Source organism: Mytilus trossulus, chromosome 10, assembly GCF_036588685.1.
Source record: "Mytilus trossulus isolate FHL-02 chromosome 10, PNRI_Mtr1.1.1.hap1, whole genome shotgun sequence".
Lineage (NCBI taxonomy): Eukaryota > Metazoa > Mollusca > Bivalvia > Mytilida > Mytilidae > Mytilus > Mytilus trossulus.
In genome coordinates, this window is record NC_086382.1 from 35,412,746 (window position 1) to 35,484,834 (window position 72,089).

At 31.7% G+C, this 72,089-nt stretch overlaps 2 protein-coding genes across 2 annotated transcripts; both read right to left on the reverse strand.

The window, feature by feature from the left end:
* Positions 1 to 6,964: 6,964 nt before the first annotated feature.
* LOC134687861 (GTPase IMAP family member 4-like) lies at positions 6,965 to 17,371 on the reverse strand. Its single transcript, XM_063548319.1, has 3 exons — positions 17,341 to 17,371; positions 14,334 to 14,411; positions 6,965 to 7,815 (listed from the first exon to the last, which is right to left on the reverse strand). The coding sequence occupies exons 1-3, from the start codon at positions 17,369 to 17,371 to the stop codon at positions 6,965 to 6,967; spliced, it is 960 nt and encodes a 319-aa protein (XP_063404389.1).
* Positions 17,372 to 38,374: 21,003 nt separating this feature from the next.
* Positions 38,375 to 39,783, reverse strand: LOC134687862 (uncharacterized). The gene is made up of 2 exons (XM_063548320.1): positions 39,195 to 39,783; positions 38,375 to 38,487 (listed from the first exon to the last, which is right to left on the reverse strand). The coding sequence occupies exons 1-2, from the start codon at positions 39,781 to 39,783 to the stop codon at positions 38,375 to 38,377; spliced, it is 702 nt and encodes a 233-aa protein (XP_063404390.1).
* Positions 39,784 to 72,089: the final 32,306 nt, after the last annotated feature.

A 72,089-nucleotide genomic window follows, 5' to 3' on the forward strand; every position in this document is an offset into this window, starting at 1 on the left:
ATACCCACTGATGACTGTAGCCAAGTTTGGTTAAATTTGGCTTAGTTGTTACAGAGGAGAAGATTTTTGTAAAAGTTTACGGACGCCGTACTACGACGGAAGACGGATTCCAAGTGATGAGAAAACAGAGAAGATTAACAATGTGTTTTAATACATTATGGGTAAATACATCATAAAGATGTACCTACGTTTTTAAATGTCATTTATCAAACAAAGCAATCACAAGCACAAAACGATATCATACATGAGCGTTCAATGCAATTTCTTGTTCTCATTCGATTTTGTATAATGTATTGTATAAATCAGATCATGCTATCATGCTGAGCTGTTGCATTGGTCAATATGGTCAATGCAAAATCCTGCCACCAGATACAATAAACGACAAAGCACGGCATTGTTCGAAATACATTATGTACTAAGAATGAAACAGGAATCTGTGTAATGGTAAACCAAAGTGTCAAAGCCTCTACATAACAGTGCTGAAAATGAAAAAAAACAAGCAAATTAACTTATGCACTATTACATGAAAAAAACTGAAAATAATTCAATTGAGACACAAATTTTGAATACAAGTCTTTCGATCGACTGAAAACAAAAGATTTTCGGTGGACGACAACAACGACGCTGGCTACGTGATAACATGACACGACAGAGAACTATACTAATTATACGACCGCAATTAGTGGTCGTATACAAATATTTAATACTAAAACTTCGATCTTTTTATTGATATGTTTTTCTGATTTTTTTTTTTAAATACGGTTTTTAATATAAATTTATTTATAACTTTTGTAATTTGTAGTGGATTTATTAGATTATTGATCTATTATAAATGTTTCTGGTTTTATTTTTCTTATTTACGTCAGTTTATTATTTCTTAATTTACTTGTTTTTCGTTAATCGTAGATTTGTTGATTATTCTTATTTAAAGAATCTTTATTATATGATAAAGAATGTACACATGATATATTAACCTGTTTTTTTTTAAACCTGCGTTTACCTGTCCAAAAAAATGCGCGCAAATGTAAGCAAAAGCTGTACCTAAACGTTATAAATATATTTTTTCCGCAAACATGTAATGTCATGGTAATGATATACATGTACATGTATATATAATGCACACAAATTTAATACACCGATATTCAATAAAGGTTATTAGATTAAAGTTACCATATTACAACAGACTTGCAATATGCAGGACATTTTTTACATACAGATACAAATGATTGTTTCATAATTTTAAAAGATTTTGTGTTCACTGCATGATAAAGATAGCAAAATAGATATTGAAAAAGTTCTTCAGTTAACTGTATATTTAGAATTTTGGGAAGTGTTAGAAAGTGGCGAATGATAATAATACAAAAGGCTGTTACTATCACTATTGACCAGTAACTACTACCGTGTCCCCTCAACGTTTAGTGTAACAGTTGACTCACACATAGAGTAAGATCGAATATTTGTTTGAAACTTGGACAATCTTCTTTATCCGTAGCTTTGTATCATAAAAATGCATGCACATAATATAATATTAATTTTCCCTTTCTTATTTTTTTTCAGGATTTCACTTCTTACGTCCCTTTTTTTTTTAAACCTTTCTGCACTCATTTTATAAAATAAATTGATCAACGTGTGGTTGCCGGTGATCTCAGAAGAAGATTGGATGAGAATAAGGGTCACAACCTTAATCAGCTAAATCAATGAATCAAACTATGCTAACAGGTGTTAATGAAATTGAGTACTTTGTGAAATATGGAAGGCACTCCAAGTGGGTTTTCGTACAACAAACAATAAAAAAATTTTTTTTTAATTTTTAATCATAAGAGTAACATATTCTTACAAAGTTACCAGTGGATTATCGGATTGATCCAATCTCGATAGTTAAATTATAAGTTTTAAAATTGATAATTTAACTTTATCGATTGGATTAATCCGGTAATACACTGGTATCAATGTAAGAATCTAATATATATACAACTCGTCTAAACATCAGCCCAACATTGAATAATGGTAGATCCGTAAATTTGCTTTCGCAAATTGTTTGTTCTTCCCTCGCCTTGATTCGAACTCATACTTCTGAGATATCATGACACCAAATCGCCTGAACTGTATCCGACGCGCTAGACCACTCGACTACCTCGGCTTCATAAAAATAAAGCTTTCTGTGGCCAAGTGTTTAACTTACCTTTCCTTGTCAGTTTTAATCTAGCGTCGTAATACAGTACATGAAATATAAGACATGAAGATGGTATTGTTATAGATCAGCTGAATTATCTATTGTAATGGATTCTACAAATTAATGCAAGATACAGTCACAGAAATAATTATATGTATTAGAAAGTCTGAACCAGTGACAACTCTACAACAGATTTATCCATCGGATCACCAGCAGTGATGGTGATACATGGCTGTGTACATTCTGTATATACAACTCGCCTAAACATCAGCCCAACAATGGTAGATCCGTAAATTTGCTTTCGCAAATTGTTTGTTCTTCCCTCGCATGGATTCGAACTCATGCTTCTGAAATATAGTGACATCAAATCGCCTGCACTGTATCCGACGCGCTAGACCACTCGACCACCTTGGCTTCATAAAAATATTGCTTTCTGTGGCAAAGTGTTACCTTTCCTTGTCAGTTTTAATCTAGCGTCGTAATACAGTACATGAAATATAAGGCATGAAGATGGTGTTGTTACAGATCAGCTTAATTATCTATAGTAAAGGATCCTACAAATTAATGCAAGATACATAACTCTACAACAGATTTATCAATCGAATCACCAGCAGTGATGGTGATAAATGGCTGTGTACATTCTGTATACACTCTGTTTATACAACTCGCCTAAACATCAGCCCAGCAATGTAAGATCCGTAAAATTGCTTTCGCATTTTTTTTTTGGACTTCTCTCGCCGGGATGCGAACTCATGCTTCTGAGATATCGTGACACCAAATCGCCTGCACTGTATCCGACGCGCTAGACCACTCGTTCACCTTGGGTTCACAAAAATAAAGCTCTCGGTGGTCGGGTGTTACCTTTCCTCGTCAGTTTCAATCTAACGTTTTAAAACATTACATGATATATAAGGTATGACGATGGTACTGTTACAGATCACCTGAATTATCTATTGTAAAGGATCATACAAATTAATGCAAGATACAGTCACAGAAATAATTATATTTATAAGTACTTCTTAACCAGTGACAACTCTACAACAGATTTATCCATCGGATCACCAGCAGTGATGGTGATACATGGCTGTGTACATTCTGTATATAAATTTGGAAAGTAACATTACCAAAAGAATGTTTCTGTGAAATCCTGAATTTCAGCCGAATTTTGTATTATTTATAAGGCAGCTAAATTCAAGTGCAACATGTAGAATGAGCTGCAAAAGTTTCTTATCATCTAAATCCGATTTCACCTGGATAGATGCACGCTTGATAAAGCTAGTTTGTCTAGCTAAATATTGCGTACATATCAATCATTAAATTTTTTGTAAATATTTTAAACATTCTAATATTTACATACTGAATAGTGAGTTAAAATTACATTGATATGCAATCTATTATATATTGTTAGGCAGTGTCACTTTTGACACTGAAGAAGGTCATTTGTTGAGCCGAAATATTTGTCAACACGATTTAATAACAACATCTTCGTATAATAACATCTTATATCAGTACCGTTGTGCAAATTTTTAAACAGATATATATATTCTAGTAAAGTTTTTAAATATGAATAACATCAACAACTTACTACAATAGTTATTCTGATTAATATTATAGGTTTTGAGTTCTCTTGAATTTAAATATCGTTTGGAATATCTACTTTTATTAACATTCATTGGAACCATTTGTTTAAATTATATAAAAATCAGAGATTACAAGACGGTTCGGGTCATTGAATCCATATGTTGACAAATACTAACAATACCATATTTTTTTTTACAACGAATTGAACGTTTCTCAATTCCTTTAAAGTCATAAAAAACCTCAAATAAAAAAAAATAATGCATACGTTTTTTTTATAACTCAATGGATAGTTTTCATTATAAAACTTATGTACATATACTTTTTTCTGAAGAAAATTCTTTAACTTATTCATATTTAGAAGAAGTTTACTTTATTTTAATTAGGAAGCAATTCCCACGACATATTTTCCGTATCCAAATTGACCTCAGTGTGACCCATCTCGTAAAAATCCGGTGATCACAATACGCATGGATGTCCTTAAAATAAACTATTATCTGAATTTACATGTTAAACACGTGCTCAATTTCCATGCTTTTTTGTTGTTTTTTTGTCGATTGTTGACAAACAGGTGACAATCGTTAAACTTCGGCTTCAAAACACGAACTTTAATTACCTGCCATAGTTTGACAACACCACTGACCGATTGAAAAAAAAAATTAACGATTATACGAAATTTACACGAAAAAAATGATAAATTCGTGCACAGAAGACTAAGTTTATGATGTTTGCATGCATTGGTTCAAGAATTGGAAGAACATTATTTTTCACCGGTCACTCGTTTCTTATGACTTTAAGTCAATGCAAAATAAATTATTATTTTTTTTTTATCTATACGCCAATGGCAGAGCAACCAATAGGAAATTAGGTCGTGATTTCGAAAGAAGAACACAAAATGAAACTATTTAAATATTGACCTTGAACATCACGAAAGAATATTAATTGACGAAATGCGCATCTTGTGCATAAATTGGTAACGTTATTTTTAATTCGACTACTTCGGATACTGTGTTATTGAAAATTGTTGTTACAACAATTTGAAATTATTCTAAATTAATATATTTCCCTCATCAAAAGACTCTGACAGAACAAATGACTTTAATGGTACCGTTTATGTAATTGCATTGGTGTCTCTCATAATTGCCTTAAACAAAAATTAACATGTTATATGAATAGGAATTTTAGCATTCCGAACGTTGTATTCACTTATAAAATTCGATTACCGAGATTTCTAACCTCCGATATAAAGTTTTGAATTTTTAGTCGCGAATCTTATTTTTGGTTTGTGTTCAAATGTAATTTCGAAGAAAGACTGTACTATAGACATGACAAATAAAACAAATTCCTCATAACATCAACATAAATAACCAGATCTGACATTTGGTACGCCAGGTGCGTGTTTCGCTCATATCAAACTAAATCATGTAGTTAGAAAGACACACAAGTATAAGATTAAATACACTTATCGTATAAACCATGATTGTTTTTTGTATTTGCGTCAGACGGTCCGAGAACATTTCGTTTAGACAATAAATGAAAATAAAAAAATCCGCTTTCTCAATAATATTTTAACAGTGTGATGTTCTACTTTTGGGACAAATTATATCAAAATTATAGAAAACTTCATCGGCTCTGACTCAAAAGATGTACAATGTTATGTTAAGGATGTATTTTGACATTTCTGTCTCATTGAAATCTCGTTCTGGAATTATTTCCAAAACATGTGATACAAGTGGAAAATAGCAATGAATTTGAGAATTATCATAATTTAATTTAACTCTGTGAAAGAATTGTGTATTTCCAATAAGAAGTTTTTTAGTAATGAAATTTTCAAATTTTATTACTAATCAAGTCAGTCTTTTCTAATAATATTTTGAGAAAAATGGGTGAGGGGTACAACAAATGATTTTGCCAGAAACATAAACATCCCATATAACTTTTTCTTTTCAAATTTCTTAGATATGTATTTTTTTCAATCATTTATAACCAGGAAGTTGAAATAATATTCATTTTGTTCTTTAAACAGAGAAAAATCACAAATTTACAAAATTGACAACATGGTAAGTTTGACTCGAAAAAGCATTAAAACATGATAAAACTTTCTTATATTAACACCTACCTATAGTTTCTTTTTAGTTGAATTTATTCTTATTGGTCCACTTCATCTTTATTGAGAGTATGAAAAAAGTTTAATTGTGGAACTGTGGTTTTTTTCACGATAATAGCCCAAAAAAGGGTAAAAATTGATTAAAATGGAAAAATTATCAAAATTTGGTACTTTCAGAGGATCGTAGCAAAAAGAGAAGCGCACCACCATATGATTTTTTTTCTTCACCAATAATTTTTTGACAGTAATATAATCCCAAAAATCAGGTTTAGAAAAAAAGTTTAATTCTAGAATTTTTTGGCTCCTCAGAGGTGTACATCCTTAAGAGGATCTTGAAATCTTTTGATAGCTTCCGAAGAGAAAATTTTACCCTTTTTCAGCTGGACCAAAGCAATACTTTACTTTATAAAATATGACTCAATTTTTTAAAAGTGTAATTTTATCCCCTTACTAGCTATTCGAGGTATTAAACATGAAGAAATACATTTGGAAGAGGTATAAAAAAAAATTGGCAAGTAACACACTGTCCACACTAGGGACTTTATTCATGGACAACAACAACTAATTGTGTTCCCGGAACAAACGCCCTTTTCCTCTAAAAATAACTCATCAATAACGCACGAATACAAAAAAGAGTTAACAATGACAAATAAAGTACGAGGTTGAAGAGCACGGAGTAACAAACATATAAAGTACGAGGTTGAAGAGCACAGAGTAACAAACATTTCTAAAAGTATTGTCAAATATATACAGCTACGGTAATGTATTTCTAATGTAGAAAAACTTTAGTGTTTCAAAAATGTTAAGGTTTGTAAACAGTTAATGTTTAATTATGTCCATATCAATGATAATTCATGTCAACACAGAAGTGCTGACTATTAGAAACCTCGTCATAAAAACCAAGATTGCATTTTGTATTTGTGCCAGTCTACTACAGACTCTAAGACAAAAGAACGGAATACAAGAGCTAAGTTTTAACAATATCTTTGTGTTTTGTAAATGAATTAATTTTTTTAAATATTTTAATTTAGAAATTGTTTAAAAAAAAAATTTCATGATTTACCAGAAAATAAATAAACATCATCAATATATCAATAATTAAATTCTTACCATATTGGTTCGTCCTTTTTCGACTTTTTCTTCTTCTCGTTTTCTTCTTCTATCTGATGTCTAATTTCGTCCCTCATCGTTATTAATTTGCCATGATACAGCTTTTCAAGTTCGTCCATTTCTATAGCATTTTTTCTTTCAAATTGTACATGTAGATCTTCCATTTGTTTACGTAATTCTTCTTGTTTTTCTCTTCTCATATCTTTCTCCATTTCTTGAAGTTTCGTCTCAGCAGCTTGAAAGTCACGATCTGTATAATATTTCTGTAGGGACTCCTCCAATTGAATGATTATTGCAATTAAATGATTTCGCTGTGTTTCTTCCTCCAACGGGGTAGGATTCTTATTATTAAACGGTACATATCTATTTCCACATTTTTGTAGAAATGATTTCAAAACCGAATTTTTACCAATATATTTTTTCAAATTCGAATTGTTTTCTCTCAAAATATCAGCACCGGTGAAAACTACTACAGCGTACTTGTAAAACTCTTCCCCAAATATTTGAAAAAATTTCTCAATACAATCTTTGTCTTCCATGGAAAATCGTGTTAAAGTTGACAAAATGAAAACAATTGCATGAATACCAGGGGCTCCTATCTTAATACAAGTTTTAATTTCCTCCTGTACATGCTGAAGGCTGTTTTCTGCTTCAGTATCATACAAACCTGGGGTATCAATTATTAATATTGACCTCTCGTTTACCGTTACACGCCTCGACTTCGTATATTTTGTCACCGATTCAGATTTGTGACTTGCCTTAAAGACGGTTTTGCCGAGAAGCATGTTTCCTGTAGAGCTTTTCCCAACACCAATTTTACCCACTAAGACAATTCTTATTTCTCCATCTGAAAAAAATAACATGAATTGGAATAAGTAATCATCGAAACAATAATAATTTACGTTACATTTTTGCAAATACTCATACGATTTTAAGATTTAGTGTTATAGCCTCGGTCACACCTTAACGGATAGCTCGAACGGACGCCTAACGGATAACTTTTTTTCAATCCGTTCGTGTCCGTTAGACGTGCGTTCTTATCCGTTACACATCCGTACATATCCGTTGCATGTCCGTTTAGCGTACGTTTTATCCGTCGACGTCCATTCTGTCCGGTGGAAAATTTTGAGAATGTTCAAAACTTTGAATGGACGTCTAACGTTTTGTACGGTACTCGTCCGTTTTGTATAGTACTCGTCCGTTTCGTTTTCGTTTTGTATCCGTTACGAGTCCGTTATACATCCGAGCGAGGTCTGGCAGATGAATTCACCAACGGACTTCTACCGGACATTTTACCGACAAAACGGATTTTGAACGGATCTGAAACAAATAAATATAAAAAAGAAGATGTGGTATGACTGCCAATTAAACAACTCTCCACAAAAAGACACAATGACACAGAAATTAACAATAACAATAGGTTACTTACGGCATTCAACAATGACCAAAGCCCATAACGCATAGTCAGCTATGAAAGACCCCTAAATAACAGTGTAAAACAATTCAAACAAAAAAATTAACGCCCTTATTTATATAAAGAAAATACACGAAAAAATAAATATGTAACACCTAAACAAACGACAACCTCTGAATTGCAGGCTCTTGACTTGATAATGGCACATACATACATAATGTAGCGGGTTAAACATTTAAGCGGGATCCCAACCCTGCCCTAACTTGGGACAGTGATATTATAACAGTACATCATTAGAACAAACAATAAAAATCAGCTGAAAAAGACTCATCAGATGGACAAAATAATGCCAATTTAAGATTTCTCGTCAGAAATGCCGATTATTGGTATGTCAGATTTCTTAAGATTTATCAATTCTCATTATTCATAATCGATCTTAGAGTAAGGGCACGTCTTCACAACCAAGCAGCTCTTATTCAGGCCAGACACTGCCCATTGGTGGCATTTTTAAGAACATATCAAAACAAGTTACACAGAAACATTTAAAATATTTATGCTATTTACATGTATTATTATTGTCGCCTTTAATTTTTCCGTACATCTTGTTCATTCGTTTTATCCGGTACGCTTCCGTTAGGTGTCCGTTTTATGTGGTACTCGTCCGTTGGATGTACGTTCGACATCCGTTATGTCCGGTACGTTTCCGTTTTCGTACGTTGCATATCCGGTGTGTGTCCGTTTTGCATTCGTTACTCGTCCGTTTTACTTGGTTAGAACATCAACGGACTCTCAACGGATAACAATTTTGTCAACGGACAACTTTTATTTTCATCCGTTAAGCCTCGGTCACACCTTACCGGATAGCACGAACGGACGACTAACGGATGAAAATAAAAGTTGTCCGTTGACAAAATTGTTATCCGTTGCATTGGGAGTCCGTTGATGTACTGACCGAATAAAACAGACGTATAACGGATGCATAACGGACACACACCGGATACGCAACGTACAAGAAACGGACACGTACCGAACAGAACGGATTTCGAACTTACATCCAACGGACGAGTAACGCATAAAACGGTCACACAACGGAAGCGTACCGGATAAAACGGATGAACAAGGTATACGGAAAAATCAAAGGCAACAATAATAATACATGTAAATCGCATATATCTTCAAAATGTTTCTGTGTACATTTGTAACTGGTTTTGGTTTGTTCTTCAAAATTCCGCCACAGGGCAATGACTGGCCTGAATAAGAACTGCTTGATTGTGAAGACGTGTCTATACGCTAAGATCGATTATGAATAAAAAGAATTCATGAACCTTAAGAAATCTGACCTACCAATAATTGGCATTTCTGACGCGAAATTTTCAATTGGCATTTATCCGTTTCAGATCCGTTCATCATCCGTTGTATTCGTTATACGTTCGGTAGAAGTCCGTTTCTCATCCGTTCAACATCCGTTTTATCCGTTAAACGTCCGGTAGAAGTCCGTTAGTGAATTTATCTTCCAGACCTCCAACGGATGTATAACAGACACGTAACGGATAAAAACGGAAACGAAACGGACGTATAAAACGGACGCCTAACGGACGTTCAACGGACATTTTATCCGTTGGACGTCCGTTCAAAGTTCGAGCTATCCGGTAAGGTGTGACCGAGGCTTAAGTCGTCCGTTCGTGCTATCCGGTAAGGTGTCACCGAGGCTTATGCTTTGTTCGAAAAACAAATGAATTGCACTGTTTGGTAAAAGTATATCTTTATAGTGCCATAACAGGTAATTGACCATCACTGTCTTTGTTTTTTTGTGCTATGGAAAATTTATATCAAATAATGTGATCAAATGTTTCCTTCACTCTCAGCACATGTCTTATGCACTTGATTCGACAGTTAAAATAGCTTTATAGTTTTCGCCCTGATTACAGGAAAGATCTTTCTATCGATTCCCAACCAGATGGTTAGAATTTACATTTGATATATTTTGCTTATTTTGCTAAGCAGCGACATATTTGAGTAAGATAAAGATTGGATCGGCTTGGAGTAATCATACTATGTCCGAAAAGGATGAACTGTCTTCCTATGTACCGTCATCTATAGAATAACCACTTTAAAACTGGCTTTGAATGTCAGTGTATACGTAGTAATATAATCATATTCATATCGTATAAACATTCAGAAAGAAGAGAGTCAAAGTCTGTAACCACGGAAATGCCGATTGTTTGTTGAAGAACACATCCTCAGAACGTTACAATATTATCAACCAATATATCAAACATTCCGATAATGTCAGTTTCAAAGAATTTTTCGTTTGAAAAATTAATTTTTCAGAAAGTAGGATTTATTCCTTTATAAGACGAGCGACCCGTATCTCTGTTTGACTTTTTTATGAAACAAACAAGGATTAACACCAAAAAATTTTTTTTTTTTTAAATTTGAATTTGGGATACATTTGAATTGAGAAAAGTCTTATACTATAGTAGATTATTAACAAACACTGTAACAATTTATATATATATATATATATATATATATATAAACGAGTCTAAATTGAAAACTACGTTCAAACCTATGACTGCGTTGGATAAAAACCGCCATTTTTATACGTGTGCATGTCAAACAAATTTCGTTGTAGAAGGGTCTAAAAACAGCACAAACAACATTTTCCAAAAGACCAAAAGAGTGAAAAAGTATATTTAAACAAAACGCATTTGACTAACAGGTCGAACAACTGATGTTCTTTAACCCTGCTGACTGCCATTGGCGATTGCCAAATAAAATTGATCGCAGGTTGTAACAAAATGGATCTTATTATAAATTTAATACGTCACAGAAAAAAAAAATTGTTAACTTGTGGACAGGATGTTGTGCCACAAACATTCGGTGTCAATATTTCTTTAATACACCATATCCGGATTTCGACAATAAATGTCTCTTCAGTGATGTTAGGGATCGAAACGGTATTTGGAAGGCCATATAAAAAGCACCCTCATTTTTAGAGAAAGTACCCTCATTTTTAGATTAACTCTTGAATTTTAAGAGTCAATATATAGGATGAACGGATCATATAAACCGGAGGGAAAATATGATACATGCCCTAACAAAAAATATAAAAGAGTCTGAATTGAAAACTACGTTCAAACCTATGACTGCGTTGGATAAAAACCGCAATTTTTATACGTGTGCATGTCAAACAAATTTCGTTGTAGAAGGGTCTAAAAACAGCACAAACAACATTTTCCAAAAGACCAAAAGAGTGAAAAAGTATATTTAAACAAAACGCATTTGACTAACAGGTCGAACAACTGATGTTCTTCAACCCTGCTGACTAAATAAAATTGATCGCAGGTTGTAACAAAATGGATCTTATTATAAATTTAATACGTCACAGAAAAAAAAAATTGTTAACTTGTGGACAGGATGTTGTGCCACAAACATTCGGTGTCAATATTTCTTTAATACACCATATCCGGATTTCGACAATAAATGTCTCTTCAGTGATGTTAGGGATCGAAACGGTATTTGGAAGGCCATATAAAAAGCACCCTCATTTTTAGAGAAAGTACCCTCATTTTTAGATTAACTCTTGAATTTTAAGAGTCAATATATAGGATGAACGGATCATATAAACCGGAGGGAAAATATGATACATGCCCAAACAAAAAATATAAACGAGTCTAAATTGAAAACTACGTTCAAACCTATGACTGCGTTGGATAAAAACCGCAATTTTTATACGTGTGCATGTCAAACAAATTTCGTTGTAGAAGGGTCTAAAAACAGCACAAACAACATTTTCCAAAAGACCAAAAGAGTGAAAAAGTATATTTAAACAAAACGCATTTGACTAACAGGTCGAACAACTGATGTTCTTTAACCCTGCTGACTGCCATATATATATATATATATAATCAGTCCGTGTCTCGCGGAAGTAGTTCAGAAAAAAAGTATCATTATTTTGCAGTGGTTGACAGGACACACATAATTTCAACTTAACGATTCTTTTGGAAAAAAACTTTCACTATATATCACTTTATAGTGTTATTTTTTGTTGCGAAAATAACTCAATTACCTGATAAACTTTCTAAATATAGAAACATTATATATGGTTGACATTTTTTTTTATATTTTGCTGTCTGATAATGACCTAAACAAGAGGCTCTCAAGAGCCTGAATCGCTCACCTTATTTTTTTTGGTTAAATCTCTCATCAATGATTATTTTGGCTTTTCAATTTATTTAAATGTTCTTTGAATCGTCCTATTTTCTTCAAAAGCAAAAAAAAATCATTTTCTCCTATGTTCTATTTTAGCCATAGGAGCTATGTTTCTGACATACAAGGAAATGAAATATAAAATTTATACTAGATACTCTGAAACTCATTTAGCCTAAGTTTGGCTGAAATTGATACAGTAGTTTCAAAGGAGACGATTTTTTAAAGTAAGTCAACATGATGAACAAATTGTGAAAAAAGTCTTTAAAGGGCAATAACTCCTTAAGGGGTCAATTGACAATTTTGGTCAAATTGACTTATTTGTTGATATTACTTTGCTTAACATTTTTGCTATTAACAGTTTATCTGTATCTATAATAATATTCAAGATAATAACCAAAAACTGCAAAATTTCTTTAAAATCATCAATTCAGGGGCATTATACCTGAAAAACCAGTTACCCAATTCGGCTGAAAATTTCAGGACAGGTAGACCTTGACCTAATAAATACTTTAAGTTCTTGTCTTATTTGCTCTAAATGCTGGAGTTTTTGAGATATAAGCCAAAAACTGCATTTTACCCTGTGTGAATAATAATATTCAAGATAATGACCAAAAACTGCAAAATTTCCTTAAAATTACCAATTAAGTGGCAGCAACCCAACAATGGTTTGTTTGATTCATCTGAAAATTTCAGGGCTGATAAATCTTGACCTAATAAACATTTTTACCTCGTATCAGATTTGCTCTAAATGCTTTCGTTTTTGAGATATAAGCCAAAAACTGCATTTGACCCCTATGTTCTATTTTAAGTAACGGCGGCCATGTTTTTTGACGGATCAAAAATCAAAGCACACACTTTGTGCAGGATAATCTAAGGAACAATCGTGCTGAGTTTCATTCAAATCCATTAAGTAGTTTCAGAGGAGAAGATGTTTGAAAAATTGTTAACGACGACAGACGACGACGACGACGACGACGACGGACGCCAAGTGATGAGAAAAGCTCACATGGCCTTTTAGGCCAGGTGAGCTAAAAAGGAGTCGGAAATGATCACCATTGAGACAATTAGTTTGTTTCTGCTTTGTAATTATTGGCAGTCTTTTAATTTGATCTCTTACAACTACAGTTTTTTCAAGTAGAGCATTATCAATAATCGATGTCAGGTTTGTCCACTATTTGAAATAGTTTTAATACAGATCAACGGTTTCCAGATGGACTTCAATTATTTATTAAAAATAGGTTGATCATTCCTTTAGAAAACATATTTTGAATACCGGTACACAGAATTCCCTCCCCCTTTATAAGTTAAAAAAGCTACATTTTCTTTTTTCCATTTTTACAACAGTAAAATAAGGAATATTATTATGTACGCAATAAATCTTTAATATCCACATCTGATTCACGCCACCTCTAGAATAAGTATTTCATAATACCTTTGAAGCCCGGTTTCGATTACTAATAAAATAGATTACATTTACATGTATACTTACCTTTTGAAAAACATGTCTATTGATGTTGATAAGTTGTACTTGAAGTCATGGCTTGCATAACGTTATATTCGAAATTATGTTATATGTTAAGTATGTAGTACGGGAACATTCGGAAACATATACATTGAAGCCAACAACATTGTTTTACGATTAATTAACAGAAATCGTTTTTTTTCTGGTCAATATATATCCTAAGTTGAACTTAATAAGTATAATAAATTTTAAAAACAATAACAGAGATCCATACCATTTTGTAGCTCATCTGATGAACTTCCTGGCACATGTATTGATGGTGCTGTTCTACCTGGAGCATGTTCAAACCCAACTACAACAATACAAAATGATCAAACTGTAAGGTTTTCTTTTTTATAGTATTTTTTTTAAAAATATTAGATTTACTTCCATTAAAAGGACATGTTCCGTCGCGACAACAGTAAAGCCATTTCTTCAATTTGTTCCATGGCTGTTTTAATTATCGCAGTGTCTTTCGGTACTTACACATAGCGTTCATCTTTATTTTGATCTTGTCCTGAATATGCAATTAGTATTTGTCAATGGATGTTAAACAGGTAACACCTATTCATTAATATAACATATTGTTCTTTTCAATAAGCCCTTAATATTACTAACATTGATTCATTTTTAAATGTTGACATGTAACTTAACCAAAAATTTTATTACCACATATATACTTTCTATATAGATCATATTTTTTCAAAACGTGTAAGACGTATTTAAACAAGATTTATTGGAGGTTTTCTTATCGACATACATGTATAAGTCTTGCAGAACATTGTTTATCTATTAAAACTTCGATGTTGTATCTGAGAGTAATGATTATGTCAAATTAAGTCTTTCTCTTTTTTATTGTTAGAACTGAGATCTGATATCTGCAGCCCGCTATAGTGGATTTTCGACCCTGTCCTTCCATAATCAAAAACTGTATTCCAGCGGTTGTAGTTGCTTAAAGACTGCCATGTTTGGTTTTCAGTGTTTTAATAAAACCTGACAGTTAGGTTTGACTTGACGTTTTGGCATGTTCGGGCATTTTATATCATACTATACGGAATGCGTCTACTGGACATTGGCCTGTTTTTTTACATCCTGTTTCTATTACCTTTATTGTTGGTTAATAATTGACTAAGTATAGATTCGTATTGCAGGGGATGCATGCATAGAATGAGATGCCTACCCTGTCGACACACTCTTTCTCGTTTTGTTTACCTTCAATTTGTTTGTTACTAACTTGATTTGAATTGTGTAATTCGATTTTGGCTGACATCGAAGAATAAGCAATTGCCATGATTTTATCGTTCACGTCGAATAGATAAAAACGATAACCATGATGACCAAACAAAAAAGGAAATTCTAAATGAGATATTTTAATATCAAATGATAATAGATGTACATATAGCTACACACCCTGTAAAATATATCAATTTTTAAAATGATGTAATGCTAATATGAAACATAGTTTTCCCAAATTACAACATCCAATGAATATGAAAGGTTGCACTTTGTAAATGCGGCTGTTTCTCAAACCACGTCTCTATGGTGAGATATATAATATTCATAGATATGCTAATTTGTTAACGTACTGGTTCCAATTTTTGATCTCTGTCTTGCATCTAATAGATACACCACTTGGGAATGTAACCCCAAAAAAAAACATGGTAGTGCCTAAATTTTAATTCCTATCATGTCCAAAAATGAAGGTAAGGGTAGTATAGAATTTTTGTGTAAGTTTAAACTCTAAGAAGTTTAGGGCTTATAAATATTGAAAATATGCAGCACAGTCCTATACCTTTGAATAAAATTGTAGTATATATAAACTTTCTGTTCTGGGATATAATTATTCACGAAACTTCATAGTAAAAGCGTCACAGTTTTAGCAGCAGAGGGAGGTCCTATGGGGAATAACATTGTCTATATTTTAACTTTATAGGGTTAAAACTAGAACATACAGAATTTCACAAAAACTGATTTATCTCAGAGATGTTAAAGAATCTAACTCAAATATGAAGTTTTATGAATATTTAATGAAGATTGAGAATTTCCTGGGCATTCACAGTACGCAGGGAATACTTAAAGCCCTGCATTAAAAATGAATTCATAATATATACCTATCTGTAATTTAGATTGTTTAAAAGTGATAATATTTACTCTTCGCAGTCATTGCAACTCGCTGACCCGTCCTAATTATTTTGGTGGGGTGTTTGTCATGTCGATAACTAAAAAGTAAGCCGTATCACCTAAATGCGCATTTTTGTGACTGCGGCATAAAACATTACAAGCTAAAATAACAAAAAGACCTCAATAAAACTTACAATAGGGTGAGTTATCCTAAATATATACCATTTCTAGAAACAGGGAAAAAGAAAAAGAAATGTGAGGCCATAAAGGTTAAAAAAAATTTAGAAAAATACCTTCCCCTGGCTCATAAAACAGATAATTTCACTTCTAAATGCTATGATTTTATGTATTTTGTTAGGATAACAATAACTGTGCTAGGAAGTTATTCAAAAATCAGATGCAAGCAATCATTTCTATCAAAGTTTTAGTGAATTTATGCACCAGACTGATATCTTCATACATACAACTTTTGCAAATATGGCTTTGTTTAAATAAAGGCAACAGTAGTATACCACTGTTCAAAACTCATAAACTCATAAATCTATGGACAAAAAACAAAATCGGGGTAACAATCTAAAACTGAGGGAAACGCATTAAATATTAGAGGAGAACAACGACACAACAGTAAAATGAAACACACACAGCAACGGACTAAGCAATCATTTCTAGTTCATATATTAAACAACTTTTAAATATGTTAAATATATGGTTAGGGATGACAAGAGTTCTAAATTGACAATTTGAGGCAGAAATTGTGAACTTTCATTGACTAAGGGTAGTAAAGAGTTTAAGTATAAGTTTAAACTCTTAGACGTTCAGGGCATATACATGTTCAGGACACAGCCTTATATTTTGACCTTTAAATAAAATAGAAGTGCAAATAAGCTGTCTGTTCTGGTATATTATATTTCACGAAACTTCATAGTAAAAGTGTCACAATTTTAGCTGGAAAGGGAGTTCCTATAGGAAATATTTGTCTATATTTACAGAATTGCAACCTAGAAACTTAGTCAGTTACAAGGCATACTAATAAATGATCTAAGTCGTATGTAGATGCTTCAACACTTAGAGAGGTTCTTACAATAAATAATTTGAGTATCATTACCCATATGAAAACTTACTGAAGTCACTGTCATTGCAACTATTCGCCATTTCAAGCTAAAAAAAACAAGGAGAAAAAGATAATAGTAATATTTAAATCAACTTTATTCCAGCTTGTTAAATAACATATTCACAGTCTCTGTATCAGATAATTCGATAATTCGAAGTCACGTGTTCATTATTAAAATAAGGGTGTTAACAACTATTTCATTCGAAACTTTTTTTATCAAATTTCTACTGTAAATGGTCTTTTGAAATAGAATAATTCGAGAGGTTCTCAATGTAAGCTGTTTCATATCATTAAACTGAGATTTTTAATCTATATAATGCAAAAATTTTATAGGAGTTATCTACCTTTACAAAATAAATTTGTTGGTATATGTTTTCAGCTCATCAACTATTAACCATATAACCCTGGAATGTTTTCATTTGAGGTCCCTAGGTCCTAACTTAGAAAATGAAGTCAAGGTCAAATATCAAGGTCAAGTTCTAAATTTTGACTTTTCCTTGTTTTGAGATTTTCTCCGACACTTTTAAAGATATACATTAAAGAACAAGTGCAAAATGTTTGCTTTATTTTAATGAAGATATGTTACATTTGGTCTGATACAGTTTAATGGCATCTTATAGGAGTTAGTGCCCCTGAAATGTCTTAATATAAGGTTATTTGATTATAACTTCAATTAAGTTCATTATAAAGCCATATGACCTTGTACAAAAGGTTAGGTGACACATGACCTTGAAAAATGACAACCGGAGGTGACCTTGAGAAAACCGGAAGTAGCTATTTTTGCACTTTTTTCATATCAAAGTACTCAGAATCCATATATTTTGTAACTTAAATACATTAATTTATCACTCGTGACTAGAAATGACTTTCTGTAAACCGGAAGTGGTCAATTATATCCCGGTTTACAGGCAAAAATATATGGACACTATATATTTTTGGAATCAGTGTAAAAGAAGCTATCATATGAGACCGAAAGTAACATTTACTTAACCGGAAGTAGCATATGATCGCCTTTAGTTCACTTTCAAGCATATCAAAACCATTATTTATCGCATCAGTCTTAAAAACTAGCTTCTTTTCAAAATTTCTTTGATGTGGAAAGACCTTCAATTGTTCTCTGAACAATTGGTTTTTAATTGTGATTAAGATTTTTATTGTACTTAAACATCCTATCATTATGTTATTGTTCATGATTTTGTCGTATTCTTGTCTTTCATTTTTCGTCGTCCGTCGTCGTTAAATTTTACCAAAATCATCTTCTCTAACACTACTGGACCAAATTTGATTAAACTTGGCCACAATCGTCATTGAGGTATCTAGTTTAAAAATTGTGTCTGGTGACCAGGTCAACCAACAAAGATGGCCGCCATGACTAACAATAGAAAATAGGGCTAAAATGTAGATGTTGGCTTATATTTCTAAAACCAAAGCACTTAGAGCAAATCTGACACTTTGCAAACATTTTTTCAGGTCAAAATGTATCTGCCCTGAAACTTTCAGATGATTCAGTCAACCCGTTGTTGGGTTACTGCTCCTGAATTAGTAATAAGAAGGAAATTTTGCCATTTTTGGTTATCATCTTGAATATTATTGTAGATAGAGATAAGCTATAAGCACCAATAATGTTCAACAAAGTAAGATCTACAAATAAGTCAACATGACCAAAATTGTAAGTTGACCCTTTATAGTAAATTTTTAACAATTTTTCGTAAATTTAACCAAACTAGTCCCCAATCATCATTTCGGGTATGCAGATTAAAAAAATGTATCCGATGACTATGCCAGCGAAACAAGATGGCCGACATGGCTAAATTGTACGTGATAGGGTAAAACGCAGTTTTTGGCTCATATCTCTGAAATTAAAGCATTTAGAGCATCTCTAACAAGAATTCAATTGTTCATTAGGTCAAGATATATCAGCCCTGTAATCTTAAGACACATCAGGCAATCCGTGGTTTGGTTGCTGCCCCTGAACTGGTAATGTTAAGACAATTTTGCAGCTTTTGGTTATTATGTTGAATATTATGATAGATAGAGATAAACTGATAACAGCAATAACAAAACAGCAAAGTAAGACCTTAAAAGAAGTCAACATGACTGAAATGCTCAATTGACCCCTTAAAGAAAGATTGCCCTTTATAGTCATTTTTTACAATTTTCATAAATTTTGTAAATTTTTGTAAATTTTTACAAAATATTTTCCACTGTAATTACTGGGTTGAGTTCATTATAGATAGAGATAATTTTGTGCAGCAAGAATGTTCAGTGAAGAAAGATCTGCAAACATATCACCATCACCAAAACACACTTTTGTCATGAATTCATCTGTGGCCTTTGGTCAATATGCACATATACCAAGGTGAGCGACACAGGCTCTTTAGAGCCTTTAGTTTCTAATGTACTAGGTCTATATGCCTTTTGGTGTTATTAAGATACATTTAGCGTGGCTCTGTACTTATGCATCCCATTATTGTCCTATTGTAAATCATGCTTGTATGATATGTGCTTTGTCAATTTGCCGTTTTATGTTTCGTTGATACATATATGACGTCGCTCTGTACATCCCGTCGACTTTTTTATAGTACTATAGTAAATTTATGTACATTTATAATGGTCTTGAATTGTTGCTAACATACTTGGTCTATATGTCATTTTCTGCTTCTTTTTCATGTTTTTTTACATTTTATTTAGTGATTAAAATTATCACACAATGATGACTGCTTACCTTATCTGTTTGTTTGTTTTGTTCACGCATGGTTGTCAATATAATGGAATTTGATGCGACTGTCATGCAAGTGAGAAGTTTAGCTAGCTATTATACTAGGTTCAATAAAACATTTTCTACATAAGAAAATGCATTTACCAAGTCGGGAATATGACAGTTGTTATCCATTCGTTTGATGTGTTTTATCTTTTGATTTTGCTGTTTGATTAATGACTTTCCGTTTTGAAATTTGCTCGAATTTTAGTATTTTTGCGAATTTACTTTTCTTGGAGTCGATTGATGATCATGGATTTTGAGTCAATTTATAGTACATTGTTTTTTTTGTTTTTTATTTTTAAAGTTTTTCCATTGGTTCCCTTCTGTTTCATATTAAATCTTCGCTTTTACTGTCGTTGATTCTTGTCCATGACAGGAGATTTGTTTTTAAAATATATTTGTTTTAGTTTCAAATTAAATCATTAATATACTGCAATGTAATATAGATATAGATACATGCAGGGTTTACGCGTGGCTATTAATAGTTATAAAAAGTATCAGGATTATAATTTAGTAAAATTCGTCATTGGAGAAATAAATAAATATAACGATTTATTTTTAATCATCTTGTCTATTTACTTTATTCGGGTTTCGCGGACTTTACCTGATCGGACAATACTCGAAATTCACCTTGAACTCGTTAAAATTTTGACAGAAAATCAATAATCATCTAGCTGATTGCATTTTATAGCTATCGACATCAAAGGACTAATTAATAAGGTGTTGGTTGTATTATAACTTTTATAATAAAATGATATGGTAGATTGGCACCAGTTACATATCACATAAAGGATTTATTAACATTTTTGCGACGCACGTGTTTGAAGCAAAACTTTGACGACGATCCTCTCCTTCTTTTAAGGATAGTCAAGAAAAGAAAACCGTTGTTATGACGAAATATGTACAAACGCAAGTTCTTTGATTTCAAACTTTATCATTTAACTTTGATATCGATAATTTATTTGAGTGGGTTCTTTTAAATGTTTCAGTGAAATACGTGGTTTTACATTTTTACGACGGTCTAGAAAAGAAAACTGTCGTTATAAAGAAATCTATTCAAAAGGTTGTGAACAACCCCTCGAATGAGAGTAACCCTTCAATGAAATGACTACACCTTATATTAGGGATCTATTTTAATTGATAAAAAAAAATGTTTAGTTGTAAAAACCACTTCTAAGTACAAAGGGCACATTTTTTTTATTTTTGAAGAAACTTTCCCAAAGAATTGTACATCTTTCAGGTATCCAAGATTTTTTTTATATTCCAGGACACATATTTTATCTATTTTTAAAAGTGATTGCCCCCCCCCCCCCACCCCCCCTTCTTTTAAAGTTGTTAAAAATATAATCAATTTTCCCTATAAAGTTTATTTATTCATTACAATGTAGATTCTTAGACAAGTTTGAGAGAATAATCATAGACAGGAATGGGGCAAACTCATCTTACTTAGCTAGAGGGGAGGGGACTAGAGCCTGGTTATTCATTATAATGTAGATTCTAAGATAAGTTTGAAGAATAATCATAGACAGCAATGGGGCAAACTCGTCTTATTTAGGGGGCTGGAAACCTGAGCCAGTGCCGCTCACCTTGGTTTATGTGCATATTAAACAAAGAACACAGATGGATTAATGACAAAATTGTGTTTTGGTTAAGGTGATGTGTTTGTAGATCTTACTTTACTGAACATTCCTGCTACTTACAATTATCTCTATCTATAATGAACTTAGGCCATTAGTTACGGAGGAAAATATTTTGTTAAAATTTACAAAAATTTACAAAATTTATGAAAATTGATAAAGATTGACTATAAAGGGCAATTACTCCTTAAGGGGTCAACTGACCATTTTGGTAATGTTGACTTTTTTTTAGATCAATCGATGATAAGATGTAAAAGAAACCGTCATTGTCTGCATTTTAATTTTAAAAACAGATAACATGAAGTTCTGTTAATTTATAATATCGCTACAACAAAGAAACATTATCATATATGTGAGATGAATTTTGATGTAGACTTTCATAAAATATTGTAGAGACGGCTCAACTCATCAGATTGGTTTTAAGAACAAAATGGACTAAAATGCACATGATAGTGTACTTGGTGTAACTGACAGAATGGTGTTGATAGATTAAACTAAAACAGATAAGGTCCAAGGTGTCATAACATAAAAGCATTACCTACTTGAAAGTAAAAGGGATCTTAACATTAACATTTTGCAGGTAAATTCATGAAACAGCAAATGATTGTTAACATTTTATTCCGTACTTTTCCAATGAAATAGTGAGTAAAAAGTCATTAAGTTTACGATCTTATAAAAATTTTTATTTGATCAGTGCCATTAATAAGATACACGACTATACAGGTATCAAATGACATATAAAAACGAAGATGTGGTATGATTACCAATGAGACAACTGTCCACAAGAGACCAAAATGACACAGAAATTAACAACTATAGGTCACCGTACGGCTTCAACAATGACATGCCAGCTCCGAACATAAACTCAACCTTATTCGTTTTAAAACAATATTCGAAGATCTTAATACATTCATAAATAAAAAAAAAAGGAGCCTACAAAAAATCGCCAATTTGAAAGTTATTGCAACAGAAATCGTGAAATTTTCTTTGAAAAGATCCAATTTCAAACAGATACGTGTTTACGAAATAATCAATTTACTAGAAATTTGCTTACCTCAATATTTTACTGAATGTCAAAATGGTTCTTAATTGTAGATATATATGATAAAGAAGACGTCATTACTCCCTTAGCAACGCAGAAATACATAACAGTATGGCCGACTATCAGCGGATAGTATATTGACAGTTATAGAAACTACTAAAAGTATAACACCGATATTTTTACAGACGTTTACGTATTTGAAAATAATTTTGTAAATATATATATATTTTCATTAATCTCTTCAAATGTCTATGATGGGTATACTTAATTTTCGTTTTTGATGCGAGTACGGCTAGGCATACAAGATTTACATAACCTTTTATATACAGTCTTTTAAATCGACTAGTTTGATTCTTTTGTTGAATTTGATTTAGAGATAATCCTAAATTACCTAACTAAAATATAAATACTATTGCACAGAAGATAAAGAACTGTCTGCAATGATTAAATGACAAGTTAATGTAAATTAAAGTTAAAACACACATTGTTTTTACTTCCCTTCAGCCGAGATGTTTTCTCTCACAAAATTGAAGAGTCTAATGGGTTTATAAAAACAAACCTTGTCGATTAAATGATGAATGTTGTACACATTTGCAACTTATCATGTAATATATGAAAATAACTCAGCAATCTTTCATTTCATCGTATTTGAGGCCAAAAAAGGATAAGGTGTCGGGAGTTATAATAGATTTTAAATAAACAGCCTTGATCCTTTTTGTATTGACAAAATGCAAGAAACATTGCAAGTAATTATCTATCATTATTTCGGATAACATATATCTATCAACAGTATGAATATGATGTTGGATGAATCACATCAATCTATTCTGATTTTACTATAACAATCTTGAAATCATACAATTAAAGCGAACTTAAATACGCTTGTTTAATCCTAAAATTTTAAAAGTGACGGTAGAGTAACTACAACAGAGGCTGCGTATTTTAACATTTAATTTTTTTTTTAAAGTAAACAGAAGTTTGATAATGACAGAAACAAAAAAATAATTTTGACAAAGGTTGAGTAATTAATCGTAACAGTATGCTTGTAAATCCCAAATGAATAAAATCCTTCGATTTTATAGACTGGTATAGTTCACGAATTTTTAGAGTTACCAAAGGTAAAGAAATAGCATTAGAGACTGTATTTTAATATGTAATATAACCCAAATGAAAAGCACTGCATAAATAAAATCTGCACCTTTTCATTTATCCTATTTGGTGCCAAAGTTTTAAATTTTCTACTGACAACTTTCCGGAGTGAGTTTACCCTCCCATGACCGAGCAGTGTTGTCTATTATTGTGTAACGGTCAGGCGATTGAGATCTGCCTTAGTTTGGCCAGTTAACCTCGAATGCCGACAGATAGGAAGGTCTAGTAGCTTAACAAGTATGGCTTGCATTCATGGTCGTTATGATGGTCATTCATTTGTTTATACTATTGCTGTTCTGACTCGCCAACATACGTACTGTTTTTCCACTTTTACACCGTAAAAGATACACAGCATTTTAGTCATGCAATCAACATTGCAATTTTAAGGTTTATTCCGTAGCTGTGGAGTGACTTCGGAAAGCCAGTACAGGTGTCTCAAGAAAGATCGTTATCAGTGTAGGCTGTTTTTCAACTATTGTCCAATTTTCGCAGATGAGGTGTCATAACTTTTCAAATTGGGATAGTAACTCAGCAAGTGCCGTTTTTGCTAAACTTATTGTACGGCGGCCTGGCTGTAGGCATGGCTCTTGTTGCAATGTTTAGAATGAAAACTCATAGGAGAAATATATTGATATTTGTCTGTATGCTTGCAATACTGATCTGTTAATATGATGACATTTTTCACTTGCGTAGCACTATCAAATAAATGTGATCTATGATTCAGAGATTTCATAAGTAAATTTTATTGAGGGGATGAGAATAGTTGGTATTTTAAATGGTCAAATTTAGTTCTTGTACAGTATTATCCCACTTCATGGCAATATCGTCGATGAATCAGAAAACAGGAGAGAGCTTACAATATAGAGAAGAATTGATATTTCGCTGTTCTTAATTCCAGATAAAAATATTGGCATCGGACGGGGCCATCTTTATTCCCATTGCAGTTCCATTAACTGGGATAAAGTTATTGCATTTCAATACCAATGTAAGGAGCTGGACTACACATTCACCTGTCAATAATTCCCTTCAAGCTTCAATACCATCGTCAGTGGGATGCAATTATAGAAAGAGGTCACATCAAGCAACAAAAGGATTGTTTCAGATGAGAGAGGGTTTACGGATTCATTTTCTTAAATCAGTGTATTGTGTCTTGTTAAAAGGATTGTAAATTTTCTACCTGTGGTCTAAAATAAACATTAATAAATTTTTATATTTTCTCTGAAGGGTGGCCATGGCAGAAACAATTGGTCTGCCTGGATTATTGACTTTGTGTATTTTGGGCAAAAAATAGAAACGGCCCGGTTTAGATTATTCAGGCGTTAGAAATTTAATGTGTCTTCATCAATATACATGTAATACTACTCACACATGATTTTCAAGTTTTTGTGTTGACCCCCTTGTTGAATTGAGGGATATAATTTAATAAACGATGTAAAGTTCTGCCTCTTCAATGCAATTAAATTTGACCATGGCGAAATCAGCGCTGACTTTGTTTTCTGGTTTAATTACAATGTCGTCTCAGCTATTATACAGCCGCACAGCTTTGTTTTCTTCAGATGATAAATTGTTGAATATTTAGTAAAAGGCAGTGGACAGATGAATTACTTTGTTTTAATTTCGTCAATAATGTGATTTAAAGTAGCGCATTCACTGGGTGTAGGAATTCATGTGAACTTTTTTCTCTTAAATTTGAGAAATTCAATATCATCTTGCTCTTCGTCTGAGTGGAGACCACTTATGTGACAATGTAAATGTTTGCAGTGTCCTTAGAAAAGTATTTCTTGATTTTGAGAGATCTTGTTAATTTGTTTAGGATAATATCTCACAAAAGTAATGAATAAGTTTATCCCGGCGTGGAACAAAACTTAAGGCATTTTGAAAATTGAAAATACTTAACGGTTGTTCCATATGATTCTTACATTGACACTAGTTGATTATCGGATTTATCTAATCGAGATAGTTTAATTGTCAACTTTTAAGTCCATTTTCGTTGTCCACGAATATAGTCTCCTAGTGTGGACAGTGTGTTACCTGCCAATGTTTTTATATCCCTTTCAAATTTATTTATTCATGCTGTCTGCCTGAAATAGCTAGTCGGGGGATAAAAGTACACTATGAAAAATTTGATTCATGAATTTTAAAGTAAAGTAGTGATTTGGTTCAGCTGAAAAAGGTTAAAAATAAGCATTACGAAAGCTGTCTAAAGATTTCAAGACCCCATGAACATAAAAGTGTGAATATTTTAAATTAGAGACGCTCAAGTTTTTTATAACTTTGATTTAATTTGTCCGAAAGTAGTACACCACACTGTAAAAATCTTATTAGAAAGCGCAGGTGGGATTGTTTTATTTTTATTTATTGTCTAAAAGAAATGCGCTACGAAAAAAATCAGTAAAGATTTTAATTCCATTAACATCTGTGGGCATATTTAGATCCAGTTAAATAATAAAGACCCTCATTCATTTAATCAGCATTATCTTCTGAGATCACTGACAATCACACGTTGATTAAATGTTTGTATACAATGGGTTAGAAAAGGGATCAATTTCCAAAGAAATAGAGAAAAAACAATCTCGATATTTTGATAAGATAATACTGATCGATTATGAAGTTTCTTAGTTATAAAAAAAAAAAACAACAAAAAAACAAACTACGAAATGTACGAATCAAATGTATCTAATCCTTTTTGATTATAAAAAATAATGTTTTTTTCTTCTCGAAATGAATAGGACATCGCATTAAATAACAGTATCTTGAAATTTATAAGTTTTGTATCTATTGACAAAAAACACATATTTTTAAACCTATTTAAAACTGCATCAAACAGATTGATTTTTTTAAATCCCTTTCAAACACACAGCATTTCAGATGATTAATTCAAGACTATTTAGTTTTCATAGAGCCTAGCAATTAGATGTAGCAATGACACCCACCCCACCCCCAAGTAATATGTCTATGACACAGATTGCTTTTCTGCAATGAATTGTAATGAACTTCCTACAACTGTAAAATTTAATTATGACAAATATTTTACACGACGAGGGAGCGCAGAACTCATTCAAAACTGAAGATTTAGCGCACAAATTAGACATTGAGTCCACCGAACATATTACATTTAGAATATCTGGATTTGGAGGAACCGAAGAGTAGATTCGTGACTCCGTTATATATATTTTTTTTAATTTTAGTGTTGTTTCTATAATGTTTTGGTTATAAAAGCTTGTACACAGTAATAAAAATGGTGAACATTTTATTGGTTTACTTCCAGTAAGGGTTGTTTTCTTATCTTCAATGAATCATGCAGTATGTGATGTTTCTCTATAGTACTGGACAGGATGAAACTTTACTCACGTCAAGCATTTATAAAATCAAGAATGGAAATAGGGAATGTGTGGAAGAGAGGCACAACAACCCGAATCCAATAATGGATCTGTGACGGATGGTATATCTAAAGGTCTGGACAGGCAGTAAACAACATCTGCTTCGTTCGATCGATTAATCTCAACTCAATATAGTAACATGATGCATAACAATAGAACGACGTTAACAAAAGATATAGTGCCGTTACAATAGACAAATGTAAATGGCGTTAAAAGTTCTGTTAATGTTTCACGCGTTATAATTAAACTCTCTCTAAATCATCGACTGGATCTTCTTTATTTCAAACAAATATACATACTTCACAATGTTTTAAAAAGTGGAAATTTAACAAAGACTAATTGGGGAAAATCAATGGTGTTATAATACCTAAATTTGAAAGAAAAAAAAAGAAAAAACTATAGATTATTATACTGATTTGTCATTTCAACTAACTCATATGTTAATAGTGGATATGAACTTTTTGAAAATTATTTCAAATTACGATTTGTTTAAACAGTGTTCTATTTTTACTTCAAACATATATTGAATTGAAATTTTCATCTAGTAAGCATTTGCAACCCCTTTCCAAGAGGGGAAAAACAACAACATATGTACAAACATCATGATAACACAAAACCTTATTTTATCATCTTAACAACCTCATAACTGAATCATTTAATTAATTAAGATAGTGTTGCATATTTAGCTAAATGACGGTACATAATTCAAAATGTCGAATATAGATAGCTAAGCGTCAATAATGACATGATCGTATGTTACCTATCGTTTTTTTAAAGTTTACTTTTACTATTTACTGTTTACATGTACCCTTTATACACTGATCGGTCTACAAAAATCTAACACCCCAGCTCTATTGTTATACTTCATAGTGTCTATTTCTGAAACAAGTGTAAATTATTTTGCAACACGAAAACAACATTACAACAGAAATTGATTATTTTTAAAATACAAAATTACCAAAAGCAATCACTATATGTTGTTTCGAGATATTAAAAATCATATTTTAGGAAATTGCAATAGCGAAAAATATTTAAAAAAGTATCTATTTTTATGAAATAGAAGTTGAAGATAAAATTTTTGATTTAAGTCATATGTTTCGATTCTAAAGCATTACTCTTTAATAAAAAAAAAAGGGAAAATTCTTACTCCAGGACCATACACCCTCTGGGATAGTCCCCCCCCAAAAGAAAAGTTTATTGATATTCAATCTGTATTTTTGTATCTTGAGCGTGCCCGGGTTTTTAATCCAGACACACCTTTTCCTTAGTATGTCCGAATCTGAAAATGTGTCTATTCTTTGAAAAGGGGAGGTTTTTTATATTAATAAAACCGTGACATATTTAAAATATATTAATGATTTATACCTTACTTAAACAGGTAAAAGCACTTTGGATAATAATATAGCCTTCATCTTACTAATTTTTGATTGCATTCTGAAATTCAGTTTCCCAGGACAATATTTCTCCATGAACATCAACAAATGTAAAAATAAAAACGCACCACAGCGTTTCTTTATGAAAATCAAATAGTAATAAATCAAAATTACAATAAAAATGGACGACTAATTGAATAAAGTATTTGAATTTGATGAAAATAGTATACTTACTTCTTTAAGGTGGTACCCATCACCTTCACTAAAATTAACTTGGCTCGTTTAATTTTCATAAAATTTTGACAATGTATTTGCTTTGACCCTTTGACAAAAATATATAAAATTAAAAACAATTTGAACCATCCGTTTTAACAGAAAAATTACACTGGTTATATAGCAGTTTGACAAACGCTAATTTTGATAATTGAGCAACTTAATATTCCCTAATCAACACAACGTAATTAAAACATTTAGCTGATTTTCCAGAGTTATCTCCCTGTAGTGTTAGGTATCACCTTAAACATTACTAGATGTTGTAAATCAGTTGAAAATTTGAATGTGGAAAACAAACATAATTATAATGAAATCACATACTGGATATTTTGTTGGAATCTTCTATCAGTTTTATTGCTTTTGGCTAGCGCAAGCAACTTTTCTAAAATTTAACGAAATAATACATATAACCATATACTATATCCTGTTAGCACATACAGTTTTTCATATTACTATCCTGGTGAATTAGGTTGATATGTACATGTAAAAATGCTACGTCTACTTGGTATCTACGTGTATAAACATTTAAGACGATTTACAAACCTGCTCGTGCATTTTTCATTGTTATTCAACGCAAAATAATTATCTATGATACCTGGGACGATCTCATTTCACAAAGGATTTCTTTTGTCTACTTATTGTACCTCGAACTTATTCATCTGGTGTAGGACTTTAAGTTGAGGTTCAATTTACTTAAATTTAATCAGGCATTCTTGAAATCAAGGGGTCCGAAATAGGATCGGGAAAAAATACCAAGCAAAATACCATAATTTACAATTTAAGAAATTTTTTGATCCAAAGTGCTTTTGTTTGCTTAAATATCTCCGATCAATAATCAAACGGTATTTTGTGGAAATAATAACCTGTCCATAACCGGGAGATGTTGGCTGCAATAGGAATTTATTTTTAAAAAAAAGTCCATGTCTCATTTACTTATAGTGGCCGTCATTAATTTAAAATTCATGACATTTTGTTTATGGCATTCGTGTATCGTGGAGAAAAAGAGGGAAAGAGGGCTAATAGCTTAACTTCGAATTTCGATCATCATGGTTCTAATCTATTCTATTACGGCATACGTTTTACCTCTAGCGAACGCTCTGCCTTATTGTAAAAAGTGCCTATCTAAAGTTGTAAGCATTTGCTTCAGATCCACTTTACATCTAGTCGTGAATATGCATGACATATTTGCCACTGAACACGAATGAACAATAAATAAATCAGCTTCATTTAGTGATGTGTAATCATTTGTCTTCAGTTGATATTTGCCTCAGTCAGTTTTCCATTTTTTATATATTTCATTTTTATTTATATATTTAAATTTTTAAGCGTAAACCTTAGCATTTCTTCAGGCATTTTTCTCTTTGCATTTAATCTTTTTTTTAACATTAAAACATTGTCGTAGTACACATCAGGGGTAACATTGTATCCTTTCCAGCAAAACTAATATGGGAGGGGATTAGAACTGAAAAGCAATCTTCATTGAGTGGCAATAATTCATATATTGAAGCGTACAATGACGGGTTCTCGTCTAGGTGACAACATTTGTTGTTATTTATATCTCAGAATGGTATAATAGTTGTAATAACAGCAAAAAAAAAGATAAAAAAATGTTGACAACAATTGATAAAAGGGTTCAACTTATTTTGGGCGTTTAATCTTTTGATAGTGTCTTGTTGATCGATTTTGTTATATTTTTCATCTACTATTGTCCTAGCAAAAGTCACAAAAATGTTGTTAAAATCATCCATGCGACTTATTTGAAAAGATTTAGCTGACCTTTCTTGTTGTTTACATATTTAAATCATTCAAATCGTGCGTAAATCGTCTTTCCCTCTAATGTTTTTTTTAAGTTGTAAGTGTATACTGAGGGACCAGAGATGTCAATATTTCTATACCCAAATGAATCATTCGGTTTTGAAAAAAGGAGATAAAGGTATACATTAATGCGACAGCAACCCAAAGACACAGATAAATCAAAATATTTAGAGTCATCGTTCATTTTCTTTATATATAAATAAGGCGTTAGTTTTCTAGTTAGAATTGTTTTACATTGTCATTTCGGATCCTTTTACAGCTGACTATGCGGTATGGGCTTTGCTGTTGAAGGCCGTACGGTGACCTATAGTTGTTAATTTCTGTGGTCTCTTTTGGAGAGCTGTCTCATTTGCAATTATACCACATCTTCTTTTTTTATATAGAAAGATGCGTATAAATACAGAATAATTAGCCCAAAACAGACCCATGACTAAATAATAGTTATACGAAGTTAATTCAATAATATTTACCGTCAAATATTATGTATCCGAAAAGGCACATTTGATTTAATATCATTTACCGTCAAAGATATTCCAAAAATCATAAGTGTTTGGTTGAAAAATTTCACCTGCCCTATTTTAAATTTGATCGGTGAAATTTTAAGAAGCTTTAATATAAACCAGTAAAAGATAAACACTTCACTGTATAATATAACGGTAAAAGAAATGATGATAATGGATGACGACCAGCGGTAAATAAAATTAATATTCAGGACGATAACATGTAAATATAATAAGAGTATTAACTGCGTTTTTTACTAGACTGACCCGATGAGTCGTTTTTTTTTATCGTGTAAGTTCACAAGATATTCAATTTAGTTCAATTTAGAATAAAAGTCACCCGACCCGGATACATTTCCGACTCTGAGCCGGGCAGTCTGTGCTCTTACTCTATGATGCCACGTGTTTAGCGTTGAAATAGAATACCAATTTAATTAACGTATTTGTTTGAATTTTGAAAAACTAAGGATTTTCTTACCCCAGGAGTAGATAACCTTAGCCATATTTGGCACAACTTTTTGGAATTTTGGGTCCTCAATGCTCTTCAACTTTGTATTTGTTTGGCTTTCAAACTATTTTGATCTGAGCGTCACTGATGAGTCTTATGTAGACGAAACGCGCGTCTGGCGTATAAAATTATTATCCTGGTACTTTTGATAACAATTTGACCCGTTCGGGAATAAAACAAATGACCTCCCGGTCTCGAGGCGAACACCCCCACACGAGCTCAACCAGGAGAGCAGTAGTGATCGGTAGTACAGAATATCATACAAAAAACTAAAGTACAATACACAATACAGTTTCACAGAATTCTCACCGTTACTAAAGCGAGCTAAAAGTATCCAACCTAAATTTGATGCGTAAAATGATATTGTAAAATACACGTAAACATCGATGATCGACTCCAGGGATATTTAATAGATCAACGCTCTCGGCAAATTAAAAAGTCTTGCATCTATTATTTGAGTGGTCCGAATGTGGCCAGCTGTTGCAAGTCTTTTCTGTCCTTATTCAATATATCCTCATTTTCCAGTGATGTTTTAAAGTTTCAGTCCAACCTCACTGTCGACCTCCTATTGAACGCCCTACCTATTGTGTTTGTGTTTAAAATTTATGTGTTATAGTCATAAACATGCATGAAATATTTGCTACTGGACGTAAAGCAAACATCAATCAATCAACTTAATTAATTCACCTTTACTAGTAATTAGCACACAAAGACAAGATCTTGTAAAATGCTACAATGTACAATTTCCATTAAAATTTTTATGGGTGTTTTGGTATTTTTTTTCTCTTCAATATATTACATAACTGACTGTTTACTAAAAAGTTTTAAATATTTGTTTGACTATGGTTCTTATCTACTGTTTTACGATTTATAACATATGATTTTTTTTGTCAGGCAAGGACACTGTGTCTTAACCACACCGGCAAAATTTGTTCGGACTCGATGGTATCTAGCATCTGGCACAATGACGGAACATTAATAGACAGAAGAAAGCTAAGTTTCTCCTTATTTTCTTATTTTTTTAATGATATCGAAGAACATATATACATATACAACTATTTTCTATTGTGATATGCAATATTTTCTACAACCGTTAAATATTAACGGAGAAATAAGTAAAAATGCACACCAAAATGACGAATTGAGTGAACCTTGCCTCGAAATTGTTTAATTTGTCGTTAAATTGTTCACATTGTACGGAAAGAAATGTACGGGAAGATAGATACTGACACGGAGAATTGCAAAACTTGTTTTATGAACATCTCAATACTTGTATTTCTGTGTATGGAACGAAAGAAATGGGTCATGTCAAAATGGAACTGGCCGGTTTCGTCAATGTTAACCACCCGGTTTGGTCATAGATTTCACAATGAATAACCCGGTTTGGTCAAATAAAAAAAAAATCATAATCGTATTGCATTATAATTGATAATTTGACTTCAGTGTTAAAAAAAGAGTTTTGTGACCGGGTCGTTGAAAAACAAGTTCTTTTTCACAGGATAACGGCTTATTATTTATATGATTAGTCTCAGATTCAAATAAATAATAAGCAAACACTAGAATTCCTTCTCTTATAGAACACAAATAATTTTAATTTTACTTTGTATTAAAAAAAAATTAACAGCAGAATAGATAAAAATGAAGGTTATAACGCAAATTGAGGTTAAAGCTCTCAAATATGCGTTTTCTATATGAATTATGGAAAAAATGTTTAAACTAGAAATTAGAGTTAAACTTTACGGTCTTAAAAAAATCGAAACACACAAATGATACATGATTTTCTCGTACAATAGGACGGACACCTTTATAAGTAATCTAATCATTCTATGTATGTAATCTTTTCTGTGATCGTTAAAAATAAATCTTCTAAAGGATAAACGTTGATGATAAGACAAATGTATATATGCATGCATACTCTACATCGAAAATGAATGTTTATAGAAAGAAAAGGAAATATTGTATCATGTGACTTTACTCATTTAAATAACTCTGGTAATGTGATTACTGAGCTTTCTGTATTCAATGAGAAATACAAAATCATGCACACATGACCAGAGTTATTTAAAAAGTAAAATCACAAAAATACTGAACTCAGAGGAAAATCAATTTGGAAAGTCCATAATCACATGGCAAAATCAAAAAACAAAACGCATCAAAAACGAATGGACAAGAACTGTCATATTCCTGACTTGGTACAGGCATTTTCAAATGTAGAAAATGGTGGATTAAACCTGGTTCTATAGCGCTAACCCTCTCACTTTAATAACAGTCTCATCAAATTCCGTTACATTTACATGATGCGTTAAATAAAGTCACAATCAATAAAATAGTCAAAATATGGGAACATCAGTCATCATCGTATAACAATTTAACAGGACACAACAACATCTACTATCTACGAACACATGGATTGATTTGAGTGTCTGACATCAGAAAAATTATATACGTCACATAAATTTGTCGTTCAATGTGCATACAATAGTTATCAAAAGTACCTGGATTATAAACAATTTTAAATTTTACATAGGCAATGAGCGCAGACAGGGTTAAAAAATCAAAAGTATGTAAGAATAAATTACAGAAATCAAACTAGTCCAAAAGTTATACATAGAATTTATGAGAATCCAAAACTTTTAAAAGGAACAATTTAACAGGACACAAAAACCTATCCACGAACACATGGATCTACTTGAGTGTCCGACGTCAGAAAAATTATATACGTCACATAAATTTGTCGTTCAATGTGCATACAAACAATTTTAAAATTTACATAAGCAATGTACGCATACAGGGTTAAAAAATCCAAAGTATGTAAGAATAAATTACAGAAATAGACCGAGATTCAAACTAGTCCAAAAATTATACATAGAATATATGAGAATCCAAAACTTTTTAAAGGGAACAATTTAACAGGACACAATAACATCTACTGTTTAAGAACACATGGATTGATTTGAGTGTCTGACGTTAGAAAAATTATATACGTCACATAAATTTGTTGTTCAATGTGCATACAAACAATTTTAACATTTTTTTCATAGGCAATGTACGCATACAGAGTTAAAAAATCAAAAGTATGTTAGAATAAATTACAGAAATAGACCGAGATTCAAACTAGTTCAAAAGTTATACATAGAATTTATGAGAATCCAAAAATTGTCAATTCCACTACGCCATTGATTGATTTTGACGTTTGTGGTTCAACGTATATAGTAATTCATAATAGAAATATATCATAATGACATATTATAGACAAATATCATACTGACGGGATCTTTTAAAGTACAGAGTCACGTTATAAGCACAAAAGAAATACAAAGAGTCACATATACAAAACAAATCACCAAAAAATGAAAGCCAATACAAACACATTGACGAGATGTATAAGTACCGAGCCACGTCAAACGGATATAACATGAAACCATTCAACAGTAAAAGTAATCTTAATAATAAAACAAAAACAAATAAAAGAACAATAAAAAATGTTGTTAAGATGATACACAACATCAGTACGCAGAATCTATACATCAAGACCATCGTGTATTATTTGAGAAGTTGATACGGAATATTTATCAACAAGGTCTTGGTACCTTCCGATGAACTTTTTTAGAAAAAGGACGAGACGTTCTTTGACATACCCCTGGTTCATCAACTTTCTACTCAGACACTGATGACGTTTTACAAAGTCTGAGTAGGAGCTGCAAGCTCTTGAATATCGAATAAGTTGGGAAATATATATTCCATATGCAGGTGAAGTTGGTATATTGCTACTAAGGTGGGGGAAATTTATAATTTCGAAATTAAAGTCGTCTCGTTTGTCATAGATTCTGGTACTGAGATGACTGTGTAAATGAGTAAAGTCACATGGTACAATAAAACAGGTTTAGAGCACATGTTTAATGTTTTGTTTTAAATGGAAGGCTGTTACACTACTCATACGTGCTCCATTGAGTATTTTATATCAAAATAAATTGAAGTAACATAGAGACCTAATGAGTAACTTTCTTGATTATAGGTTTAAAATTATGATATTCATAGTCAGAGTTCGTATATATCATACATTAACATATTTGAACAAAAAAAAAAAAAAAAAATATCTTTAAAAATGATTTATTAAGAATTATTTTTTGAAGATTAATAGAAGTCAAACGGACTATATTATATCACTCATCAAATTGACAATGTATGTCCGATCCGGTTCGTGAAATGTTCAGTTGTTACACATTTTTTTTTAAATTCAAGAACTGTGTGATTTTGTTTGGAATTCTTGATTGTTTTTAGCTCACTTGACCCAGCAGGAAAAGTTTTTTTTTATCATCACTTGGCACCGGTCGACCGTCGTTCATAAGGTTCACTCAATTCGTCATTTTGGCGTGCATTTTTACTTATTTCTTTGTTAATATAGAACGGTTGTAGAAAATATTGCATATCACAATAGAAAATAGTTGTATATGTATATATATTCTTCGATATCATAAAAAAATAAGTAAATAAGGAGAAAACTATCTTTCTTCTGTCAATTGATGTTTCGTCATTGTGCCGGATGTTAGATACCATCGAGTCCGATCAAATTTTGCCGGTGTGGTTTAGACACAGTGAAGGATAAAACTAAGAATGATAAAAGGGTTTTTTTAGGTGTTTTTGCTTCATTTAGACATGAAAAGGGAATAACGGACGACTAAATTAAAGAGTTTGTTTTCATATAATACATTGAACTTGCGAATATATCTCACCTAACACGTTTTGATCGAGCCAGTGAAACCTAGTTTAATACGGTTTTATTAATTCAAGTTTGCATGCATAGCTTTTATTTAAAAAAAAACAAATAAGGCAAGATCTATTAATTAGTTGGACTGAATAGACAAAACAAATTATGCTGCATTCGCATGTGACGTAACTTAGGAAAATTACCGAAGCAGAAAAAAAATGAACATTTACCGGATGAATACTGTGAAGGACCTTATGCATTTAGGTCTGTTCGATTAGAAGTTCTAAAACAAGCTGTTTAAAAACCTAATTGTTTGAAGAGTTTACTTACTGTTTTATAAGGACTGATCTTTACGAATCTTGTTAACACATTATCAGCTATTCCTACACACTATGAAATTGACTGAGAAGTTATCTTCACAACAAGCATGACTATTCCCCCATTAGTTTGTAGACATATTCAATCATTGCAAGCATACATGTATGTTGTATCAATGTCACTATATAAAGTGTTGTTGGCAATGTCTTCTTACATATGTTTAACCATTAAGCGGAAATACTCGATAAATAAATCATAAGTAGTATATATCTTGAAACATTTCTATTGAAAACTACAGTGTGAGCTAACTACGGTTCTACATTCTTGTAGTTTTGATTGAAAAGATAGTTCCCACAGTTTGTTTTAACTATTATTTAACATCTTCTGCATAAATCAAATTTAAAACCCTTATAGTTCGTGTGTAGTTGTATCTGGATAAATACCTTTGTCTAGGAAGACATCAAAAAGACGTACTGTAGCTGTAGCGTCAACTTTCACCTCAGAAAGGTCCAATATATCTTCTATCAATCCAGTAACTTCGGACAGAATGCCTTTTCTATATTTCAACATTTTTGTTTGGATTGAGATGTATGATAATATGCTCCGATGTGACGCACTGTTTAGCTTCATTGTATATTTTCCCGTATTTAAATTTTCTTTCAGTTTATTGATTTTTTCTGTAATCTCTTCTTCATTGTCACAACCATGTTGTTGCTGCAACCTCACCTTCGCTTTCTAAAATGAATACAATGAAAATTGGTAATAAAAAAAAAACAAATATAGTAGGATATTTTACAGAAACAGGGATCGATCATTCAACAGTTATGTATTAAAACGTGTTAAACGAAGATATTTACACAGTGATATGTTGTCAGCACATTCGACGAATTCTCTACCCCCGTCAATTGCAGTGTGCTGTATGATATTACATTTTAACGCATCGTGTCTTTCTAACGATTGTTGAGAAAAGATTTAAAATTTTGTTTTTAAATTTTCGTTACGGAAATACATTGGAACAACACAGATTTGTCAGGTATATTCTTATTGACTTGCATAATGGATTGAATTTCAAACAAAATATATGATCAATTGAATAAACGTTATTTAATCCACATCTATAGTGTGTGATCGACATTTAGGATACTCAAATTATCAAACTGATTTTAAAATGCAATCTAGAATTCTATTTTACAAATACGTAAAAACAAACAAAGCGTTATAATAAAAAAAAAAGAGATAAAGACTTTTGAACATAAGCTCATAAGCCTCTATTTAACGCGCATAACCCATAAACGGTATCTACTAAGCCGCTAGTTTTAAGGCAAATTGGAAGCGCATGAAACAGTACATTATGGTTAGAGATTATGAAACCATTTTACATTTGTATGTTTATTAAAGTTCAAAACCACCATACTCAATGATAGGAAGAACTCACTGTTTAACAGGCAATTAAAACAAATATAATATTCCCCATTTCCATTCTCAATTTTATAATATGTTTAATTTTAACTGATTTTTCAAAAGAGACATTCTAGGTCAAATTATGCTAATGAATATCATAATGATAGCGAAACTATAATTTAATTATATAACTGACGATCCATTTCATTTGTTTCCTGCATCAAACTTTCAATATCTATCCCATAGTAAATATCCAGTGTTTTATCATTCTTCATTGTATGCCTTATTTGCACTACAATGTATTGATAAAAGGTTAGAAGACATAGAAATCAATAATAAGATTCAAACACATATTTCATTGAAGTGCACTATGTTCTCTTTAACTTTAACTATAGCTTTTATGTTGCTAAATGAGTTGCAAATTAAACGAAACGTTAAAATTGGTCATTTGATTATTCTGTGCATGGTGTTCTCTTAATAGGCGAGTTTCCAAATCTAGGATTGTTTTAAAAAGAACTGTTATAGACTCATGATAAACACTTATATATAAAACTGAAGATCTTGAGTTCAGATCTTAATTTTTTATAGTTTGTTTGCTGTCTCTATGATGTGTAGTTTGTGTCTACAATTACAAAATGTGAGATATTTCCAATAAGAAAACAGATTTGTTTAGTTATAAAATGTATTATATTTGCATGATTAGAAAGGGTAAATTATTATCGAACCACGTCCTTTCTAATAGAATGCATACGTGTTTTAAACGAATTCTGATATCTTATTTACGCCATATGATAATCGTTTGAATATATTTTGCATAAATGAAATAAACGACAAAACAAATAAAAAAACACAGAATGGGAATTAAACGTTACTAAGTCAATACACAGGCTAATTACACAATTTACACATGAAACAAAAACTGTAAGAAATAAATAAAAACCAACACTACAGAATAAAGGCAATACACACATGCTTTCGATAGCTTGAGTAATCACTTACATTTCAACTCACAAATTTCCTCAAGTGCATTTGTATATTTAGCTTCTGTTGCAGCGTCAATCGATTGTGTTTGAAGCGCCAATATTTTTATGAAATAACCAAAATTTAAATGTCTATGAAATTCCTTATCGAAACGTCTTCCAACTTCAATGCAGTCTGTAAAATACTTTTGCAGTTCTGTTTCTGAAACTTCTTTTGAAGCTCTATGGCAAACACTATTACGCCAATGATGAATTCTTTCTACGTCATCACTGACTAATAAATCACATGACCTAGGTTCTCGTCCCCAATTCTGTAATGGGGTTCGTATAAGATTGAAATATTTAAGTAATTTATACATGTTATACGCAAAAGTCACATCAATGTCAGCATATCCCTTATGAAACATGTCTTGAACTATCTTTTGTTTCTTTGAATTGAGATTGTCCTTCATTTTTTTGTCATTTTGGATCATATTAAAAAGTGTTCGTGGTGGAATGCTATTTAGAAGAAGTTCTTGCATTATTTCTGGACACACATCTGATACAACTAATAATATACGTGCTAGTCTGGTTCTTGATTCTTTAGTTTGTAACATCGCTGTTGCCATTTTTATAAAGCTTCGTCTTTAAATATGAAAATTGGAGTTTAATCTGTCGAAATAAAAGTTTTATACTTTTAAAAGAATACGAGTATTTTATTTATAGAAATTACAATGATAGAAATAAAGGCAGCAGTAGTATACCGCTTTTTGAGAGTCATAAATCAATTGTGAAAAAAACCCGAATCCAGGTTACAAACTGAAATCGAAAGACACGCATCGAATATAAGAGGAAAACAACGAAAGGACAGAACACATATGTGCTACAAACAAATAACAAGTCAACGGTCATAGTAACGAACCATTAGATAACAACTGCCACATTCCAATAGAATAAAAAAAAAGCTATGACATAGCATACGGTATAAATAAAAATTGGATACAAGATAACAAAGTAAAAAGCATCAGCTTTAGAGTATGAAGCAGACATAAGAACAAATAAATTATCCTGTATTATGTGTTGCTATATGTATAAAACATTTGTCACGTTTTTTGTATTTGTACCAGAAATTAATGGTACGTACTTTGTTTCACATACAGACTAAGATTACAGTCATATATAGTCTTCTGTAGATACAAGATTAAATCCTGGTATCTATGATGAGTTTATTTACAACAACTGGATCGATAACACTACTGGTAAAGTTTTTAATTGACGAGGGTATTACCAGCAATTATAATTTGACTGTTTACACAATGTTTTTTCATACTAAAGTTGTTCTTCCTCAGGAATAGATTACTTTAGCCGTGTTTGTCAAAACTTTTATGAATTTTGGTCCTCAATGCTCTTCAACTTCGTACTTACTTAGCCTTTTCATCTTTTATTATTTTAGCGTCACTGCTGAGTCTGTTTAGACAAAATTTAAATCCTGGTATCAATGATTAGTTTATCTACAATAACATTACGGATATCATCAATCAATTTAATGATCTTAGGCCACCACCAGACTAGAGGTATAAGAACTAGTAAAACAGGCATTACTTGGTCGAGTTCAAACTTAACACTTGTGTTAAACATTTTTAATTGTCGGACAATTTATGCAATCCCATTATACCAAAAGGCTTAAATCAAGTAAACAATGCATCAAGGTAAACCAGTAAAAAAAATTGAAATAAAGAAACAATAGCTGTATAAAACCTGATACAGGAAATCAGAGCAAACATTTGAAATGATTTTTAATTATAACACACATATACGACATATATCATTGTCTTATTGACAGAATAAATTAATTATGAAATCAACGCTTTATTTCTATAGTTTGAATTAATCAAAGATCTGTTTGCATACATGTGATTGTCATTGTGCATATGATTTAAACCTGAATACTAATATGATATTGATACAATCAAAAGAAATAAAGAAGATATTTTAATTAAATCATATCTTTTTGGTCTATCAATTATTACTTATTTCTTTTCTCGTCGCTTGCCCTATACACTCTAACATTTTATTTAAATATATTTATCTTTATTTCTATCTTTGTGTAAAACAAACTTGACAAAACAAATTTCGAAAATAAAGTAGACAAAGGTTTTACATGTATAAAAGGTTTATCTTATGTCTTATTATGTTAGAGGCATATACTGTTCATCAATCATAATATATGATTGTGTAAAACAGGTTAAAAATCAGTAAGGAAGGTCAAGTAAATCGTGAATAGTTTTCCGAGTAGGATTTAATAATGTTCCAAACTTATGTACTTTACTGTAGGTTACCGTTCATTAGCTGTCACTATTCTATAGATTAAAGTTATTGATTATATTTTATTGCAGCTTTTGTTATTTTGTTTATTAAGTCACTAGAGCTTGTGTTTATGTAGTTTACTGAGTATCGACCTTAAATACAAATTTGAATTGAATTTAATTGAATTAAACTGCAGCTGGGACACGAATAGTGTGCAATTAATCCGATTAATGTGTCAATTGTATGCAAGTGTGACACACTTTGACTATGATTAACAAAGAAAAAGACTAATCGACACACGGCAGTTCACAAAACATAAAAACTGACCACTGATCAAAACAACCCCAATCTAAAACTAAAGTAGATATCAGGTGCTCAAGTATGGTCAATAGATTAACATGTAGCACCTTTTTGTTGATTTTTTTTTTAAATTTTAAAACCCGTAACATTCTTATTCAGAAGATAACATTCGTGAAAAGGGGACGGTATTGTATTTTTAAAGACATCATGAACATCTACTGTCATATTTGAAACAAATATTACATAAGCTCAACCAACTTGTGATGGCTTCTATAGAATTTACGAATGGATGACTTCCACTTCAACGTTTGGAGCGCATGATTTGATAGCTTCCTTGTGTACAGCAACTCTCTGCTTACAAAAGTAATATTGATAGAAAACACAAGCCGGGGATATCGGCAATGAGCGTTCCTGATGAAGGTAAATCCAGAAAAGCGCTTCGGTCGCAAGGAGTTATCAAACGTGCTGTTTTAATTTTTTTACATCACTGGGTCGATACCTCTGCTGGTGGACTATTATTTCCTGAGGGTATCATCAGCTCAGTATTCAGTACGTTGGTACTGACATGATTTAACAAACTTGACTTAATTTGTCCGTTCACAAATTTTGAAATTATCATGAAACTAAGGTGTCAACTCCCTCAGGCAAAGTTGGCTTTAGATGAATTTGGCTATTTATTTTATGTATTTTTGACATATAGCTCTTTAACGGTTTCGGTATTTATACATCTTCGGATTTCAAATGTTTGGCAATGAGCGTTCCTGATAAAGCTAAATCCAGAAAAGCTTCGGACGCAAGACATTATTAAACGTGTTGTTTTCAATTTTGTAAGGCCACTTATGTACTTAAGATATCTAATACAGTGACGGAAGTTCCAGTGCTCCCTTTTTGATTGAACCGATTAAGGAACATTGAACAAATCTATGATTTTCCAGGATTTCCGTTTCAGTAACTGTCGTGGTGGTTAATGATGAGTTTTAATGTGAATTGTCCATACTGAATTCATTTATCAATCAGTTTATGTAATTTTATAAAGACACAAAAAAGATGTTAACATGTAGCATTGATATAAAAAGACCATTCAGCTTCTTAATTCTGATTTGTATCTGTGACCTCACACCCTTCTTTCACTGGGAAATAGTATCTGTATAGAAAAAAACAATAGCTATCGGTCACCTTACGGATTTCAAAGGTAAGCAAAACTCATACCGCATAGTCAGCTATTAAAGCCCCAAAGTCACAAGTGTGAAACAATTGAAACAAGAAAACTTACGTCCTACTCATGTACAATACAAAACAATAATTAACGAAAAACAAATACAAAAACAAACAACACATCAACAAACGACAACCACTGAATTACAGGCACATGCATACATAATATGATGGGTTTAAACATGTTATCGGAACTAAATCTCTCCCCTTACCTAGAACAGGGGTGAAACAGTGCAACAATAGAACGATTTATAAACATCAGTTGAAAAAGGCTTAACTCACCAGATAAATACAAATAGAAATGGATATAACAATCATAAAGAGTAAACGTGTCCGTGTAATTTACTTCACATTCTAACATGACGTCCTTCAAACGCTTTGAGTACACACCCGTGGTAAAATATGAATATATTGCATTGGCTGTTCCGATCGTACTCCCACGTCATATGTTTTTTTTATGAATGAAGAACCCGACGTCATAGAATGATGACGTTATGATTTAAGATCATTTAAGCATTTTACGGGAAAATACACGCCTTTGATACCAAAAATCATCACAACAAGTAAACGTAAACAAACGATGCTAAAATGTGGTATAAGCCCATTTTTTTTATATACATAGACGACATATGATCACATATAAGTGAGTTATCATTAGAATTCATTCAAATCTATCTTAATATGTTTTGTGAATAGTTTGAGCATGTCACTTATTCTGTTTGCTCCGTTCTTTTACGCCAATCTAAAAGTGCGTTAATTTATGGGAACGGCAAATAATGGCCTCCACCTAGTGCGCTTCGATCCAAAAAAAAATGCCGTATTTGTCCTATTAGAATCGAAATAATTCATGGGGGCTTGAATATATCTAGATTTTACCACGGGTTGTCCCTTTATGCCGATATTTTACCCCTCGCTATCGCTCAGGGTAAAATATTTGTCATAAAGGGACAACCCGTGGTAAAATCACGATATATTGAAGCCCCCATGAATTATTTCTTAAATAACAAAAACACTACGTATCAGATTTGGGAATACTCGCAAATACTGACAGCTAGTCAAAAAAGCTATTAAAAAATTCAGGTATTTAAGACTAAATCATCAATCAGTTCAAATGCAACACCCAATGAGTTTAGTGAAAAGACGTCATAAATACAGAGAAAAACAAGTTTTTTTGCAATGCCAAGAAATAGGAATGGGCAGATTGTAGTTCTATGAAAGTATATATAAGGGAGGATTTTAAATTTTGAGACTGTCTCATTTTCTCAAGAGTAGATTTTTTAAAGAATATTGCAAAAAACTAAAATTTTACCTCAAAATGTTATAACTTTATCAATATTTAAAAACTTACCAAATTTGTCTTTATTCTTCTATCATTTGTCTCTATTTCTTCTTTCTGAACATTGATGAAAAAGAACAAAAGCTCAGGCAAAAATATCTCTGCACTTGTTTAACTATATATCAAGGACAAGAGATAATCCCAAATGAGCAATCATTTTTATTCTGCTGTACAATCTTCATCAGTCCTGAAGCAATAAAAGTATAATAACATAAAAGTTTAGCTTGAATCAATAAGTAATATAAAGGAGAGCTAAAATTTTAGCTGGTTCTTTTTCAGACCAAAAGCTAAAATTTAAGCATCCAGAAAGATAAAGTTTTAGCTTTGCAGAAAATTGATAAAATTTTAGCAAACATGTACACAAAGATAAAATTTTAGCATTTGACAAAACATTATATTGCAAATAAAAAATAGACTTTAGCGTTAAACGTTGAGTTACAGGTATTTAAACACTGATGATGGCATTACCCCTGTTAACCTTAAGTCTAATTGATTGTTGGTTGCTTAATAATCAGTGGCAAATAGTTATTGCTATCAACAAACAAGTGCCTATAGATATGGGACATGTGAATAAGGTCAAACACTGACGGACAAACATTAACAGTAATAAATGCTGAACAATTCCTCATCTTTATTGGTAAAATCAAACAAGTGGCTATATGGCACTCTGGGCATAAGGTCATACACTGACTCACAAACATTAACAGTAATAAATGCTGAACATTTCCACATTGTTATTGGTAAAAACAAACAAGTGGCTATATGGCACTCTGGGCATAAGTTCATACACTGACTCAAAAACATTAACAGTAATAAATGTTAGACAATTCCTCATGGTTATTGGTATAAACAAACAAGTGGCTATATGGGACTCTGTGAATAAAGTCAAACACTGACTCACAAACATTTACAGTAATAAATGTTAGACAATTCCTCATTGGTATTGGTAAAAACAAACAAGTGGCTATATGGGACTCTGGGCATAAGTTCATACACTGACTCACAAACATTAACAGTAATAAATGTTAGACAATTCCTCATGGTTATTGGTAAAAACAAACAAGTGGCTATATAGGACTCTGGGCATAAGGTCATACACTGACTCACAAACATTAACAGTAATAAATGTTAAGACAATTCCTCATGGTTATTGGTAAAAACAAACAAGTGGCTATATGGGACTCTGGGCATAAGTTCATACACTGACTCACAAACATTAACAGTAATAAATGTTAGACAATTCCTCATGGTTATTGGTAAAAACAAACAAGTGGCTATATGGGACTCTGGGCATAAGGTCAAACACTGACTCACAAACATTAACAGTAATAAATGTTAGACAATTCCTCATGGTTATTGGTAAAAACAAACAAGTGGCTATATGGGACTCTGGGCATTAGGTCATAAACTGACTCACAAATATGAACAGTAATAAATGCTAAACAATTCCTCATCTTTATTGGTAAAAACAAACAAGTGGCTATATGGGATTCCGGGCATAAGGTCATACACTGACTCACAAACATAACCAGATGCTCCGCAGGGCGTAGCTTTATACGACCGCAGAGGTTGAACCCTGAACGGTTGGGGCAAGTATGGACACAACATTCAAGCTGGATTCAGCTCTAAATTTGGATTGTGATTAAATAGTTGACACAGCATAGGTTTCTGACACAGAATGAATGTGTTCTAATGAACTTAAAATTTTTGTTTTCTCTTAGAGAAATTCACTATGCTGTTGAATATTAATCCTCTCAAAAAAATGTTTGAAGAAATTTTCATTTTATTTATGAAATTTCATTTTAAATGAGAAAATTGAACCTAATTTTTTTAATCACATCCCCCTTTCCCTTATTCCAAATTAATCTCAATTAAATTTCTAATGGAGTTTGCAACAATAACTACTCATTTAAATACATCATAAGATATTAAGATGTAAAAAAACTGCTTGTTATCACTGAATGGTAAAGATTATTTTAATTTATCAGTTGGTAGTAAAAAGTGAATACACATTGTGTATAACGAAGATTTGAGTTGATTCTGGACAAAGAAAGATAACTCCAATTAAAAAAAAATATTGCTATTTCACAATATTGTGCAATTAGATATTTCTTGCTTACTATTCTGGACAAAGAAAGATAACTCTAATTAAAAAAAAATATTGCTATTTCACAATATTGTGCAATTAGATATTTCTTGCCATTGTGCAATACTGTGCAATTGAAAAGACTTTCTATTGCACAATACTTAATATAATATTTTAGATCCTGATTTGGACCAACTTGAAAACTGGGCCCATAATCAAAAATCTAAGTACATGTTTGGATTCAGCATATCAAAGAACCCCAAGATTTCAATTTTTGTTAAAATCAAACTAAGTTTAATTTTGGACCCTTTGGACTTTAATGTAGACCAATTTGAAAACAGGACCAAAAATTAAGAATCTACATACACAGTTAGATTTGGCATATCAAAGAACCCCATTTATTCAATTTTTAATGAAATCAAACAAAGCTTAATTTTGGACCCCGATTTGGACCAACTTGAAAACTGGGCCAATAATCAAGAATCTAAGTACATTTTTAGATTCAGCATATCAAAGAACCCAACCGATTAATTTTTTGACAAAATCAAACTAAGTTTAATTTTGGACCCTTTGGACCTTACTGTAGACCAATTTGAAAATGGGACCAAAAATTAAGAATCTACACAGTTAGATTCCGCATATCAAAGAACCCCAATTATTCAATTCTTGATGAAATCAAACAAAGTTTAATTTTGGACCCTTTGGGCCCCTTTTTCCTAAACTGTTAGGACCAAAACTCCCAAAATCAATACAAACCTTCCTTTTATGGTCATAAACCTCGTGTTTAAATTTTATAGATTTCTATTTACTTATACTAAATTTATGGTGCGAAAACCAAGAAAAATGCTTATTTGGGTCCCTTTTTGGCCCCTAATTCCTAAACTGTTGGGACCTAAACTCCCAAAATCAATACCAACCTTCCTTTTGTGGTCATGAACATTGTGTTTAAATTTCATTGATTTCTATTAACTTAAACTAAAGTTATTGTGCGAAAACCAAGAATAATGCTTATTTGGGCCCTTTTTTGGCCCCCAATTCCTAAACTGTTGAAACCAAAACTCCCAAAATCAATCCCAACCTTTCTTTTGTGGTCATAAACCTTGTGTCAAAATTTCATAGATTTCTATTAACTTAAACTAAAGTTATAGCGCGAAAACCAAGAAAATGCTTATGTGGGCCCTTTTTGGCCCCTTATTCCTAAAACGTTGGGATCAAAACTCCCAAAATCAACACCAACCTTCCTTTTGTGGTCATAAACCTTGTGTTAAAATTTCATAGATTTCTATTCACTTTTACTAAAGTTAGAGTGCGAAAACTAAAAGTATTCGGACGACGACGACAACGACGCAGACGACGACGCCAACGTGATAGCAATATACGACGAAAAATTTTTCAAAATTTGCGGTCGTATAAAAAGTGATAAATGCTGAACATTTCCTCATTGTTATAACAAGTGGCTATATGGGACTCTGGGCATAAGGTCATCAACTGACTCACAAACATGAACAGTAATAAATGCTAAACAATTCCTTATCTTTATTGGTAAAAACAAACAAGTGGCTATATGGGACTCTGGGCATAAGGTCAAACACTGACTCACAAACATTAACAGTAATAAAATAAAGACAATTCCTCATCTTTATTGGTAAAAACAAACAAGTGGCTATATAGGATTCTGGGCATAAGGTCATACACTGACTCACAAACATTAACAGTAATAAAATAAAGACAATTCCTCATGGTTATTGGTAAAAACAAACAAGTGGCTATATGGGACTCTGGGCATAAGGTCAAACACTGACTCAGACTCTGGGTATAAGGTCATACACTGACTGAAAAACATCAACAGTAATAAATGCTGAACAATTCCTCATTGTTATTGGTAAAAACAAACAAGTGGCTATATGGGATTCTGGGTATAAGGTCATACACTGACTGAAAAACTCCAACAGTAATAAATGCTAAACAATTCCACATTGTTATTGGTATAAACAAACAAGTGGTTACATGGGATTCTGGGCATAAGGTCATACACTGACTCACAAACATTAATAACAGTAATAAATGCTAAACAATTCCTCATGGTTTTTGGTATAAACAAACAAGTGGCTATAAGGGACTCTGGGCATAAGGTCAAACACTGACCCGCAAACATTAACAGTAATAAATGTTAGACAATTCCTCATGGTTATTGGTAAAATCAAACAAGTGCTTATATGGGACTCTGGGCATAAGGTCAAACACTGACTCACAAACATTAACAGTAATAAAATAAAGACAATTCCTCATCTTTATTGGTAAAAACAAACAAGTGGCTAAATGGGACTCTGGGCAAAGGGTCATAAACTGACTCACAAACATGAACAGTAAGAAATGCTAAACATTTCCTCATAGTTATTGGTAAAAACTAACAAGTGGCTATATGGGACTCTGGGTATAAGGTCATACACTGACTGAAAAACATCAACAGTAAGAAATGCTGAACAATTCCTCATTGTTATTGGTAAAAACAAACAAGTGGCTAAATGGGACTCTGGGCATAAGGTCATAAACTGACTCACAAACATGAACAGTAAGAAATGCTAAACATTTACTCATAGTTATTGGTAAAAACTAACAAGTGGCTATATGGGACTCTGGGTATAAGGTCATACACTGACTGAAAAACATCAAAAGTAATAAATGCTAACAATTCCTCATGGTTATTGGTAAAAACAAACAAGTGGCTATATGGGACTCTGGGCATAAGGTCATAAACTGACTCACAAACATGAACAGTAAGAAATGCTTAACATTTCCTCATAGTTATTGGTAAAAACTAACAAGTGGCTATATGGGACTCTGGGTATAAGGTCATACACTGACTGAAAAACATCAACAGTAAGAAATGCTGAACAATTCCTCATTGTTATTGGTAAAAACAAACAAGTGGCTAAATGGGACTCTGGGCATAAGGTCATAAACTGACTCACAAACATGAACAGTAAGAAATGCTAAACATTTACTCATAGTTATTGGTAAAAACAAACAAGTGCCTATATGGGACTCTGTGAATAAGGTCAAACACTGACTGACAAACATTAACAGTAATAAATGCTGAACAATTCCTCATTGTTATTGGTAAAAACAAACAAGTGGCTATATGAGACTCTGGGCATAAGGTCATAAACTGACTCAAAAACATTAATAGTGATAAATGTTAGACAATTCCTCATTGTTATTGGTAAAATCAAACAAGTGGCTATATGGGATTCTGGGCATAAGGTCATACACTGACTCACAACCATTAATAGTAATAAATGCTGAACATTTCCTCATCGTTATTACAAGTGGCTATATGGGACTCTGGGCATAAGGTCATAAACTGACTCACAAACATGAACAGTAATAAATGCTTAACAATTCCTCATCTTTATTGGTAAAAACAAACAAGTGGCTATATGGGACTCTGGGCATAAGGTCAAACACTGACTCACAAACATTAACAGTAATAAATGCTATGCAATTCCTCATTTTTATTGGTAAAAACAAACAAGTGGCTATATGGGACTCTGGGCATAAGGTCAAACACTGACTCACAAACATTAACAGTAATAAAATAAAGACAATTCCTCATCTTTATTGGTGAAATCAAACAAGTTGCTTTATGGGACTCTGGGCATAAGGTCATACACTGACTCACAAACATTAACAGTAATAAAATAAAGACAATTCCTCATGGTTATTGATAAAAACAAACAAGTGGCTATATGGGACTCTGGGCATCAGGTCAAAGACTGACTCACAAACATTAACAGTAATAAATGCTATGCAATTCCTCATTTTTATTGGTAAAAACAAACAAGTGGCTATATGGGACTCTGGGCATAAGGTCATAAATTGACTCACAAACATGAACAGTAAGAAATGCTAAACATTTCCTCATAGTTATTAATAGAAACAAACAAGTGGCTATATAGGACTCTGGGTAGAAGGTCATACACTGACTGAAAAACATCAACAGTAATAAATGCTGAACAATTCCTCATTGTTATTGGTAAAAACAAACAAGTGGCTATATGGGATTATGGGTATAAGGTCATACACTGACTGAAAAACATCAACAGTAATAAATGCTGAACATTTCCTCATTGTTATTGGTATAAACAAACAAGTGGCTATATGGGATTATGGGTATAAGGTCATACACTGACTGAAAAACATCAACAGTAATAAATGTTAGACAATTCCTCATGGTTATTGGTAAAAACAAACAAGTGGCTACATTGTATATGGGACTCTGAGCAAAAGGTCATACACTGACTCAGAAACATGAACAGTAATAAATGCTAAACAATTCCTCATCGTTATTGGTAAAAACATACAAGTGGCTATATTGGACTCTGGGCATTAGGTCATACACTGACTCACAAACATTAACAGTAATAAATGTTAGACAATTCCTCATGGTTATTGGTAAAATCAAACAAGTGGTTATATGGGATTCTGGGCATAAGATCATACACTGACTCACAAACATTAACAGTAATAAATGCTAAACAATCCCTCATGGTTATTGGTATAAACAAACAAGTGGCTATATGGGACTCTGGGCATAAGGTCATAAACTGACTCACAAACATGAAGAGTAAGAAATGCTAAATATTTCCTCATAGTTATTGGTAAAAACAAACAAGTGGCTATATGGGACTCTGGGTATAAGGTCATACACTGACTGAAAAACATCAACAGTAAAAAATGCTGAACAATTCCTCATTGTTATTGGTAAAAACAAACAAGTGGCTATATGGGATTCTGGGTATAAGGTCATACACTGACTGAAATACTCCAACAGTAATAAATGCTAAACAATTCCACCTTGTTATTGGTATAAACAAACAAGTGGTTACATGGGATTATGGGCAAAAGGTCATACACTGACTCACAAACATTAACAGTAATAAATGCTAAACAATTCCTCATGGTTTTTGGTATAAACAAACAAGTGGCTATATGGGACTCTTGGCATAAGGTCAAACACTGACTCACAAACATTAACAGTAATAAAATAAAGACAATTCCTCATCTTTATTGGTAAAATCAAACAAGTTGCTATATGGGACTCTGGGCATAAGGTCATACACTGACTCACAAACATTAACAGTAATAAAATAAAGACAATTCCTCATGGTTATTGGTAAAAACAAACAAGTGGCTATATGGGATTCTGGGTATAAGGTCATACACTGACTGAAATACTCCAACAGTAATAAATGCTAAACAATTCCACCTTGTTATTGGTATAAACAAACAAGTGGTTACATGGGATTATGGGCAAAAGGTCATACACTGACTCACAAACATTAACAGTAATAAATGCTAAACAATTCCTCATGGTTTTTGGTATAAACAAACAAGTGGCTATATGGGACTCTTGGCATAAGGTCAAACACTGACTCACAAACATTAACAGTAATAAAATAAAGACAATTCCTCATCTTTATTGGTAAAATCAAACAAGTTGCTATATGGGACTCTGGGCATAAGGTCATACACTGACTCACAAACATTAACAGTAATAAAATAAAGACAATTCCTCATGGTTATTGATAAAAACAAACAAGTGGCTATATGGGACTCTGGGCATCAGGTCAAAGACTGACTCACAAACATTAACAGTAATAAATGCTATGCAATTCCTCATTTTTATTGGTAAAAACAAACAAGTGGCTATATGGGACTCTGGGCATAAGGTCATAAATTGACTCACAAACATGAACAGTAAGAAATGCTAAACATTTCCTCATAGTTATTGGTAGAAACAAACAAGTGGCTATATAGGACTCTGGGTAGAAGGTCATACACTGACTGAAAAACATCAACAGTAATAAATGCTGAACAATTCCTCATTGTTATTGGTAAAAACAAACAAGTGGCTATATGGGATTATGGGTATAAGGTCATACACTGACTGAAAAACATCAACAGTAATAAATGCTGAACATTTCCTCATTGTTATTGGTATAAACAAACAAGTGGCTATATGGGATTATGGGTATAAGGTCATACACTGACTGAAAAACATCAACAGTAATAAATGTTAGACAATTCCTCATGGTTATTGGTAAAAACAAACAAGTGGCTACATTGTATATGGGACTCTGAGCAAAAGGTCATACACTGACTCAGAAACATGAACAGTAATAAATGCTAAACAATTCCTCATCGTTATTGGTAAAAACATACAAGTGGCTATATTGGACTCTGGGCATTAGGTCATACACTGACTCACAAACATTAACAGTAATAAATGTTAGACAATTCCTCATGGTTATTGGTAAAATCAAACAAGTGGTTATATGGGATTCTGGGCATAAGATCATACACTGACTCACAAACATTAACAGTAATAAATGCTAAACAATTCCTCATGGTTATTGGTATAAACAAACAAGTGGCTATATGGGACTCTGGGCATAAGGTCATAAACTGACTCACAAACATGAAGAGTAAGAAATGCTAAATATTTCCTCATAGTTATTGGTAAAAACAAACAAGTGGCTATATGGGACTCTGGGTATAAGGTCATACACTGACTGAAAAACATCAACAGTAAAAAATGCTGAACAATTCCTCATTGTTATTGGTAAAAACAAACAAGTGGCTATATGGGATTCTGGGTATAAGGTCATACACTGACTGAAATACTCCAACAGTAATAAATGCTAAACAATTCCACCTTGTTATTGGTATAAACAAACAAGTGGTTACATGGGATTATGGGCAAAAGGTCATACACTGACTCACAAACATTAACAGTAATAAATGCTAAACAATTCCTCATGGTTTTTGGTATAAACAAACAAGTGGCTATATGGGACTCTTGGCATAAGGTCAAACACTGACTCACAAACATTAACAGTAATAAAATAAAGACAATTCCTCATCTTTATTGGTAAAATCAAACAAGTTGCTATATGGGACTCTGGGCATAAGGTCATACACTGACTCACAAACATTAACAGTAATAAAATAAAGACAATTCCTCATGGTTATTGGTAAAAACAAACAAGTGGCTATATGGGACTCTGGGAATAAGGTCAAACACTGTCTCACAAACATTAACAGTTATAAATGTTAGACAATTCCTCATGGTTATTGGTAAAAACAAACAAGTGGCTATATGTGACTCTGGGCATAAGGTCATACACTTGATTCACAAACATTAACAGTAATAATAAATGCTAAACAATTCCTCATGGTTTTTGGTAAAAACAAACAAGTGGCTATATGGGATTCTGGGCATAAGGTCATACACTGACTCAGAAACATTAACAGTAATAAATGCTAAACAATTCCTCATTTTTATTGGTAAAAACAAACAAGTGGCTATACGGGACTCTGGGCATAAGGTCATAAACTGACTCACAAACATGAACAGTAAGAAATGCTAAACATTTCCTCATATTTATTGATATAAACAAACAAGCGGCTATATGGGATTCTGGGCATAAGGTCAATTAGGTCATACACTGACTTACAAACATTAACAGTAATAAACGCTATTAAAACAATTCCTCATGGTTTATATTGGTAAAAACAAACAAGTGGTTCTTTGGGACTCTGGGCATAAGGTCATACACTGACTCACAAACATTAACAGTAATAAATGCTAAACAATTCCTCATCTTTATTGGTAAAATCAAACAAGTGGCTATATGGAATTCTGGGCATAAGGTCATAAACTGACTCACAAACATGAACAGTAAGAAATGCTTAACATTTCCTCATATTTATTGATATAAACAAACAAGCGGCTATATGGGATTCTGGGCATAAGGTCAATTAGGTCATACACTGACTTACAAACATTAACAGTAATAAACGCTATTTAAACAATTCCTCATGGTTTATATTGGTAAAAACAAACAAGTGGTTCTTTGGGACTCTGGGCATAAGGTCATACACTGACTCACAAACATTAACAGTAATAAATGTTAGACAATTCCTCATTGTTATTAGTAAAATCAAAGAAGTGGCTATATTGGACTCTGGGCATAAGGTCATACACTGACTCACAAACATTAACAGTAATAAATGCTAAACAATTCCTCATCTTTATTAGTAAAATCAAACAAGTGGCTATATGGGACTCTGGGCCTTAGGTCATACACTGACTCACAAACATTAACAGTAATAAATGTTAGACAATTCCTCATTGTTATTAGTAAAATCAAACAAGTGGCTATATGGGACTCTGGGCATAAGCTTAAGGTCATACACTGACTCACAAACATTAACAGTTATAAATGTTAGACAATTCCTCATGGTTATTAGTAAAATCAAACAAGTGGCTATATGGGACTCTGGGCATAAGGTCATACACTGACTCACAAACATTAACAGTAATAAATGTTAGACAATTCCTCATGGATATTAGTAAAATCAAACAAGTGGCTATATGGGACTCTGGGCATAAGGTCATACACTGACTCACAAACATTATCAGTAATAAGGGTTAGACAATTCCTCGTGGTTATTGGTAAAAACAAACAAGTGGCTATATGGGACTCTGGGCATAAGGTCATACACTGACTCACAAACATTAACAGTAATAAATGTTAGACAATTCCTCATGGTTATTAGTAAAAACAAACAAGTGGCTATATGGGACTCTGGGCATAAGGTCATACACTGACTCACAACCGTTAACAGTAATAAATGTTAGACAATTCCTCATGGTTATTAGTAAAATCAAACAAGTGGCTATATGGGACTCTGGGCATAAGGTCATACACTGACTCACAACCGTTAACAGTAATAAATGTTAGACAATTCCTCATGGTTATTGGTAAAAACAAACAAGTGGCTATAGGGGATTCAGGACATAAGGTCATATGTATACACATGAACAATAATTAAATAAATGCTAAAAAATTCCTCATCGTTATTGGTAAAAACAAACAAGTGGCTATATGGAACTATGGGCATCAGGTCATACACTGACAACCCCTTTAAGGAAGGAGCATATCACACAGTATTATAAAGTATAAACAGAAGCCCAGAAATTACATTGTACATAACTGTATATATACCCTATAAACATACATTTGACTGACAAAGATTTGTAATAAATTAAATAAATGTATATGCAATTCATGGAAGGAATATATGTGTTTTAATTAAAACAAACATGACAAATGCACATTGTTATCCTTTTATTCTTTTATAATTTTTTTGTCTAAGTACTTCAAATGACACCAGATGCTAGTCTTCAAAATATGAATGTTTTGTACCAGGCTAGCATCTACTGTTACAAAACTACTATAAACCTATAAATCTGCAACAATTGTCTGTCCTGCTGCATATATTTCCATTTTGAATTTATCATACATGTACTTTTAAACCTAGCCCTGAAAAACATTGCACTGGGATAATATCAGTATAAACACCATGTCTATTTGTGCCAACCTCCCAATTTTTTGATATTTTGCTATCCTGATTTGGTACAGATCCTTTATCCTCAAAACTCAGGGGCAGTAGGCGTGTTTATATTATGGTAGTTTGTCACACCTTACATGTACCTCTAGGTGTTGGTTTGAGCCCTAGTTGGACAGTTGCAAATTAAGGTTCTATTTTCATGTCATATGTGATAAGGTTAGTCCGTTTCCTCCCACAGGTTGGCGCTTTCCTTCAAGTACTACGGTTTAGTCTGTCAAAAAAACTGACTGCCATGAAATTACCCATATGGTGTAGAAAGTGATGTTTATAAAACCAAAGCAAACAATCAAAGTTTTAAATCATTGTCTATTTGTACAAGGAACCATAGTGGTTGAGCCATTTAAAATATGATTATTTTAATACCAAACTGTGACCACATCTTCAAGATGTGACATCAGGTCTCTGTTCAATGAAAACGGGTCCATTTGCTCTAGGTACATGTTCGCCCTAGGTCCGTTTGTGGTGGGTTCCTTCGCCCTAGGTTTGTTTGCAATTTAGAATAATGTTAAGGTATATTTATTATGTCTTTGAAATCACTTTATTGCTGTATTAATTGCTAATGATGCATTATTAATGAAAAATAAAATAAAGAGGTCAGCTTGGTAGGAGTTTAAACAATGAATATAAGATTGTATTAAAGACATTAAAAGGAACTGTATTTTCACAGCTTGGCTTCTTTTATCTCAAGTTTGTTTTGACAAATTTGATATATATATGGAATAGGAAAGTGTCTTTTCTCTCTGAATTAATTTATAAATGTAAGCAAATACAGAACACAATAAGTCACAGCACACCTTAATTTCTCAATACTTTTTCAATTAATTTAAAGTCTCAATACAGTAAGACAAGTTTATGAAGGGGATTAAAACTCGCAAAGCACACAAACGTGTAAGGTAATTATATACATTAAAAACAATTTATATGATATTAAATGAAATCAGAGTGATTACATTACTTACAGATAAATTAAATGATAGTAAATATACAGCAAAACAAGATAAATAGTCGGCGAAATTTCCAACAAGCAATAACTTAGTCGGTCTTAGTTACAAATGTATCCTATAATAAAATATATGCTATGAAAAATCAGCGTGAACTGTCCAAGGGCAAACAAAAAGTAGAGCGAACAGGTCCTAGGGCGAACGAGAATCAGAGCGAACACGGAACGGATCCGCTTCCTCTTCAATGGGCAGTCCCACAATTACTGTTCAATTTTCACGTGCATCGTATGTTTTATATGGTTAATTTGTCAGTTTCCTGTCTCTGAGTTCTGTGTTTTTTCTGGGTACTTTGCATTTGGTTAACTCTGCAAATCAATAAAACTGACTGTCTTACATAAAATGATCCATATGTGATAGTGTGGGTCGCAATGCCAAACAAATAAGTCTTTCAGTCCGTACATTTCCGCCTATATCAGGCGACCCACTTTTCAGTGTAGAATATAATCCAATCATCGACTTCAATATTACACACGTTAATACACATTACCACCACCTCCATATTATCTGAATTTTTTAAAATAAATAAAGGGGTCAAACCAGGGGACAGTTTGAGCCCCACATTGTTAAATTGTTTTATTAATGATCTCCATTCAATTTTTGATGGGACATGTGATCCTGTGTATTTAGATAAAACACCAATAAGTAGTCTTAGTTTTGCAGATAATCTTTTAATATTATCAGAATCACAAAACGGTTTACAATCTGCTTTGAATAAACTGGAAAAATATTGCTACAAATGGCAGCTGACTGTAAATGCAAATAAAAACAAAATTATGATTTTTCATTTTAGAAATACTTTTGAGTCAAAAAAATTTTATAAACAAAATCAGTTAACTGAAGTTAAAGAGTATAACTTTCTTGGGAACATTATTGATAATAAAGGAAAATTTAAGAGATCTACATATGAGCTATCCAAGAAAGCACTTAAAGCATTATTTTCATAAAAAAATATCTGTCTAATTTTCATCATGTCTCTGTTGATTTATCATGTAAATTATTTGATTCCTTAATTAAACCCATAATTTTATATAATAGTGAGATCTGGTTTATGGAAGATTATTACTCAACTTTTAAGCCATAAATAGAGCCACTTTGCATGGAAGTAACTGTGATACTTAATTATCATTGACAGATAGAACCAACTTTGAAAAAGTGCATCATAAATTTTGTAAAACTGTTCTTGGAATTAAAAAAACCTCATGTAATATACATGAAGCTGCAAAGTCTGAGTTGGGACGATTTCCGCTTGACTCCTTTATTAAAACTCAAGTTTTATTATATTTTTGTAGAATTAACTGCCATGAAATAAACCCTCTTGTTAAAGAAGCTTTTGCAGTAAATAAATCTACATGTATGACTAAAGATGGAATATATACTTGGTACACTTTTGCCAAGCATATTTTTAAAGAATTTAATATTGATGAAGAAGAAACCAGACACAAGTTGGTTCCTTTTTCCTTTTTCCTTTTTCGATATTCAAATTTTGAAAAATATTACAAGTCCAAACTAAATTTTTTTTTCTTCAAAACTTTTTTTCCTCAAAATTTTTTTTTCCTCAAAATTTTTTTTCCTCAAAATTTTTTTTTCCTCAAAATTTTTTTCCTCAAAATTTTTTTTTTCTCAAATTTTTTTTCCTCAAATTTTTTTTCCTCAAAATTTTTTTTTCCTCAAAATTTTTTTCCTCAAAATTTTTTTTTTCTCAAATTTTTTTCGTTTCCTTATTCAATTTCTTTTTCCTTATTCGATTTTTATTTCCTTTTTCATATTCATTTCCTTTTTCGGTTTCTATTCCCTGAATCGGATTCTATTTCCTTATTGGGTTTCTATTTCCTTATTCGGTTTCGATTTCCTTATTCGGTTTCTAGTTCCTTATTCGATTTTCATTTCCTTATTCGGTTTCTTTTTCCTTTTTCAATATTCATTTCCTTTTTCGTTTCTATTTCCTTATTCGGTTTCTGTTTCCTTATTTGATTTCTTTTTCCTTATTCAATTTTCATTTCCTTATTCGGTTTCTATTTCCTTATTGGATTTTCATTTCCTTATTCAATTTCCATTTCCTTATACGGTTTCTTTTTCCTTTTTCAATATTCATTTCCTTTTTCGGTTTCTATTTCCTTATTCGGTTTCTAGTTCCTTATTCGATTTTCATTTCCTCTTTGGTTTCTTTTTCCTTTTTCAATATTTTTTTCCTTTTCGGTTTCTATTTCCTTATTCGGTTTCTATTTCCTTATTGAATTTTCATTTCCTTATTCGATTTCCATTTCCTTATTCGATTTCCATTTCCTTATTCGGTTTCTTTTTCCTTTTTCAATATTCATTTCCTTTTTCGGTTTCTATTTCCTTATTCGGTTTCTATTTCCTTATTCGGTTTCTATTTCCTTATTCGGTTTCTATTTCCTTATTCGGTTTCTATTTCCTTATTGGATTTTCATTTCCTTATTCGATTTCCATTTCCTTATTCGATTTCCATTTCCTTATTCGGTTCCTTTTTCCTGTTTCGATATTCAATTTTGAAAAATATTACAAGTCCAAACTAAATTTTTTTTTGCCCCAAAATTTTTTTTCCTCGAAATTTTTTTTTCCTCAAAATTTTTTTTCCTCAAAAATTTTTTTTCCTCAAAATTTTTTTTCCTCAAAAATTTTTTTTCCTCAAAATTTTTTTTCTCAAATTTTTTTTTTTCCTCATTTTTTTTTCCTCAATTTTTTTTTTCCTCAAATTTTTTTTCCTCAAATTTTTTATTTTCTCAAATTTTTTTATCCTCAAATTTTTTTTTCCTCAAATTTTTTTTCTCAATTTTTTTTTTTCCTCATTTTTTTTCGTTTCATTATTCAATTTCTTTTTCCTTATTCGATTTTTATTTCCTTTTTCATATTCATTTCCTTTTTCGGTTTCTATTCCCTGAATCGGATTCTATTTTCTTATTGGGTTTCTATTTCCTTATTCGTTTCGATTTCCTTATTCGGTTTCGATTTCCTTATTCGGTTTCTAGTTCCTTATTCGATTTTCATTTCCTTATTCGGTTTCTTTTTCCTTTTTCAATATTCATTTCCTTATTCGATTTCCATTTCCTTATTCGGTTTCTATTTCCTTATTCGGTTTCTTTTTCCTTTTTCAATATTCATTTCCTTTTTCGGTTTCTATTTCCTTATTCGGTTTCTATTTCCTTATTCGATTTTCATTTCCTTATTCGATTGCTGTTTCCTTATTCGGTTTCTATTTCCTTATTCAGTTTCTATTTCCTTATTCGGTTTCTATTTCTTTATTCGGTTTCTATTTCCTTATTGGATTTTCATTTCCTTATTCGATTTCCATTTCCTTGTTCGATTTCCATTTCCTTATTCGGTTCCTTTTTCCTATTTCGATATTCAATTTTGAAAAATATTACAAGTCCAAACTAAATTTTTTTTTTTATTGTAATTTTTCTCTCGACCAAAATATTGTTTTAAACTTAGTGATAATATATATTTCATTTTTCATATACAATTGATGATTTTGTTTCTGTATTTACATTGAAAGACGTTGTGCTGCCCCGGATTTAATTTTTGCTATGGTTAAATTTTTACCAACACCGTTTTTTGGTTATTAGTCATATGACACCGGATACGTTAGATGTTCACATTACGCTTTGTCACAAAACATAGAATTTAGGTGTTGGCCCCTCATGAAGTAAGTTCATACATTTTTTATTGGTGATATTTGATTAATTAGTGTATTTTTATAAACATTATAATATCGAGGCGTTGAAATTATCTGTAAAATGGGTGCATTTCAATGAGACAAGGAACGTCCTAAATATTGAACTTTACGGGAAATCTGTAACATCAATTGAAGTTATTTTTGTACGATTGTGCAGGTTTATTTGTATGTAAACTTTTGATATAATTGAAATGAATGTTTTGACAAAGTATTACTTGTATTATCAAGACAGTTTATGCTCAAATATATTTACACACATAACATCATATAAACAGGATAAATTTTACATGGTACATAATTTACTGATGTTTTATTCTAGAGACATTTTACATTTCAAACAATTTATTATTTGTTCCGCATTGACATCTGAAGTAATATTACACCTACATGTATTTTCAAGGAAATCTTAAAGATTGGACTAAAACTTTATTATGTAATTTTACACAATCAAAGCACTGTTAGTACTGTTTTGCATTTTGGTTACAATTTTCAGTATGTTTATTATTATGTGAAATATTGGAAAATATTTTGTTTCTAAATACCATTTACTTATGATTGTATATTTTATGTTGTAGTTTTGTACCCTCTCCGGGGGTTTGAATAGCAATAAAGCATAGAACATTGCACAGACGTAGTTTGACTGGCAGTGGCGGATCTAGATGGGTCAAATAAGGCGTTGCTTGGACTTTTTTGGGGAAACTGATTAATCAGACAAGTCTTCGAGAACTTTCCCATTTCCCGTGTATTTATTTTTTATGCGACAATTCTTTATTTATAATGATATTTTTTGCTGGTATTTACTGATTATAACAAACTCATGTGATTCGCTATGGCGGAGTTGACCAGTTCGCCGTAAAACGTCACTCAGTAATTTTGAAAATCAAATTTCAGTAACACATAGACTGAGGATAACAATCATGACATCTTCAAAACGAAACAGTATTGAACAAGAACGTATTGACTTGAAGTTCTATTTCACAATTCCACGAGACAGAAAGTTATACTCTATTACACTTTCTTGAAAAAAAGTTCCACAACATTATTACTTACCTACGGAAACCTGTGTAACCCCAAACGCCCCAGCCTATTTTTACTAGAAATAACACAGCTGAATGATGGTCCCCAGTCTAAATAGATTTAAAGTGTAAGGAACGAACCATTTGTTAGAGAAGGCGGTCTGAGATATTTGAAAGAAAAAAAAACTGACTTGGGTTTTTGTCTATTAAAAACTAAAATTTTGACCGTATCTGGATTGAAAACAATAATCTTGTCCACTTTTTTGCTATAAGAAACGAAAGTTTCCAACAAAATTATTTAGAATTATATAAACATGATGAACAAAAAAACGGGCGTATTTTTTGGGGGCGGGGGTTTGCATGTGTGACTGGAATGTCTGTTTCGGCGAACTGATACTGCATATTAAATACTTTTTTCAAGACCGAAATGCCACCGGCTGCTGTGTGTGATCCATTTGTCAACCGTCATTCATAAACTCGCTGTCATTTTAGAATTATGTCGTAGCCTTTTGTTAATTTGGAACCCCGCATTTCCATTAAAAAAATTTGGCGAAACATATCAACCGAGCATTTGGATAAAAAATGCTTGTTTGTCTTTCTTCAATCGTGTCGGTCGTATTGTAAATTTCATTGAAGAGCCCGGCGTATATCTGGTTTACAACAAGCAATCTGTGAGGTTGTTCTAACTTAACATACAACAAACAAGAATTGTCCATGTCGAGGTCCTACATGCAATAAAGCAGTAAATAGCTTTGGATCCATACTATTATTTTATATATACAGCATAAAAAAATGTTCAACCCTTACACTTTACAACAACTATAAAATATATATGCCCAAAATAAGGAACCGTTTAAATATGCATTCTACACCAATTTTATGTTTTTTAGCCCCCAAAAAGGTCACAATTTTTTTCGACTCGCTTCGCTCAGCCATCTTTAAAAATGTCGCCCCTTTTCTAAAATCCAGAATCCGCCCATGAAATTCAGTTCATGACGTCACAAAGTATATCGGTTTTTAGATATTCTAAAAATAACCGTGCGATATGCTTTTTGCCGGTCAATATGCTTTTTGCTATCCGCCGTTTTTTCTCTACCTTCGAAACTATAGTTTAACATGTGACTATCTTTAAACGAATCAAATATGTTAAAATATACGAATTAATGATATGTATATATATATATAGTGTTTGTATGATATTTTATTAGATAACAAGTGTGGACACAGATGAGTGTGGATTTGTTTTTCGTTTATTTTTTGTACATAAATAAGGCCGTCAGTTTTCTCGTTTGAATTGTTCTACATTGTCATTTCGGGGCCTTTAATATCTGACTATGCGGTATGGGCTTTGCTCATTGTTGAAGGTCGTACTGTAGTTGTTTTAATTTCTGTGTCATTTTGGTCTCATTGGCAATCATACCACATCTTTTTCATATGTATTTGCTTACTATTTGTATGGATCTATGTATATTACTTTATGGTGGATCGTCAGTATCATTAGTAAAACTTTTTGTCAAAATGTCGAATTGTTTTTTTTAGTAATGAAAATGCCTGACATGATGCTTGGGGCTAGATGAGCTAGAAAGAGAACTTATGTGTTGTGGTTTTTTCTTCAATTCTTTGATAATATTTCCTCCAAAGCTTGTCAAAGCAAAAAGGAGTTTTTACTAATGTGAAAATGATATCGTGAAAAGATCCTTTGTCAGCATGCTTCAAAGACTCATAACTGTTCTTAGAGTAATCTGGTAGAATTCAAGCATGTAAGGTGGATATTATGAGCATCTAGTTAATGTGTCTAGATATCTAAAAAGTTATAATATTCAATACAAAAATGGTAGTGCAAAATTATTCTCTTTTTATTTTTTGGGTTATAATATATGGACACAAATATAAGTGATACCATTACAGTATTTGTTGTGGTATGAAAGTGTAGTAATTAACATTTACTGTAACAATGTTAGTGAGAGCCGTGGTGTAGTGGTTAGATCATCGAACTACTAACACAAAGGTTCCTGGTTAGATTCCCGTTCGGGATGACAATTTCAGGGACTCAATTTTCTGCTCTCCCTTGACACCATTTGCGAGTATGGTCTTAAGGAAACGATGATAGTCCGTCGCAAGGGGACGATAAATGGCTGACCCGTGATAAGAGAGACACCCTTGTAGATTTAAAAAAAGAGTAGGCTAATGCCGCTACAAGGCAGCACTCTCACCCGCAAAGTGGAAAGGGATTAATATAAGTTGCAAAACTTGTTTCCTAATCCAAACATATGTTAATTCACACAAATTAAGAAATAAACGAATAAATGAAAAAATGTTGAACAGGTACAATGAAATATAATAGTTTTAGAAATCAATTAGGCCAGATAGGCCTAAATTTGTTCTTCTTCACATAATTGAATGACCATTTACACTCAGGTCCTAGTCTTTAGTAGGCAATACAGATGTATTAAAACAACCTAGCATAATATTGCGTGAAGGGGGAGTAGCATTGTCCGTTTTTTTCTCTTCAATTTGATCAATAGACACATAATGTTTGGTTCGAATCGAAATAAAATGCTTTTTTTTTTATCTCCCTATTACATACTAGTACATTGTACATAGAATGAATACTACTTTGACAAATCCTTGTACATGAGAGTTGTATGTCAAATCTTTATTTCACAAAGAATGAATTGCACAGCAATGAACTCAGCTCAAAGCAAAGCACTTTAATGATACACTTAGACAGAGAGCTCAATCCAGTGATATACTTTGTACTACAGGTTCTTCAGGAACATCATCGACTAAAACCATATCTCACTAACATGACTTACTACATGGTTGGATCTGACAGAAATCCTGAAAAAGAAATGAATTTTATCATCGTATTTTAAGTATATATACACAGATTAAAACTTTCGCATTTGTGGCAAAAACATTCAGTATTTAGCAACTTTCAATCGCTTTATGCACAAATTAATATAGGTTGAGTGCCTCTCTTGTCGGCAATAAGAACATACCTCCACTTAGTTTCGGTCGGTCTTTACTTCATCCCAAAAAGCTCGCTATACTTTTCCTTTTTTGTCTTTTGTTCGAGCCTGTATATTGACCTCTAGATATCTTTCAATTACATCCAGTTTGGTGCGTGTTGATGTTTGATAGTTGTAAATATAAGGAAATAATAACCGAATAAGGAAATGAAAATTGAATAAGGAAAAAGAAATCAAATAAGGAAACAGAAACCGAATAAGGAAAAAGAAACTGAATAAGGAAATAGAAACCGAATAAGGAAAAAGAAACCGAATAAGGAAATGAAAATCGAATAAGGAAATGGAAATCGAATAAGGAAATAGAAACTGTATAAGGAAATGAAAAAGAACGAATAAGGAAATGAAAAAGAACGAATAAGGAAACGAAAAAAAATTTGAAAAACTTTTTGAGAAAAAAAATTTTGAGGATAAAAAATTGGAGGAAAAAAAAATTTTGAGGAAAAAAAATTTTGAGGAAAAAAAATTTTGAAGCAAAAAAAAATTTGTTTGGACTTGTAATATTTTTCAAAATTGAATATCGAAAGGAAAAAGGAACCGAATAAGGAAATGGAAATCGAATAAGGAAATGGAAATCGAATAAGGAAATGAAAATCCAATAAGGAAATAGAAACCGAATAAGGAAATAGAAACCGAATAAGGAAATAGAAACCGAATAAGGAAAGAGCAATCGAATAAGGAAATGAAAATCGAATAAGGAAATAGAAACCGAATAAGGAAATAGAAACCGAAAAAGGAAATGAATATTGAAAAAGGAAAAAGAAACCGAATAAGGAAATGGAAATCGAATAAGGAAATGGAAATCGAATAAGGAAATGAAAATCCAATAAGGAAATAGAAACCGAATAAGGAAATAGAAACCGAAAAAGGAAATGAATATTGAAAAAGGAAAAAGAAACCGAATAAGGAAATGAAAATCGAATAAGGAACTAGAAACCGAATAAGGAAATCGAAACCGAATAAGGAAATAGAAACCCAATAAGGAAATAGAAACTAAATAAGGAAATAGAAACCGAAAAAGGAAATGAATATTGAAAAAGGAAAAAGAAACCGAATAAGGAAAAAGAAACCGAATAAGGAAATAGAAACCGAATAAGGAAATAGAAACTGAATAAGGAAATAGAAACCGAAAAAGGAAATGAATATTGAAAAAGGAAAAAGAAACCGAATAAGGAAAAAGAAACCGAATAAGGAAATAGAAACCGAATAAGGAAATAGAAACGGAATAAGGAAATAGAAACGAAAAAGGAAATGAATATTGAAAAAGGAAAAAAGAAACTGAATAGGGAAATGAAAATCGAATAAGGAACTAGAAACTGAATAAGGAAATCGAAACCGAATAAGGAAATAGAAACCCAATAAGGAAATAGAATCCGATTCAGGGAGTAGAAACCGAAAAAGGAAATGAATATGAAAAAGGAAATAAAAATCGAATAAGGAAAAAGAAATTGAATAAGGAAACGAAAAAAAATGAGGAAAAAAAAAAATTTGAGAAAAAAAATTTGAGGAAAAAAAATTTAATTTTGAGGAAAAAAAAATTTTGAGGAAAAAAAATTTTGAGGAAAAAAAAATTTTGAGGAAAAAAAAATTTTGAGGAAAAAAAATTTTGAAGCAAAAAAAAATTTAGTTTGGACTTGTAATATTTTTCAAAATTGAATATCGAAATAGGAAAAAGGAACCGAATCAGGAAATGGAAATCGAATAAGGAAATGAAAATCCAATAAGGAAATAGAAACCGAATAAGGAAATAGAACCGAATAAGGAAATAGAAACCGAATAAGGAAACAGCAATCGAATAAGGAAATGAAAATCGAATAAGGAAATAGAAACCGAATAAGGAAATAGAAACCGAAAAAGGAAATGAATATTGAAAAAGGAAAAAGAAACCGAATAAGGAAATGGAAATCGAATAAGGAAATGGAAATCGAATAAGGAAATGAAAATCCAATAAGGAAATAGAAACCGAATAAAGAAATAGAAACCGAAAAAAGGAAATGAATATTGAAAAAGGAAAAAGAAACCGAATAAGGAAATGAAAATCGAATAAGGAACTAGAAACCGAATAAGGAAATCGAAACCGAATAAGGAAATAGAAACGAAAAAGGAAATGAATATTGAAAAAGGAAAAAAGAAACTGAATAGGGAAATGAAAATCGAATAAGGAACTAGAAACCGAATAAGGAAATCGAAACCGAATAAGGAAATAGAAACCCAATAAGGAAATAGAAACGAAAAAGGAAATGAATATTGAAAAAGGAAAAAAGAAACTGAATAGGGAAATGAAAATCGAATAAGGAACTAGAAACCGAATAAGGAAATCGAAACCGAATAAGGAAATAGAAACCCAATAAGGAAATAGAATCCGATTCAGTGAGTAGAAACCGAAAAAGGAAATGAATATGAAAAAAGAAATAAAAATCGAATAAGGAAAAAGAAATTGAATAAGGAAACGAAAAAAAATGAGGAAAAAAAAAAATTTGAGAAAAAAAATTTGAGGAAAAAAAATTTAATTTTGAGGAAAAAAAAATTTTGAGGAAAAAAAATTTTGAGGAAAAAAAAATTTTGAGGAAAAAAAATTTTGAAGCAAAAAAAAATTTAGTTTGGACTTGTAATATTTTTCAAAATTGAATATCGAAATAGGAAAAAGGAACCGAATATGGAAATCGAATAAGGAAATGAAAATCCAATAAGGAAATAGAAACCGAATAAGGAAATAGAACCGAATAAGGAAATAGAAACCGAATAAGGAAACAGCAATCGAATAAGGAAATGAAAATCGAATAAGGAAATAGAAACCGAATAAGGAAATAGAAACCGAAAAAGGAAATGAATATTGAAAAAGGAAAAAGAAACCGAATAAGGAAATGGAAATCGAATAAGGAAATGGAAATCGAATAAGGAAATGAAAATCCAATAAGGAAATAGAAACCGAATAAAGAAATAGAAACCGAAAAAAGGAAATGAATATTGAAAAAGGAAAAAGAAACCGAATAAGGAAATGAAAATCGAATAAGGAACTAGAAACCGAATAAGGAAATCGAAACCGAATAAGGAAATAGAAACCCAATAAGGAAATAGAAACTAAATAAGGAAATAGAAACCGAAAAAGGAAATGAATATTGAAAAAGGAAAAAGAAACCGAATAAGGAAAAAGAAACCGAATAAGGAAATAGAAACCGAATAAGGAAATAGAAACTGAATAAGGAAATAGAAACCGAAAAAGGAAATGAATATTGAAAAAGGAAAAAGAAACCGAATAAGGAAAAAGAAACCGAATAAGGAAATAGAAACCGAATAAGGAAATAGAAACGGAATAAGGAAATAGAAACGAAAAAGGAAATGAATATTGAAAAAGGAAAAAAGAAACTGAATAGGGAAATGAAAATCGAATAAGGAACTAGAAACTGAATAAGGAAATCGAAACCGAATAAGGAAATAGAAACCCAATAAGGAAATAGAATCCGATTCAGGGAGTAGAAACCGAAAAAGGAAATGAATATGAAAAAGGAAATAAAAATCGAATAAGGAAAAAGAAATTGAATAAGGAAACGAAAAAAAATGAGGAAAAAAAAAAATTTGAGAAAAAAAATTTGAGGAAAAAAAATTTAATTTTGAGGAAAAAAAAATTTTGAGGAAAAAAAATTTTGAGGAAAAAAAAATTTTGAGGAAAAAAAAATTTTGAGGAAAAAAAATTTTGAAGCAAAAAAAAATTTAGTTTGGACTTGTAATATTTTTCAAAATTGAATATCGAAATAGGAAAAAGGAACCGAATCAGGAAATGGAAATCGAATAAGGAAATGAAAATCCAATAAGGAAATAGAAACCGAATAAGGAAATAGAACCGAATAAGGAAATAGAAACCGAATAAGGAAACAGCAATCGAATAAGGAAATGAAAATCGAATAAGGAAATAGAAACCGAATAAGGAAATAGAAACCGAAAAAGGAAATGAATATTGAAAAAGGAAAAAGAAACCGAATAAGGAAATGGAAATCGAATAAGGAAATGGAAATCGAATAAGGAAATGAAAATCCAATAAGGAAATAGAAACCGAATAAAGAAATAGAAACCGAAAAAAGGAAATGAATATTGAAAAAGGAAAAAGAAACCGAATAAGGAAATGAAAATCGAATAAGGAACTAGAAACCGAATAAGGAAATCGAAACCGAATAAGGAAATAGAAACGAAAAAGGAAATGAATATTGAAAAAGGAAAAAAGAAACTGAATAGGGAAATGAAAATCGAATAAGGAACTAGAAACCGAATAAGGAAATCGAAACCGAATAAGGAAATAGAAACCCAATAAGGAAATAGAAACGAAAAAGGAAATGAATATTGAAAAAGGAAAAAAGAAACTGAATAGGGAAATGAAAATCGAATAAGGAACTAGAAACCGAATAAGGAAATCGAAACCGAATAAGGAAATAGAAACCCAATAAGGAAATAGAATCCGATTCAGTGAGTAGAAACCGAAAAAGGAAATGAATATGAAAAAAGAAATAAAAATCGAATAAGGAAAAAGAAATTGAATAAGGAAACGAAAAAAAATGAGGAAAAAAAAAAATTTGAGAAAAAAAATTTGAGGAAAAAAAATTTAATTTTGAGGAAAAAAAAATTTTGAGGAAAAAAAATTTTGAGGAAAAAAAAATTTTGAGGAAAAAAAATTTTGAAGCAAAAAAAAATTTAGTTTGGACTTGTAATATTTTTCAAAATTGAATATCGAAATAGGAAAAAGGAACCGAATATGGAAATCGAATAAGGAAATGAAAATCCAATAAGGAAATAGAAACCGAATAAGGAAATAGAACCGAATAAGGAAATAGAAACCGAATAAGGAAACAGCAATCGAATAAGGAAATGAAAATCGAATAAGGAAATAGAAACCGAATAAGGAAATAGAAACCGAAAAAGGAAATGAATATTGAAAAAGGAAAAAGAAACCGAATAAGGAAATGGAAATCGAATAAGGAAATGGAAATCGAATAAGGAAATGAAAATCCAATAAGGAAATAGAAACCGAATAAAGAAATAGAAACCGAAAAAAGGAAATGAATATTGAAAAAGGAAAAAGAAACCGAATAAGGAAATGAAAATCGAATAAGGAACTAGAAACCGAATAAGGAAATCGAAACCGAATAAGGAAATAGAAACCCAATAAGGAAATAGAAACTAAATAAGGAAATAGAAACCGAAAAAGGAAATGAATATTGAAAAAGGAAAAAGAAACCGAATAAGGAAAAAGAAACCGAATAAGGAAATAGAAACCGAATAAGGAAATAGAAACTGAATAAGGAAATAGAAACCGAAAAAGGAAATGAATATTGAAAAAGGAAAAAGAAACCGAAAAAGGAAAAAGAAACCGAATAAGGAAAAAGAAACCGAATAAGGAACTAGAAACCGAATAAGGAAATCGAAACCGAATAAGGAAATAGAAACCCAATAAGGAAATAGAAACTACATAAGGAAATAGAAACCGAAAAAGGAAATGAATATTGAAAAAGGAAAAAGAAACCGAATAAGGAAAAAGAAACCGAATAAGGAAATAGAAACCGAATAAGGAAATAGAAACTGAATAAGGAAATAGAAACCGAAAAAGGAAATGAATATTGAAAAAGGAAATAGAAACCGAAAAAGGAAATGAATATTGAAAAAGGAAAAAGAAACCGAATAAGGAAATGGAAATCGAATAAGGAAATGGAAATCGAATAAGGAAATGAAAATCCAATAAGGAAATAGAAACCGAATAAGGAAATAGAAACCGAAAAAGGAAATGAATATTGAAAAAGGAAAAAGAAACCGAATAAGGAAATGAAAATCGAATAAGGAACTAGAAACCGAATAAGGAAATCGAAACCGAATAAGGAAATAGAAACCGAATAAGGAAATAGAAACTGAATAAGGAAATAGAAACCGAAAAAGGAAATGAATATTGAAAAAGGAAAAAGAAACCGTATAAGGAAATGGAAATTGAATAAGGAAATGAAAATCCAATAAGGAAATAGAAACCGAATAAGGAAATGAAAATTGAATAAGGAAAAAGAAATCAAATAGGGAAACAGAAACCGAATAAGGAAATAAAAACGAAAAAGGAAATGAATATTGAAAAAGGAAAAAGAAACCGAATAAGGAAATGAAAATCGAATAAGGAACTAGAAACCGAATAAGGAAATCGAAACCGAATAAGGAAATAGAAACCCAATAAGGAAATAGAATCCGATTCAGGGAATAGAAACCGAAAAAGGAAATGAATATGAAAAAGGAAATAAAAATCGAATAAGGAAAAAGAAATTGAATAAGGAAACGAAAAAAAATGAGGAAAGAAAAAATTTGAGAAAAAAAAATTGAGGAAAAAAAATTTTGAGGAAAAAAAATTTGAGAAAAAAAAAATTTTGAGGAAAAAAAATTTGAGGAAAAAAAAATTTGAGAAAAAAAAAATTTTGAGGAAAAAAATTTTGAGGAAAAAAAAAATTTGAAGAAAAAAAATTTTGAGGAAAAAAAATTTTGAGGAAAAAAAAAATTTGAAGAAAAAAAATTTTGAGGAAAAAAAATTTTGAGGAAAAAAGTTTTGAAGCAAAAAAAAATTTAGTTTGGACTTATATTTGACGCCCGTCAAGCAAAAACCACCCTTATCGCATTTGACGTCGTTATCGGTAGTCAACGCTAGAATGTAACGTAGAACAAACCGATAAATTGCACGTTGAATTTGAGATATTTTTTCTAAACATAGCGTTATCCATGTGAACTTAACAGTCTATTCTTATATTAATACATTTAAATACTTCTGTAAAAAAATGCCGTATTTACGATTTAAAATTTAATTTTGTGATAAATTTCTATTAAAACTTTTCAAATGCTTGTTTTGACAGGCTGTATATTCTTACTGTCTTGAGAGGAATGATTTATAAACAATATAATAAATCCCACACTGTGACATCAGCAAGTCTCATTATGACATAGTACCACGATATGTGATGATTTACGTATTAACCTTCTACAATATATAGATAATACCAATGTTGTGTAAAAACGCAGCTAGATTTCTTTTATACTTTTAATACGGCAAGTTTTTGTATGAAGGAAAATCTTATATGGTTAATCACACGAGAGAGTTTGCTTACAAAAAATTAAGTACGACAGAGAAGAAAGTCTGTCTGAAATTTTTCGTCTTTTATTTTGCCCCGCTATATATTAACTACTGTACATAAAACAATAAACCATTTGTTCAAATGAAAAACATTCTATGGGTATTTTATCAGAAAATATATCAAACAAGAATGTGTCCTAAGTACACGGATGCCCCACTCGCACTATAATTTTCAATGTTCAGTGGACCGTGAAAATGGGCTAAAAACTCTAATTTGGCATTGAAATTAGAAAGATTATATCATAGGGAACATGACTGTGTACTAAGTTTCAAGTTGATCGGACTTCAACTTCATAAAACACTACCTTGGCCAAAAACATTAAC

What these genes read in the sequence shown, in the direction of transcription:
- LOC134687861 (XM_063548319.1), bottom strand. Translation starts at nt 17,371, where the DNA reads ATGGCGAATAGTTGCAATGACAGTGACTTCA. An exon ending in TTGCAATGACAGTGACTTCA is followed by an intron (nt 14,412 to 17,340) that starts GTAAGTTTTCAT and finishes GTATTGTTGTAG; the next exon opens with TTGGGTTTGAACATGCTCCA. An exon ending in ATCAGATGAGCTACAAAATG is followed by an intron (nt 7,816 to 14,333) that starts GTATGGATCTCT and finishes TATTTTTTTCAG; the next exon opens with ATGGAGAAATAAGAATTGTC.
- LOC134687862 (XM_063548320.1), bottom strand. Translation starts at nt 39,783, where the DNA reads ATGGCAACAGCGATGTTACAAACTAAAGAATCAAGAACCAGACTAGCA. An exon ending in GGAAATTTGTGAGTTGAAAT is followed by an intron (nt 38,488 to 39,194) that starts GTAAGTGATTAC and finishes AATACATTGTAG; the next exon opens with TGCAAATAAGGCATACAATG.